The following is a 72,089-nucleotide window of genomic DNA, read 5'->3' as shown; positions in this document are numbered from 1 at the left end:
AGCCTCAACTTAATCCTTGAGAAAGAGAACCCCACAGTGAAGTGGCCAGCGGTGGTGTTGCTGCGGGAGGTGTATCGAAAGCTGCGAAGGCGAGGTGAATCAGGGCGGAAGAGAGTGAAGAAGCTTGGCAGTGTGCTGGGCATCTGTGACAGTCAGCTGTCTCCGTACAGTGTTAAGCCTTGAAACTGGATTGAAGAGTGTCCACAAGGTCAGTTTGGAAGAATTTTGTTTTTCATTTGGATGGAAATGACTGAGAGGAATGAGGTCCGCTGAATTGGACTGCAGTCCAATCAAAGGGGGCCGAAGGTTGTTTCTTCAGCGTTGCCTCGACTTTGGCAGACTTTGCAGTGTTTCGAACAGCACTAGAGGATAGAGAGGGGTTAGGAAGATGGTTGGGAGGAGATTGCAAGGTATAGGGATCAGGGAGCCAGACGGTGGCATGACGAGGACATCCTCCGCAGAAAGTGTGGACGAATCAAAAAGACAGGGAACAGGAGAAGTAGCTATGAAATACAAAAAATAGTTTGGAGATCAATGACAGAGCACCTAATGTCTGACAGACTGCAAGGAACCCTGAGCATCTTCCCAGCCCTATATGTATATATATATATATATATACTGCTCAAAAAAATACAGGGAACACTTGAACAACACAATGTAACTCCAAGTCAATCACACTTCTGTGAAATCATAGTGTCCACTCAGGAAGCAACACAGATTCATTTTGACTTGTTTTAAGGACATGACATCAAAGTTGGATTAGCCTGGAGTGTGTTTTTACACTTTAATTTTGAGTGTGATTCCTAATCCAGACCTCCATGGGTTAATACATTTAATTTCCATTGATCATTTTTGTGTGATTTTGTTGTCAGCACATTCAACTGTGTGAAGAGCAAAGTATTTCATTCAGAAAGAATATTTCATTCATTTAGATCTCGGATGTGTTTTTTTAAGTGTTCCCTTTATTTTTTTGAGCAGTTTATATGTATATGTATATATATATATATATATATATATATATATATGTATATATATATATATATATATACATTAAATTAAATTAAATTAAATTAAATATATTTTAATGATGGAGGAAGAGGAAGACTGAAGATATTTAATCCACACAATCCTTCATTCCTGTGGCAGTGAAGACACCGCATGGCCTTTCCTAATGACATTTCATCTACACTGTATGCGCCGTCTCCACACCCAGTGTTCTGAAATACTTATAATAATTGAATGTAATGAAACTGGCTGAGCCAGAAATCCATGCAGTGCAAACAATCTGTGCAGAGATACCGAGATGTACTTTTTGAGTGACAGTTGGTGGAACACGAGAATCCTTTTTGTTTTTTATTTTGGGTGAAACCGTTTATCTTTTAATGTTTTTCTATCTGTAAAAATATCACTGACAAAGCTTAAAGATATCTTTGAAAATAACATCTCCATTTATAACAACAAGTCAAAAAAATGTATATTAAACAAACTGACAAGAAAAACTGCAAACTTAACTCTGCAATCCAGTAGATGGTCACAGATTAAATGGCCCAAAAAAATGTGCCAGCTCTATTCTTATAAAGACTGAATAATGACTATAACAATAGATGCCTGCTTAGCATAGGGACAGATACTCATTCTGTATCAGGCTGAATCAAGGCTATAATATTTTCCACAAACACAGGGATTTATCTGCATGTACATCTGTGTAAAGATATGAGATCTCTCCACTGGGATGACATCTTAGTCAGTGTTGTCAATTGACCCCCAAATAATGGCCCAAATCAATTATTCAGTACAGTGATAAATTATACTGGAAGTCAGTATCAGATGTTACTTCTGTAATGAAGGTTAAAGGACTAGTTCACTTCCGTATGCTTCAAATAAATATAATGAATAAAATGAATGTATGAGAATCTTACAGCCCACGCTCCAGTAGGTTTTGATTTAGTTAGTACTATGATCACTTCTATTTAGAAGTTTAATATGGACACAAATAATCTGTCTGGGATCTACAGTATGTAATTGCATTGATTTGTTTACAAGAGGAAACTGGTTGCTATTTAAATAAACTTCCCTCATCTTATTCAAAATAATGAAAATGTTTACGTTGTTTAGAACTATGTATGGTCATGGAATTCTCCATGACCTGGATTACTGAGAATCTCCACAGACATGTAACATGAACATATTATCTAAATTATTCTCTTTGAATTACAGTATAAATGGGAAGAAGCAGATTAGTGCATATGTGTGTGTGTGTATGTGTGTGTGTGCGCACACGCATGCGTGCATGCACACATGTGGGAGGGTTGCTTAAAAAAATATATCTCGACCATATTCCTGTATTAGTTTCAACATTAAAATACAAATTAAGAAATGATGGCTATTATTCTCTCAGCAAACACAGACTTTTGATATGAAACAGAAGACATGAAAAGATTTATTAACACATTTTGTCACGGAGCCAAACAGGGGCAGAATAAAACAAACTCTGTAATAGAATATGTTGAATATAATATCAATCTAGGGGATATTATTCCAAACTGTATAAAATCAATCTCCGAATGAGGTCGGAACACCATGTTCACAGGACCAAGAACATGTGCCTTCCTTATGATTATATTTACCTCAAAATAAAAAAATTGTGAATGGGTAAAATCACAACATAAAGGTAAAGCCAAACAGTTATAACAAGTCCCAGCCAAAAATACTGTTGCAAACAAAAAGGAAATAGAACTACAGGCACTGATGTATCAACAATTATTTTGGGAGGTGCAAGAATCTATTTCACTAAAGACTTTTTTTAAATATGCAAAACAAGTTATGGAGCGGAAGACTGTAACAAAGAACAACGGCTCAGTGTCATGGATATATAATTAAACAACACAACGGCTGACATTTTGGGCTATTTTTGATCGTGTTTGGTGTCACAGATTTCACCAGTGGTATACTCAGAGCACAGACGAATGGGAAAAGAAAATGAAGAAGGAGACAGGACAAGAAATGAAGTATATATGAAGTATGAAACAATTCATTGTTTGACATTCAGTCATTACATATCACATTGCATATCACATAATCAGGCTACAATTGCCAACAAAATAAATGTATATAACTGAAGTTGTACTAGTACATATAAAATGAAATTTCCATTAAAAAAATACAAATTAAAAAAACAATGATACACAAAATGATAGATAGATAGATAGATAGATAGATAGATAGATAGATAGATAGATAGATAGATAGATAGATAGATAGATAGATAGATAGATAGATAGATAAATAGATGTCTCTCTCTCTCTCTCTCTCTCTCTATATATATATATATAAATACACATACGTGTGTGTGTGTGTGTGTGTGTGTGTATGTACATCTAAAAAAATTGAAAATCTCGAAAAAGCTCAAAATTTTTTACACTCATTTCAGAAGTTTATACCCATGTGCTATAAAGATTCATTATACATAGAGTGAATTATTTCAAACCTATAGTTTAAAATTTTGATGATTATAGCTTACAAGAAATTGAAACCAAAATTCTATGTCTTAAAAAATAGAATATTACACAAGATCAATTAAAAAAAAAAAGGATATTTGAATAGAAAGGCTTCTGAAATTTATGTTCATTTCTATTCACTCGGTACTTGGATGGGCCTCATTTTGCATGATTTACTTCATCAATGCAGCTTGGCAAGGAAGCAATCAGCTTGTGACATTGCTCACGTTTAACGGAAGCCCATGTAGTTTTGATAGTAGCCTTCAGATCTTTTGCATTTATGGGTTAAGTGTCTCATCTTCGTCTTGATAATAGAACCCAATAGTTTCACTGTTGGGTTCAAGTCAGGAGAGTTTGCTGGCTAATCAAGCGCACTGACACCATGGTAATTGGACCAGCTTTGGGTTTCTTTAGCAGTGTGGGCAGCAGCCAACTTCTACAGCCCACATTAGACGCTTCTGACGTCTCTGGTTCAGGATTGGCTTTACAAGAGGAATGCAACATTTGTATAGGATTTGTCTGTATGTAGTCCCTGCACCGACTCCAGCCTCAGTCCACTCCATGGGAAGCCCCAAAAAATTCTTGAATGGATTGTGCTTGACAATCCTCTCAAGGCTGCCGTTATCCTTTTTGCTGGTGCACCTTTTCAGACCACACTTTTTCCTTTCACTCAACTTTCTATGAATATTCTTGGATACAAAACTCTGATCATCCAGCTTCTTTAGCAATGACCTTTTGTGGCTTTTCCTCCTGTGGAGGGTGTCATTGACTGTCTTCTGGACATCTGGCAAATCAGCAGTCTTCCCCATGATTGTGTCGCCTACTGACCCATAATAAGAAGTAATCAAAGGATTTTTTTGCTTTGAGTTAACTTAAGGTTTAGAGTGACATCATGAATTTCCAATATTGAGGTTTTAAAAAATAGTCTAATTCTCTGAGACACTGAATTCTACGTTTCATTATCCGTATGCCATAATCATCAACATTTCAAGAAATAGAGGCTTGAAATATTTAAGTCTCTGTAATTAGGATATATCATGTATAGCTTTCTAAAATGGGTATTCTACTTTTTAGATGTATCCTTACATATGGTATAACTATGAGCGCAGACATTTATTTGCTTTTGAAGTATTGTGAAGTATTGTGAATTAATCACAACAACAATTCAGTTTTTATTTGGGCCGTCTTCACAACCATAGTTTGCTGTTATCTTTTTTCTAGATAGTTAACAGTGATACTACTTGGCTGTAGGGCAGCAGTGACAGGATACTTTAAGACATGCAGGTTGTGTTTGTTTGGATCAGAAAATTGTAAACACCAAAACACACACACACACAAAATCACCCTCTCCCTCTAAGCTCTGTAATACTCAGAGGGTGATGGAAAGAGTAATGTCAGTAAGGTTACTGCTGAATACTTGTAATAGGAATAGTAGAAATAAAAGAGAGATAAAATTCTCTTTTGCATGACCAATGAAATGCAAAAGGCAAAGATGCGGGCGGAACAGCGAGGTTAGCAATTGCACTCGCTGAAGATACAGGCGTGTCATTGCTCTCATGACAGCTTCGGCAATGTTATGACTCACTCATTTATGAACGTAAGTGTTTTTTTTTTAATTTATTTATCTATTTTAGTAGTTATTTGTTGTTCGGACTGTGCACTGTGCATTTCCAATGCTTCATATTAAATTTTGCTTCATTTTGATCTGTACATTAAGTATTGAGTATGAAACGCAAACAATTTCCATCAGAGGCATCTATAACAATGATTGCATGATTCTTAATTTCAATCATTTAAATATTTGTATGAAGAAAATAAGAAATAAGAAAAAAAAAATCAAATTAGACAAAAATGTGTTAAAATGACAAATAATATACCAATGACCAATAATAAACTCTGCACATGACATCACAAAATACATATTTCAAAACAAAGGAAGAAGTAAATATTTTACGACTCAAACTCTATTTATTCTATTCGACCCCATGTCTGACATGACCATTAAATATTCCACTTTTTCTGGTTAGATTATGATCTTGTGTTTTTGTCTATGTAGCCAGACCCCCAAAACATCACGCATTAAAGCAAAGCAGGAACAAATCCTCTATAAAAACAAACCAACAAAATAGGTCATAATGATCATATCCTCTGCCCCTTTGGTTTCACTCTTGTGATCACTTTCAATATTCCAATGTCTGTAATTCGTGTTTTAAATGTCTGTGGTGATTTCCTCGCCACTCTGGTTTTAGACGATTGAAAATAATACATATTTTTGACTGTCAGACATACTGTATTTGTTATATTTCTTTACTTTTCTCCTCTAACCCTAACCCTAACCCATCCCTTCCAGGATACACTTCCTCTGATTTGGTGCAATTCTACCTCCCAAAACATAATATGTGACGTCCATGCTTACTTTTAAACTCTATATGCTGCAATAAAGTTTCTGAGGATGTTTAGTTTCCATATGCTACTGTGATATTATGCCACCCTCCATCTTCAGTGTGTGTTAATGTGTATGTTTACCGAGGATATAAATAATATGACATTTAGGTTGGAAGACGAAACAAAATAGCTAGACCTTTCATGGAACGAGAAACCAGGAGGCCAAAGTATGGAGGCGACAGAAAAAAACTGTTATTAGTTACCAGTGGGCAAACTTTTTGGCTCAAGGGCCGCATTGACTTGTAAAATTTGACAGACGTGCTGGGTCACCACAAGATACAATACATATTGAAATAAACAAAACGCATTCGTTAATAGTACCTATCAGACTCGTTTGACATTTGTCTGAACATTGTCTGACATTTGCTTTGAAAATAAAACTAGCTTGGTTTTGAAAGCCCTGACTTTTGCTTGCATTTCATGCACAAACCGTTTTTTCCCTTGTAACTTCACGTCCAGCTCATTCACGTGTGTCAGCACGTCCACGGTAAAAGCTAGATCACATGGCCAATCTGTGTCATTCAGCTCAGGATAATTCTCGAGTAGATCTAAAAATGGAATAATCTCCAGTTTGAGCTCCCACCTTCATTGATCCAATTGTTCAATCATTCACATCAAGTATGAATTCTGTACCAATCTTTGGCGGGCCGGATTAAAAAGGCCAACGGGCCAGATGTGGCCCGCGGGCCGTAGTTTGCCCTCCCCTGGGCTAAACTCATACAATAGTATGACTCATTCACACATTTCTATAGCTGCAGTGCATTTTAATTATGAGATATATGTATTTTATGAAAGTCCCCAAGCCCCTGTTTCAAGCAGTTGTCTAATTAACATGCTCTTAGTTTGTATTATTTCATATAAATAATTTATTGAGTAATATACTCCCAGACCTGAACATAAAAGACAACGGACTGTGCTTTTAAAAAAATATCATGATTTAGGATGCTTGCATCATGAAAACAAAAGGACTAAAATTAGATGACTCCATATTTAGAGACCAAATGTCAGCAAAGGACGCCTGTGTGGTCTACAGCTCCTGGTTTAATTGCTATGGTCTGATTTGGGGATTTTTACATTGGAAAATAAAATAAAATAAAATAAAATAAAATAAAATACAATAAAATAAATTAAAATAAATTAAAATAAAATAAAGTAAAATAAAATAAAATAAAATACATTGCTTGTGATTATTGATAATTTTTATATAGTTGGTTTTATGTAGGAGTCATCTGGGTGAATGATAATTCTTGTCAACTCTTCTCATGGTTACTAGACTTGGTTCCTTCTCTTGAATACATTTCACCTCCGGTTTGAAAGGCTTTAGGACTGACGAACGACAAGATTTGACAAGGAGTGGGAGTTTTTCATCCATCTTTAGACTAAATTCCTACCCAGCACCCTCATTGTTTTTTTTTTTGTTTTTTTTTTATCAGATAAGTAATGAATAGATACATAAATACATACATACATGCATTCATTTCAGTGTTATACATTATTCAGTTCAAAATGATATTTTCCCATTAAGAATGTATTTTTTTTCTTGCTATGATCTTTCTCTTAAACAAAAAATAAAAATTAAAATTAAAAAAAAATAATAATAATAATAATTAATTTAAAAATACGTTGATTAAAACAAAGTGCATACTCCTTGTTCTCCGTTTTGAGTCGGTGATCGAGTGTGCACTTTTCTCTCGAGGTGAAGAATAGCAGGTGTCCGTGTGCTGGTGGCGCAGCGCTGCGCTGCAGCACGGCCATGTGTGTTTCCACGCGTCACCAGTGGGCGCTTCTGCCTGCGCACAAAGAGAGCTCGGAGCTCGGGGATGCGCACATTGTGAGTCTCCGCTCAGAGGCACCTCTGTTCTCTCTGCGTCTTGGTTACATCTTGTGGAGTGTAATATCGAGGAGATCGAGGAACAAACCGGGGTGTTTCATCCCCGGCCAGCAAAATTCACGGATTGTGGAATTTATCGGTAGTGGACTGAGAAACGGATCAGAATTAAGTACAGAGCGCACGGACGGCACCGGAGCGGAGAGCAACCTCTTCTTTGGCTTCACAGAGAGCGAGAGTTGTTTATATATTTGTTTAAAAAATTTTTGTTTTGATTTTTTTTTTTTTTTTTTTTTTTGTATTTTTCAACAATGTTATCAGTGCACTAGAGACCGACATTTCACACACAAGCGTTTTGGAATTACAACTAAATCAATTTAATGAAGAGGAAAAAAATCGCATCCTAGGAGAAGTAGGTACCAATTAGAGGTGAGAGATGATTCCCAGCCTTTTCCCTCAATTTTGTAGATCATGTAAATAACCGACATGCAAGCAAGTTTTATCTTCCTGCCTTGTGCTTTGCAGAATAATTATCAGCAACTTAATTTCACTGATGTGTGGGGCGGAGTGGGGGTGGGGGGACGGGAATGTACATGCTGATAGTGGTCACACATGCACGACGCTGATGACAGAGTTTCAAGACAAGCCTCAAATGGTTTGAAGGGACCTAAAGGGATTTAAACCGATGGGGTTAATTTCTTTCATCTAGGACAAAGTCCAAATGGTGGTGCTGTGCTCTGTCACACAGAGGAACAGCACCAGGACTGCCCACCTGGAGGGGATACAAACAAAAATTAAAAGAAAACTTATTTCGGATGACTATATCAGTCTCTGTAGATGATTCTGATTGTTTGAATAATTTTGTGTCAGATTATGATTTGTGGGTGTCGGGTAAAAAAATAAATGAATCACGATATCCGGAGTTTTTTAGCATATTTATCATCATTGTATTGCCATACAGTATTTGCAGGCCACAGGGAACTGTTATTAAAGGATTGATCTCGGTAACACAAATCTTATTTTTTTCAGAAAACTAAATATTTGGCTGCGAGTGATCCGTACACAAGTAGTCTTTCCTCATCCAGAATACAAAAAGAGACCCAACAGCAAGGGGAAAATACTCAGAGTGCTGCATCTTCAAAGTAGCCCACTATACCAGAGGGATTATTATCACTCTCCTGTATATTCATGGTTATTTATAGAACCTCTGCACATATTTTGAGAATAATAAGCAGTAGCTAAATGAGAGGTGAAATGTCTTTGAAGCCATAAAGCAAATGATTCTGTGCCACAACACTATTCAGCCTTTGCTTTGAATGAACCACGGTGGCACAAGTATCATCATCCTGTTTTCTGTTATTTGGATGCTATAACTAAACGCTAAGAGCCATACTGACCGTCTCTAGTGCTTTATTCTCAAGTTCTACATACGTGTTTCAGGCTACACCCGGGACCGGAGTCCGGGGATCTGACTTGGAGATGATGGATTAGAAAATGTGTTTGCTCCCCATTTTTTTTAAAGTGCACTTGCTCTTCTGCCCTGCATCAGGCAGCAGCTGAGAGTTGGAGCCGTGTTGAACAGCAGAGGGGAGTCACTTGGGGTGTCCGAGTGTCTTTCAGGGATTTAGAGATTTTTCACATGAAAATACACAGCTGCACAATGTGTGCCCAGATGTTCGTTATTTATACAACAGACAATGGATATTTCAAGTGAGGTAAAAATGACTAATCCTAAATTTAATAATGTTCCCCTTTTCAATTCAATGACATAATTTCAAAAGTGTCCATCTTCCAGTGCTCCGTGCTCCCCCAGGAAATCCCCTGCAATCTGTTACCCCAACTATCAATTTTATTTATATTTAACCGCAAGGCAACAGTGGTAATCATGCTGTCATGGATGTGATATGTCAGTCACATGTGGCCACTTTACATTGTTTTTTCATGCTACGAGGTTTGCTTGAAATGAAACAGAAGAAATAGAGAGAGAGAGACAGAGAATATTCATTCATCCAGTTCGTTCATGAATGTTAATGTTACAGCTGCTGAGAATGGTTTGGGTGTGGTGTTGGAGGGCAGTTACATGAAAAGGCTTTATATATGAAGCCTTAATACATAATCTGTCCCGGTAAGCATTTTTTATTAAACGTAGATAATATAGAGTTATGGAGCAATGAATACCTAACAATTATTCCTTTGCCCATTTCATCAAGTCCTCTGCTGCAGCCTAAGCCGCCAAGTACAGCCATTAAGCACTGGTTATATCTGTCACTCACTTCAGTAATTTATTTATTTATCAATTCATTCAGTCATGAATTCATTTTTTTTTTTCTTTTTTCGCGCTTCTCCCAGGCACATGTAAGATAGTAAGTATTCAGTCAGTCAGTCAGGGGTTGAGGGAAGTGCATTGTGAATCCTCATATAATGGCAAAAGCAGAGCAGCTGCGCTGTCATATTGAGACCATCTCTTGGTGTTTGACCTTTGTCTCAGATGTTTTCATGAAGCATGATTTAATAGAGATGGGAGCAGATGATAACTTAGTGAAAATGAATGGATCATACGCTGTAGTTGAACGGCCAGAATGTTCAGTTTTGGGAGCGCATAGTGTTGTTACATGATCTTATGTATCTTCAGCGGTTGGCTGTGTGCTGCATGCAATCTGAATTCAGACCTTGAGTGTGCACGCCCCGTGATAGAAACTCTCCTTTTCTATCCCCCTATTAGCTTCCTTTGCAATCATGATGCCCTCAGGGGTTGCAGGGTGGGGGTGGGGTGGGTACAGCGGACTGGGGCGGGGGGCTTGGGGGTTGATGCCTTTAACCACCTCTCCTCTCAATTATGGGACAAACAACACCCCCCACTAACCAAGAAGTCATCTCATTTACTCTGGAATGCATTTAGCCGATGACTTCCATTAGGTTTAGCTTCAGCAGTGGTGCATTCTGCAGAGCAATCTTTTGCTCATCATTTCAGTTGAGAAAGCTAAGAAATAAATGCCTCCCTGTTATCATGGCAAAGCCCAGCAGGAGCTGTGTGTCCAGCGCTTATTTGTCTGCTTATGGAATGCCAAACCTTTGGCGGACATACAATGCTCTATGATCCGATACGAGTGTATTTTCTTAAGGTCAGGAGGGATATTTCTCTCTTAAATAGAGCGTCTTTTTTTTTTCAAAAGTGACAAGTTCTCACTTCTATCTCAGTAGTATTATCTATGATTCTAGGGTTTAACCGCAGCAGTGACTCACAAATGTGTTTTGGATTGTTGTTTGACAGTCGGGTTCTCCTCAAAAAGGAATTGCTTTCTTCCCATTGGCTTTGTGACTGATAGTATTTGACTCTGTTGAATTTGTGAATTTGTACAGGAACAAAACAAAACAATGCGCCAAAAATGTCAAAAAATTAAAACGTCACTGCATGTAGAGAAACTCGCTCCAGACCGACACAGTCATTCATCAGATTATTAGGGGCACAGTGCTATTGACTCTGTGACAAAGTCCCAACAAAAGTCTGTCTGAGGAGATTTTCCTCTCAGGGTATATAAGCTTTTCGGGCTGATGGGCTGCAATGACGAAGGCTGGATCCTCCAGAAAGCGGATGGCAGTTAATACTGTGCTCGAACTGAAAAATGCAGGACACACTTTTTCCTCCTGTAGAATCTCAAACCGTGTAATCCAACGTGATGGGTTTTAGAGTGGCAAAGCATCCCCTAAATTTTGAAAGACACCGAGAAATCCACTCTATTCTCGCTGTGCCTGCAATTACAGAAGATGAGGAACAATTACTGCCATCAGGACAGCTGAGTTAAGCCAACAGTGCTCATTAAGTTATGATCAGACAAATCGGATGATTTCTATATGGCTACTCAGCATAACATTTACTAAATATTTCTCCATAAGGTTGCATAGCTTTTCTTCTCCAGTCAAAAGCGTAGCCCGGAATCCTGAAGTTTGAAGTTGGTGAGACAAAATGAGTGGTGATATTTCGTTCTCGTTCAAGAATTCCAAAGATAGCCTTGGGTTAATCCGCGCAACAGGGTTGTGTCGTAAGGATGAGGGGTTGGGTAGAATTCTTAATCCTGAGAGGCGTATCATTTTCCACTTACTGTGATGTAGGTCAGAGCTTCAGCAAAGCCCCTCCTGTGCCACTAATGCCACAATTACAGTGTTTAAACTATTCATTCCACCTTCATGTGAAAAGTTTTGAAGTCCATTTGAAGTCCATATATCATTGATCCCTGTGAAGGATACTCGGGAACGCAATGTTTGCATGTCTAAATGTAGCGCGTCATTGTACTAATTGCGAATCTTTATACATCTGAAAATTACTCGGAGCAGTCTTATTGAAAATAAATGAAATTACATCTTAGCACTGAGTTACAAGCTGGTGGTATAGCGTGAAGAAATTGTATTACAGCACCATTGATTGAATACCATTGAAAGTCAATCAGGATTCTCTTTCATGGTTTGCACAGAAATTTAGTAATTTCCTCGTGTCACACAATGGCTCGGGGTTACAGTCATAGAGACATGAGAAAATCTGCTCTTGAGAAATGTTTGAGGTGCAACAAATCTTGAAAGTTGGGATGGGTGACCGGAAAGTAAAAATTCATTCAGATAAGGTTGTATGGGCTATAGCAAAGGTACATTGTGGTAACTATCTAAACTTATAACCATACTGAACTTATTTTCCACCAGCAGGGACTGCATTGATCACAATAACCACTAGCCGACTGATTGAATTGATAATGCCAACCCCTGCACCCAGGTAGTGGAGGTTTGCTCAAAATTGTTATAAAAGCTAAGCAACAAGAGATTACGACAGAACGTTTTGAATTGAAAAAAAGAAAAGGTGGTAATTTGCGCAGACTATGTGCGTTTTGATGGCTGCTTCACTGTGAGTGGTCAGTGAGTTTCATAACTCTTTTCTGTGTTTTACCACTCTTACCTCCTACCAAAGAGTTTTACCACTCTTTATGTGGCCCTGTGATTGACTGCAATTGACATACATACACACACACACACACACACACACACACACACACACGAACACACATTTTTATACATGTTTTATTTCCAATCTCCCTCTACAAAAACTTTTGCTGCAAGACTTAAGCTACAAATCTATGTAATGTAGCTTTAACAATTGAAGAACTGTTAAATAACAATGTTTTCATTCATTCAAATGTAGCTTCAATTTTTGTATTGCAGCTGATGTTACGCACTGAATAATAACAATTTTGAACTGGTTGATGGATTTTCACAGCATTCATCACAAGACATCTGCTGATATCCATTAAATAATGTACTTTGTGCTAAACTCGCCTGTTGCACCACATTTATGTGGAGCAACATTATATGTGAAGCCTATTGCTCCACATAGATGTGCATTATTCAGCACATCACTATAAAATTGCCCTTTGTGTGATATATGATCAGAAAATGAAAATCCCTGTAATTGGTTCGACAAATTGATGATTACCATTTGCTTCATCCCTGCAAGAAGATAATGTCAATATGAGGTCTTCTCCTTTCTGCCTCCTCAACGGACGAATGATGAAGCCCATCTTGTCCACTCAATTTTGACTCTGTCACTCTATTTTTTTTGGAGACCAAAGGACCAACATTTGGGTTGATGTAAAGAGGCAGTCTTTGTCTTTAGTGCAGTTGTTTGTATATGTACGCATCTATTGATGAATTGGAGCATGGCATCACTCCTTTTTAATTATTGGTAATTATCTTCCTTTTGATAGACAGCTTTGACTTTAAATGGCTATATAAAACTGGATTTGGCTGAATCATTCTTTCCACTGTGTCATTTGTATATACAATATTTAATGGAACAGATAATACATCAGCACATAGGAAGTTGTTGATGCAATTAAAGAATCAAAGAAAAAATATATTTATGACTTTTGGCTTTTCATTTATGCTTTTTTATAGCACAGCTTGATTAATTGCGCCAAAAATCTGAATTTCGGATGAATCGAGACTACCTTGATTGTTAACAAACAAACTGTAACTTCATAGCTGAGGATTTACCTAAAAGCTCACTCATCTGGTTCTAATAAAAAGCAATTCCGCCTCAAGCTATTTTCAAACCTAATGTGTTCCAACTATCCATAAGAAATGAACCATTTGTTCCTGCTCCAGCTTAGACATCAAATACATGCCATCAAGTAAAGAAACAATATCGATGAGTTCACAGTTGCATGTGGATCGTCTTTATAAATTCATAGCATTTATTCATTTTTGTTGATCTCAGGGAATATATTACACATAATACACATAATACACAAAAATGCATTCAGTCAGTTTGCTTACTGTCAATTGGCCACCAAACCATTTGCTGTTAAAGTATTAAGTAACATGTGGAGTGCTGGTATAAACCAGATCCTACTCATTGTCACATAGGGAGAGAGATATATCTTTGAGGTCAATCATTCCCATCCCTTCTTTTCTTTAAAGCTGCAGAAACATGAACATGTTAAAAGCCATGAGTGGCATGCATAGTAAAGGAAAAAAAAAATGTAGCCGTTTCTTCACTGTGCAACCTGAACAGTTCACAGCTGCATTGTATCCTCAGGTTTCTCTCAGCTGTTTTTACACCCATCACTTTCATCCATTCAGTCATTCATTATCTATACTGCTTACTCTGCAGTCAAGGCTGTGTAGGCTGAAGCCTATTTAAGCTGTCGTCAGGCAAAAGGCGGGGTTCATGCTGGACTGGGTTGCCTGTTGATCACAGGAACATTCATTTACCCTCTCAAAAAGTGCGCAATTAAGGTTCTCTAATTAACCCACTGCATGTTTTTGGACTGTCGGTAGAAACTGGAGAATGGAGAACATGCACACACAGAACAACGCCACACAGAAAGTTTGTGTAAGATTGACATTGGAACCAGGAAATTTCTTGCTGTTAGGAAGGAGTGCCAACCACTGCGTTTTTTTTTTTTGTTTGTTTGTTTGTTTTTTATTTAGTGCTTGTCATATTTGGATCTAAATGTCATATTTTAATCATACATTGTATGCAATTGTTTTGCCTTCAGATTAAAAATCTTGCATTCAAGAGGGAACATTTCATTCACAAGCAATTGGATGCCGGTATCATTAGCCCTCGGCAACTAAAGATGATGTTACCATGGAAACAAATTGTTCTGCTATCAATCACTGGATGCCTTGCAGGTAAGATACACATTATTGTATTTTCTATCCCAGCTTAAGTTCTCACAACAGATTTGTTTCCCAATGCATGTTAATTACTTCATAAAAAAACAGATAGATAAATAAATAAATAAAAGCATTTTCCTTTTAAAAGGAAAAAAAAAACAACAACAAATGAAGCAGATCTGGATTGATTTTGAATATAATCTCATCATTAGAAAGCAGTGTTTACATGAAATATACTTTAAAGAAGAGGTGAAAGAAACATAACAGTTGTAAACGACAGCAAACAAAAGGTTACACTGATTAGGCTGCAGCTCATGTACAGCATGACATTCTGCACATGAGTGACTGAATCTGCCAGATTCTGACCTAGTATTCACCTGTAGGACGAACGGGATAAACACGAAACAGTTTCTAAAAAAACACCAATGTAAATGATTGTACAGTGGTGTGATTCTATGATTCTATACTTAAAAAGACCCAAAATGTGCCCTGTGTTCTAAAAAAAACATGCATGACCCTTCCAAATTGTACTTAAGTACTGATCTGCCGCACCTTAAAATAAAAAAAAAAGTCTTTACAAATGATCTCAATCCAACATTCAATGGGATACGTGTTGTTGAGTTATTACAACTAGTTAAAAACACATGTAGTGCTGCTAACCACATGCTGCAATCTGTAAGCAGTAGGACAGTAATTAGACCTACTCTGTCCGTCTGTCGACTCTGCCTCTATTTAGTACCAGATTGTGTTCCGCATCCTTTCCTTTGAAGCTGCTAGAAGACGAGTACATCCTCATGGACTCTGTTAACAAGTGTGTAGTGCGACTTAGATGATCTGAAAATAGATAACTCTGTTTTATTTGTCAAAACAGCTACTTTATGAGGAAATGTATAATTACGCGGGCGTGACAGATCCCTCTGTCGTCATGAGACGTTAAGTTGTAATTAGTTGCTGTTCATAGTGAAGTATTAAGTTATCTTGTTTCAAACAATACAATTTTCCTTAGACTACATTTAGATGTTTTCTGGCACAGAAACAGACAAATTTCGTACATATTTGAACACAAATGAAAGAGTTGGAAATTAATTGACTACCTTTTTTGAAAGCTGAAATACTAATTACTTGTTATTATTTCACAAAAATGTTGAAAGCTAAAAGCAAATATGTGAAACATTGAAAAGCAAAAGCAGGATGAGGATGTGTTGATTTTCCACTTTCTCCTTGTAATTTTGGAAGGCAATAAAGGGCTTACTGTAAACTACTTAACAGGCACTTAATATATAACAATTACTAATAAATGTTCTGACACTATGAAAACAGCATCTGAACTGCCCCTGCATCTTTTCCAATCAATCCAGTGACATTTTCTTAAACATGGCACTCATTTCTTAAATATAATCGAAATTTGGACTTCTGACCTAAGAAAATTATTGGTCAATATACGAAAAATGTATCCATTTATATTTCTAAAGTAGAACACCTGTCAATTTTTAATTGTGTATATTTATGTATCGACAAAAATGTGAATTAAACTATAAAGGGGTTTCCTTGAAAGAGATATGCAGATAAATTTTATCACAAAGTGTAAATCCTAACATGTAAACAGATTACTCAGTACATTATGTAAAAAGTGGTCTTAAAAAATTAACAGATCTACTATAATATAGATCACTACGGTTTTAACTGGGCTTTTATGTTATGATTTCTAGAAATAACCTCTATATATATTTTTGTTTGTTTTATCAGAGCCAAATACAAAATACCCATTGCAGATTTATGGCACCTCTACTTAACTACTTAACTACTTAACCTACAGCTAAAATACAAATACTGCAATTAACTAACATTCTAACTATTCCCATTCCTTATAAATCCAGCCATAAAGGTAATAGTTAACAACAGAGGAGAAAAAAAAAAAAAATTAAATAATAATGTCCTTCTGTATTTTACACCGCAAAACTCTGTGCACTGAGCTGTGCACAAATGTGTAATTGTGTACTCATGTCTCTTTACTATTTAATGTCAAGGTCATTATCTTTTGTGTGTATATCTGTATGTATGTGTGTGTGTGTGTGTGTGTGTGTGTGTGTGTGTGTGTGTGTGTGTGTGTGTGTGTGTGTGTGTTTTCTCCTGATTATCTTATCAGGCTCATCAAATGCACGACCAGTTAAGGCATCAGTGAGAAACATTTCTATCACATTAAACTGTTTTGAAAGAAAATCACAGCATATCAAATAACACACATTGAAAAAAAAACATACAGTTTTGTTTTTATTTTCAGAAGTTGCTACATTTGCTGCAAAGAGATTTTTTTGGCTTGCACTATCATAGATTTTTCTTCTGCTCTTCCCAGCCTGTGTAGAGGATGTCATATATCAAGGGCCAAGATTTAGGATGGAACCAAGTGACCTCATTTTACCAATCAGCTCTTCAGACCAGCAGGCTAACATCATGTGCGAGGCAGAAGGGACCCCTCCCCCGCAGTACAGGTAAATCACCTCATCATGCATCGATTCCCAAAGCAGCTTTCCCATGTCTTACTTAAACCTTTTCGAGCCACACTGAGAGGAACCAATAACTGTTTTTTTTTTTTTTTTTTAAATCAAAGTAGAATCAACAGGGTGAAAAAAAAAACATTGCTTGATATTGTTTCTAAGGATGAAAATGCTTGCCAGAGAAAAACGACAAACTGGTAGATTGACCATCAATTGAAAAAGTTTATATATTAACAGTTGGAATTATTGGACTGCCACTGTGAGTGATGAATATACCTTCTCATTAGATCTAAAAAGGTGGACATTGCTGAGGGAATATATTCAGCCTATTTAAATCCAAACATGATTTATATCATGGCACATGCTTGAGAAGTCATTAAGCGATAAAAGATTCAGGCAGCTCATAGATCCTTTGATATGGCTCTGACTGTTTCCTGTGCAGAGAGTCAGCCTGAAAATGGCAGCTGGCTTTTTTTTTTTTTTTTTTTTTTTTTTGTTTTGTTTTTGTGTTTGATTGTGTTTCGTAGCTTGGTCAGCATCATGTAGATGCACAGCAAGCAAGAGAGGGAGGCAATAACCTTGTAAGTAACATTACGTTAAATGCCTACATTTCATATAATGTGTCTGCTGAAAACATGGCTGGGGCAGGGAGAGGGGGAGGGGGATGGCTCCATTATTCTTCTTGTGAAAACTGACCCTGCCAAGAATGAAGTCAAAAACCATCACTTGGAGTTATTAACCTAGGCAATCAAATTATTTCTTGTTGTATTAAAGAGATTTTCCTAATCGGGTTCACTGTACTGATCTACTGTATTATAAATGCAGCAGCCATCTGATTCTTTTTTTTTTTTTTTTTTTTGGTACATCTGTTTATAAATGTTTGAAAAGGAAGCCTCCACAGAAGATGTTTTTTTATTCTAATATAAACATTAAGGAAGAGCAAAACTAGTTATAATGAAATAGATGAGGGGTGATTTTACATAAAACACAAAGAAGAAAAAGAAAAAAAAAAACAGAAAAAACAGAATTCCACCTATTTATTGGTTGTTCGTGAATTGTTACACACTAATGGGTATTGATATTCTATATCACTGATATTTTAGTTGCAGATTACTGTTACAAAGTAGAAGCCTGGCAGGTAAGACCATGAAAGTTATGATGAAGCTGGTACTATCTTGTGGATGGTGCTTGCATCAACTTTGGTTTTCAAATAAACATTATGTAGTTAATGACTTGGGGACAAAAACTATGAAAATACTAGTCCAGTTAATGTCCACACATTCAGAAGTTGGAGTGATCTGATTTCATTTGAATGTATATTGTTAATTTTGAGTCATTCTCTGCTCATTGTTGTGACAAGTCTACTGCCCTATAGAAAAATTAAGAAGATTCTAAGGAAAAAAAAAAAAGAAGATGCAAATGCAAATAATTTTCAGGTGTTATTGTCTTCAAGTGTTATTGTCTATTATCCAAATCATTCCATCACACTTGTGTGAAACACCCCTTACCCTTTTTATGGGCTTGATTACAAATTTTCTAACCAGATTTTACTTCTGCAGTACATGCAGTAACTCTTGCCTGATTTATTGTGGGTTGTACCTGAAGTCCATAGATGTTCCATTATTGGTAGAGATGGGGAGATTGTGTTTGTAGGTCATAACAACACATATTTCAGTCTGGTGATATCAATCTAGGCCAACGGTTGCACTGGTTTATGTCAGCGCTATCAATTATTTATATGTAATCTGAAATCTGGTCTTCTAGGGAGAATCGATATTTGAGTGAGCAAACTTCAAACTCTGGATTGACACTTTTGGTAATGCTTTTAAGGGCATATGATTTTGTTCCATAATTTTACTTTGAGGCGTGAGCTTTTTTCTGTTTGCTTTATTTGGGTTGCATCAGTTTTACTGACACTGATAGTCCTTGACTTGTATCCCTTTGGGCAAGGAGAGAACTGTTCCGTCCTGATGATAAAATAGAAAGCATAAATTCTTTGCTTTTTTCACTAATACTGTAGTTAGAATCTCAAAATGTACTGTACGGACTGGGGGAAATGCCTGAAGGAAGCGGCTATGCTGTGACTTTCACCACGCTCTGCAATTATGCATGGGATTAGACCTTGCAAATGAACAGCATTTGTATAATTAGATATGCCAAGCAAGAGGGTATTACAGTCAGAGCACCACACTTAATCTCCTCAGTTACCGCAGCTATTAAGATAAACAAACAAGAAATAAATAAATTAATTAATTCTCCATTTGGTTCGAAACCCATTCAGAAAGGAAGGGCATGCAATATTGAATTCGTCGGAGCAGATGATGTTCACACCTGTCAGAGAACCACAACACACCCTGCTCACATTTTTCAAGTCCATAGATTTTCTTGAGCAATTAATAGATTAAGTGTGATGCCATCAACTGGCTTGTCAGTTCCTGTGCTGAAGCCTAAAATAAGCCAAATCACCAAGTATGTTCTATGAAAGCACATTACAGTAAAGTATAGTGCCATAGGGCACAGATTCACATGCTGCTGACAAAACAGCACTTTTAACTCTGCTAAAAGGTAACTTCATAATCGTTTTTCCTTAATTAAAGTAGTGTATTACCGTTAACTTGGTCAATATGTTTCATTTCCTCAGCCTGCCTAATGATTTTCAAAGGTTCCCAATATTCTGATGGTGCTCCCAAAAATGGTGATTGTAACAACTACAGATTTGTGCCCTATTGCACAGTGTGATGAACACTTCTTGGAAAAAGATCCATTTAAAAATGAAATCACAAACAGATACTAAAAAGATATTCAAAATATGGATTTGAAGAGATGATTACTATATTGTGGAAATATTTATGTAAATATCAGTATAAGACAATCACAGAAGAGGGTCCAGCACTGTTCATCAGTTTATCAATCTTACAGCCTAAAGAAGAAGCAGGGTTTAAGTCTTATGCTACAGTTTCCTTAAAACAGGAAGGATCCAGACAATTCACTTGCAAATGGTGGAAGAACGGTGGAAGTGCGCATGGAAATGTCAACAATTGTAGACCAACTGCAGCTCGCAATATTTTTATGCCGGTTTCACTGCTTCCTGAACACCCTTTCAGTATGCTGCAGTATTATTAGCATAACATGTGATACTGGAGGTGAGCATGCTCTTCATAACACAGCTATAGAAGTTAGTCAGTAGATCCCAGTGCATTTCCTTTTGCTGATATAGACATTGTCTGCTGTGCCATTGGCCTGTATGTTCTGGTTTGGTGATCAAAAATATGCATGTGCATGTAATTGTAACTTGACACAATCTCCAGAACATCTCTATGTTAGTAGGGTGTAAAGCCGAGAGATTCGAACCCGTCCCTGAGAAAAGCTAGTGCTGAAGATGATCGGGGCGATGAGATGTTGGGGATTCTTACAGTCTGCAGATGAAAATCCATTCCCAGCTGCATTGAGATTTTCCCAGCCCATGCCATTCCAGTTTTCTTTTGTTTGTATTTTGTGTTGTTTTTTTTTCCATGAGAGTGCTGGGAATTGATTTGGTTGAAAGCAGGAAACAATTCTAGCAAAACCTGGTTTAACATATACCAATCTCTGCTCTCTGAGCGAGAGACATGTATTACAGATTGGACTGGATCACATGTGAATCGCTTCATCCCGTTTGCGCAGTGACGGGGGTCTACTGTGGTCTCAGTGCTGTTTTTTGACCAGCCATTCAACACGCATCATAATTATCAGGGTGACTGCCACAGGCAGTTAATTGATCTAGCATGACAGCAGAGGTCTTTTAGAAAGGGATTATGTTAACAGTCTAGATGCATTTTGCAACCAGGGGTTGGTGGAGTGAAGTGTTAAATATGTCCGTTACCAACTCCGAGCCGATGAGCACAGTCCCTTCAAACCCCTCCTGAGGTATTATTTGGTCGAGTTGTGTTGCAGGGGCTGACTCTTAACAGAGAGCTCCTCACATCCTTATCGGCCACACCGAGGGTCAGTCACCCTTCTGTGAGGATGTGCCTCGTGCATGCAAAGCTGTTGAAAACCTCAAAGCAGGACAAAGATACGTTTAGGGTAAGGGTCAAGAGATAGACCTCTAAGACTTATTGCATCTTTTATGTAATTTGTGATGGTCTTGATACATGCTCAGGTGGCCGATAGCGGAGAAGTGAGACCAAATTTGAATCTCGTACTTCTTATCAGGGGGTTTAAATTTAAACATTCTTTAAAATAAAAATTCCTTTTTGTCCCTAAACTCAACTTAATTATGGGATGAGTTTTACCAATGTACAAGCAGGCTCTTGTCTATATCTACCAACTGGAAAAAAAACAAAAACAAACAAACATGAAAATAAAAATAAAAATAGAATCACAAATGAGATAGAAAATAAAATAAAAGGCTATTGACCAATTAATAGTGCTTCTTAAATTGAGTTGCGCTCTTGGTTCCAACACAGTCTCTGAACCCTGGTTTTCTTTTCCCTTTCTTTACCATCTATGGGATTTTGGTCTTCAAGTAGGCTTCATTTGAATGTTTGACAAAATTAAACAATCAGTTTGAATGATTGAAAACCAATCATGTCAATAACTCTTACTAGCTACTGTTTATACCATGACTTTGTTTTCAACCCACTGCTGGTTTGCTCCACCTTTGCCTTGCCCACTCTTGACACTGTGAATATATGAATGGGAACACTGACAGTTCCCTAGTTGACAAATAGTCCAGTGTAGTGCCAGAGCACACTCCAGGGCTCAGAGCGGTGCTTTATGAATACACCTGTCACAGTGTTTACTGTGAATCTGCTATAACACAGAATCAAGGGCACAACAGTGATTGGAAAGAGGGGGATAAAAAATATGCTTGCTCGTGTCTGCTATCGTGTAATGTGACTTCAAGCAGATGTTTGAGTTTACTGACCATAAAGGAAAGTTTACTTTTGTTTATAGGTCAATACAAGGTAAGAGAGACATAAATACTACTGATCAATTTGTTTAGTCTTTTTTTTTTGCTTTTTTTACTTTTTTTTGCCATGAATTCCATTGCAATAGAGGCCGTATAGTAAAAAAAATGTGTGAATGCAAAAAAAAGAGGAAAAAAACATTTACATATTGCTAAAAAGATCTATGTGCATGAATCAGTGACTCATTGGGATTAACTGATCAAACCACAACAAAGCGTTGCTATTAATTGTGTTTACTTTTGGTCTCAAGTCAAATTGATTTATTGCAATGCAGTAGTAATGATGTGATTGATATAAATGTAGAGAGTATCCTGCTGAACTGTTTTCCATGATCAGCTCTAAGCTCTACGTGTAGTGTGTGCATGTTTTGTGTGCAGTGTGTGAGACTGCGGTGTTTGAGCCCTATGTGGGCACAGCTGTCTCTGTGGGTATCTGGCCTTAAGGAGAGCCAGGTGAGCCAGTGTTGCAGCTCGATCCCTAGTCTATTTGATGGGGAGACCTCATGCAAAATGTATGTGAACCTCAAGGTCACAAAGAGTTCAAACAGAGCATGCTCAGATCAGCCGGCATCTATAAGCCACAGAAAATGAGTCTTTCCTTTTGTTAGCTTCACCCCAACGCATAGTAGAGACAATAGTACGTAGTCGAGACGATGTATTTTATTAAATTTGTCCTGACTATAAGAAATTTGTTCTAGTGGCCACAGTTTCCTTTCCTTATTTTCTTTGATCAGAAGTAGATTACATGATTTGAAAAAAAAATCTTTACCACCTCATACTACAAAGTAAAAATGTGTCACATTAAATAACATTGATATCCAAATAAGAAGAATGCGTTTACATAAAAACACAATGAAAAAAAAATTAAAATAACCCCATAGGATTAGCTTTGAGGGCTAAATTGGAACATTTTAAGCCAAATTTACATCAAACAGTAGAATAATACATGTTTTTTTTTTTTAAACCACAATGAAAGTTTCATTAGATGCACTGCTAAGCCCTTAAAGGTTATCTTCTCACTGACTTAATCTCAAAAAAAACAAAAAACAAAAGTGAATGATGATTTTTTGTATCAAATACATACATCCTACTTTACACCATTTGGTCAACATGTTTTAGGCCACTTGCCGATTTTTTTTCTTATTTTCTTTTTACAATGATTACAAATAAATTAATCTTTATATGAAGAGTTTTGTTCATTATTTGTTGGCTGGCTGCAAGGACCAGTTTATTTAACCTCCTTCACCTGAAAAGCAATATCTAGTTGGTCTCATTGTGGGAAAGTGTGTTGTCAGCAGGTTAACTGGAGTGTAGTTCTCAGATTGCTTCATTTTGAAGGGTATTTAGAAGCCTGCAGAGATAAATTGACTGCAGGCATTGTTTGTATACCCCCTGTGCACTTGAATGTCTGCTATAAAATCATGTAATTGCTCTAAAAGTTGTTTTAACTTTTGAAATTAACATGCATTTTTTAGAACAGTACATGTACAATTGTATGCAAGACTGTGACATCTGTAGTTTATGGACTGCTCCAAAGTTTGAGTTTGAACTTTGGATTTAGCGAGTCTTGGTGGTCAACTAGACGAAGATATATAGATAGCTCTGAGACCCTGAAGACAAAATATATACAAATGAGATTTCCACCAAGTGTATTTATCTGCCAATTTATGACGACTGTTGTTTATCAAATGAAGAACTGAGCAAGGCATTTTTGGTTGATAATACAGTTATGATCACATGCTATAGAAATTATAGGGAACAAAGACAAGACCAAAAAGCAACTTAATGATAAAATAAAAATACATGAGTGTATGAATATTCAGATATGCCTGTCTTAATTAACAGTAGCTCATCAGTCATAAGTTGGCCGCACCCTAAAGCATAACCTGCCAATGGAAGAGTAAAGTGAGAGTATCAAAGAGTATCAAAGTATTAACGCTATTAACTCCATCAGGCATATGGGAATTTTCTCCACTATACAAAACCAATACAAGTATCCCCTTCTGACTAGTTAAAATAAAGCAAGTTTAAGACACTTTTGCATTGGCTTCACTTCACTGAAATGTAGGAAGCCTTTTATTTTTAACAGATATAATCTGTAAGCATATATGTATATATATATATATATAGATATATAGTTTATTTATTTCTAATGGATTACAAGTTTTCCCTTCACTAATCAACTAATCAACAGACTTAACTGATGGACATTTTGTAGCCTTAAATTTGTAGAGCTTCTTACTTTAAAATCCTGGTATAGATCGATAGATTGGACCGCGTAACCCAATACCATGCAAATTCACTATATAAAGAGGTAATACAGTATCAATTTGATGTTATATTTCCTTATTTTCATGAGGAAGTGTTTGTTTTTTTTGTTTTTTTGTAAAGGTTTCCCTCTTATTTTCCTTTTCATGGTTTCTATGAAAGGCTAATACTCAATATATATTCCCAAATCTGTCTCTGTTGTTTCTGTACAAAATGTAGGTAGGTGGTTTACCGACTGTCAGTGACACCCTCACCCAGGCCAAATGTATGGTGCAGAAGTGTATGATCTGTCCAGGCTATCTTGCCTCTTGCCCATTAATTTCAATCATGCTGGGTGGTTGCAAGAATAACTTGCTTGCCATCCCTTTGTATTTAACCTCCTCCCCCCTGTGCACAACTATAATCCTGCCTTTGACCCAAACAAAGCAAAGAGATGGAGAATTAATCCAAGATGGAGACAATACATCAAAAGAGAAAAGAAAAAGAGGACGCAGTCGTAAGACGCGTGTGCTCTAATATTTCGAGAAAAATAAACCTTGTCGCAACCATTGGTCATTTAAAAGTAATATTGTTGGAATGGCGACACTGTCACTCTCCTCAAGATGAAGAAAATACATCAAAAAAGAAATAAAAAGAGGATGCAGTCGTAAAACGTGAGTGTTCTAATATTTTTAGAAAAATAAACCTTGTCGCAGCAATAGGACCTTTAAAAGTAATATTGTTGGAATGGTGACAAAGTCAGTCCGATTAAGTGACTGGCACAGACTGTTAGATGAATAATGCAGGCTTCAAGATGAAAGACAGCTTTGTCTTTTGTAGTCTGGCAGGCAGGAAGCTGTGTAGAGAAGTAGTTTGCTTTAAGGCTGCGAGAAGCATCGTTCTAACTGCCTGTTATTTTGCCTGGGAGGGAAAAATAATATTGATTTTTTTTTTCCTCCTTATCATCTGAATTGTCATTTCACATTTCTCTCTTAGAGACAGACTTACACAGAGCATTGCAATAATGTTTATAAGGAACAGGAAAAAAGGATCTGTCATTGCTCGCTCCTATAGCTATCACTCGGTTTAATTCTCTGTCAAATATGTTGTTTCAAAAACTGCAGACGCCGTTCCAATCAGTGTAGTCACAAATAAAGTAGCGTCATAACTTACTTATCTTTACACTGTGTGTGCATTGACTTGAAAGAATTAATCTGCAGTAACAGCAATGTGAATGTGACAGAAAATAATATTTTAAATTCCCCAAAAGGACATAGTCATTATAAAATACTCTTAAGAACAAGTGAATCTATCAAGGCCTCTTATTTTTTTATGTAATAGTGTAGGATTTTATTAAGCTCTGTGACATTCTTTATTGGGGCCCTAATTATATTTAAAATAACACTTTAAGTATCAATATTTATTTAGTTCAAGCGTAAGCAACTTAGAATATCTCCAAAGAGCTACATCCATGCTAGCAACAGTAACCATTGTGGTCAAGGATTATAATTAGCACTAACAGAAAGGGCATCCTATTTACAGGGAAAGGGTGTTTTTACAAAATGGAATTCAGACCTGATAAGTTATTACCTTTTGTTTGTGTTTTTATTTATTTTTGTGTTTATTTGTTTATTAATGCATTTATTCTTTATATTATATACACCTGTCCCTGTCCTTGGTAATTATCAAAAGCCTTTCTGAAAAAAAATATGGGGAGACCAAAATCATTATCCTCACCATCATTATTTCCTAAATTAGTTTTTCCCCAACATTCAATTTAAAGCCCTACCATTATTATAGACATTGCAGCACTGACCAAAGTGGAATGGTATACTGATCAAGTTGTTCTTAAATGTATTTTTCCACACTGACCGAATTTAGAATCATTGCTCTGCAGTACCAGCAATTATTTTTAAACATACCTGTCATATTCTGTTCTGTTCATATATAGATGTATTAAATGTATTAAGTATTTTTGAAAGATACAACAAACAAAGATTAAGATACTTCAAATAATTTTACATTACCTCTGCTTGTACAGCTTAGCAATCTGTTCTAAACTCAACATATTCTGTAAAACAATGCAGATGACAGCTCCTGTGTTGACAAAAGCAGCTAACTTCACTCCAGCCTTCAAAGCTGACCAGCCCCTAAAACTTTGATGAAAAAGTTAGATTTTTCCTCTTTTATCCTTTTTTTTCTTATTTTTTTCCTATTTCTGTAGATTTTTTATAATAGTAACCTCAAACTGATTGATTGCAATGTTTCCAAGTGTGAAGAAAGAGAGAAGTCGGTATAAAGGAGGGGCCAGCTTTTTCGGCAGGATCTGGATTGGGAGATTGGGAAACTGCACTCATCCTGCTCTCATTATCACAAATAAGGTGCCCTTAAGAAGGATCTTTAGACAGAATGTTGAGTTGAGCGGCTTTGTGACAGCAGATCAGAAAGTACTGGTAATGGGTATAGTCCAGACTTGAATTCGTCGTGGCACTGTTGAAAATGATTTCCAGCAAACACCTCTGCATAAATAACGCTAACAAATTCCAACTTGCTCTCTTCACGCAAAATGCTACTTTATACCTCTGCTTCCATGCATTAGATGGCAGACTAACAATATCGATCTTTGCGACAAATACTGTGAGGTCATCTCCAGGGGCTTCAACTACTGATTGTGTTTGCGTTTTTTCAGATGGTCACTAAACGGGACACTCATTGATCTGGAGAATGACTATCGGCGTCACTTGTCTGGAGGCGGCCTGATCATTAGCAATCTGGACAAGGACCAAGACACCGGGATGTACCAATGTATGGCCTTCAACACATGGGGGTCCATCCTCAGCCGCAAAGCAAGCCTCCAATTTGCATGTAAGTGATGCTACAGTAGTCAACAGATTTCTAAAACAAGTAAGACGCCCTTGTATCTTTGAATTTAATGCATGTCTACCTGATAGTCAATGTGGGCTTACTTTTTTATATTATTTTATATTGTCATGATTTCATGATTAAAAGATATCCTCAAGAAGGGAAAAGGCAATTAAATGATATGTCAGATAAAACTAACATGGTGACGGTCAACTTGACAAGCCTTCTAAATATATATTAGTTGTACTTCAGAGATTCAGTGCTCCGTCTGAACTTACTTATTTGGCCAAATGATGAACCGGCAATTGTTGTCTGATTATTATGGTGTTTGTATCAACAGCCAATGTATACTTAACAATAGTTGTGTGTAAAGTGATACCATCTGCAAACAAATTTGGAGCTCAACTACTTATAGCGACGCGAAGGATAGTATGTGCCAAATAAGCAAAAAAAAAAAGCAAACCCCTTCCTTTGCAATGTTGCCTTGATATATCAGCCAAATAGGGTGGTTTTTTTTTTTCCTTTTTCTCTTGGACCTCTCTGCACTTTGTAACAAACTTGTGAGTCCTGCATTTCATTTGCGATTTACGAAGAGCAACCTCGTAGCAGTGATTCTGTGCTCCGCTGGTTATATTAAAGTGCATGCTAAAGATGTCATAGAGCTGTCAGCAGGCAACCATGATTTCACAAGGGATGTTTTTCTTTCTTTTTTTTTTTTTTTTTTGGTATTCATCAGTGTAATAGTAGTAATTATAAGAAGATCAGTTCTGGAACAAGCTTGTATAACTCTTATCCAAAGAATCTTGCCAAACAAAATGATGATTTGTCCCTTGAACGGACAATTCCCCTTGTCTCAGCTTTGTGGTCATGGTCATTTCATTTTACTTTGAGCTTTTAGAAATGTCATTGTGATATTGCACATATTGCCTTACTACTGGAAATTTAAGCTGTTTAGAGGGGTCCCAGCTTCCAACCAGACCTTGCAGAGGCCCCTCTCCTCTGTTGATCAAGCTTGCAGAGTATTGATTATGTCCCAAGGATAGAGAGCTTTTCACTTCCTTTCATGAGACAGACTGCCATTATCCTTAAAATCCCATAATGAATCGTACAAGTGGGGGCGGCTAAAGAACTGAGCGGCTTGACATTTATTGTCTTGTCTAATGCACAGTGAGGGAGGTCTCCAAGATCAACATGGTAGACATGCTCTTTCGATGGAATGAGGCCGTGGCTCTCAGATAGAAATATCTTATTTCCCAATTCCCTTTCCTTTACAATACAGCCCTTAAAAATAAAGGAAGAGACAAATTATAAACATTTATATAATATATTTGCATGCAACTGGCTAATAAATAAAAAAATCACAGTCAAAACAAAAGAGAAAAAAAAACAGCCTTCTTTCTTTACTTTCTTGTTGTATATTCATCAAAAATAAACCTTGTCACAATAGGAGTGTGAGTGTGTGTGTGTGTGCCTGTTTGTTTGGCAACATCTGTTTCAATGTATAACATTTCCTCTGTCTTCTTTTGAGCTCTTCCTTTGTTTTTACTTGCTGACAACATTAAAATGATCATGAAGCCAAATCTAGTACACTGCATCAATGCTATAAACGTCACGCTGTCACTTTTCATTAAATTAAATAATTTCAATAAATAGAATGAAAAAATAGAAAGACAGCAGAAGCTTTCTTTCTCAAGGCACCGTGTAGGCCAAATCACCACCCTTCCAATATAAGAATCATACTTTTAAATAACTATGTGAAGCTTCTCACCGGGTTTTAATATATCTTGAGTAACTGGAATCCCCCACATATGTCACACGGTGGTTTAGTCCACAGCCCTCAGTGCAGGGCGACATCTGATTCTGGAACAGAGCTTGCTTATTGTACTGTAAGCATCTTTAGGGTGGTTTGTTCTCCAAAGTGCTCTAAAATTGTTAGTTGAAGGTTTTTGTAATTTCTTTCTTCCTGATAATTTGGCATTGCTCCATCATTGAGTTTTTTTAATTTTTTTTTCATATTAACGATCTAACTATCTTAAAATATTCTAATTGTTCTTTTCTGTTCGCAACCTCCAACCTCCATGTATCCTACTGTCCCTTTTACAGAAGCAGAATTATGAAAAAAAGAGAGTGGATTCAAAGTGACTTGACAGACTATTTTTTTTTCCACAATCTACACATATTAGCACAGCAACCCCATTCAAACAGATTGCAGCACAACAACTCACTTATTTACATAACAAAACCTTTCAGCGCAGACTGATGCCCAACCCCAAGCCCAGCAGTCTCTCAGCCCCGGAGAAGCCTCTTAGATGAAACGTAAATGATCTTCCGTGAAGAAACTAAGAACTGACAATGACCATGATGACTGAGGAGCTGCACACACACCTACAAAGACCATGGCTTTTTAGAGACACAGTACAGAGGAGGTGTGAGATATGCCTTTGTCAAACATACAGCCATGGGCATAGTGAGAATGAAAGATGCATATTGTTATAAGAAATGTATAAATCTTTCAACTTAGGGTAAAATCATTTTGATTCTAATTTAGTATAATATTGTGTCTATAAAAATAGGTATATTTTTATAGACACTGCAAATCAAATAATTTGTTAAATTGTACATGTTTTGCCCTTGTTTCCTAGTTTGTGTGTGACCTCCTGTAAGCAGCTACTTATCTTAAATGAGCAAAAGGTAAACATTTTTATTGCACAGAAAAAAAAACTTGACCTACTGGTTTTAATGTTTGACTGCTGTATTAAAATAAAAACACGATATTCATACAAATACACATAGACAAACAAAGACATGTAAAATTCATTATCAGTGTTAAAATGTCTGGTTAACTATGATATAATAGCAAAAGACTAATTCACTCATTTACTCATGAGGGACTATTAGGGCTTGTCTCAAATAGGCTCTATGTCTAAGAGTCAGAGGAAGATGGATTGGTCATTGAATGGTCTTTAACCAAACAGCGCCCTAGTAGAAAATGTTATCAGCCATTGAGCCACTGCAGTGCTTTTTCAGGGGATTGACAGCGACAGTGTGGGAGATGTTTATCTTCCACTCTGGGCTATATGTTTGAAAAGGGCAATAGTGGTATATGTCCAGGCCATCTTTTCTGTGCATTGACCTTAGCTTGTCAGCGAAGGGGGGCTTATTCACCACACCATAGCCTTGCAGTCTGTAAAATACCAGAACCTTTTTCATTTAAATTACACATTTCTGAAAATGTTGATAATCGTAAGAACCAAAAAAAATACATATAGAGTGTTTAAATGTCGGGCTGTACGGGCTGTTAGAGTTAATGGCTTATATCCCCAAAAACAAATCATGCCTCTCATACAGTAGACATATAATACATAACACGCACAACCCGCCCCCCCATTTATGTTAGACAAGTAAAAATAAATGTTTGCCCTCAGCAGCACCCACTCTAAGCTAACCGGGCCTCCTACCATTACTATTTGTAAAGAAATAAGCAAAATTAAGAATGGAACTCAGATGATCATTGATGAAAAAACATACATACCAGGATAAAAAAATAATTCTGTCTGATAGTATATATCAAAAGTAAACAAAGTAAAATAGTTTAATTAGAAGAATTGATTTACTGATTGTATTTGACGGGCTGAAAACATACAGTATATCTTATGTGGCAATTTCCCATATATTACAGAAACATTATTTTTTTATAATGATGATCCTTCATTCAGTTATTTTCAATACTCTCTTTCCTGAGAATCCGAACTCAATTTAAAATGATAATAAAAAAAAGAGTAACCTTTTGCTTATGATATTCTGTTTGTAGATTCACTTTGATGATATTTTTCTCGAAAAATAGGCACCATTAAATACAGCTTTCTGACTGGGTAAACTGAATTCATAGAGGAGATAGAATATGAAATGGTATTTTAGGCAGTTTGCTCGACCCATTACATAAGCTGCGCCTTTGTGTTCTTTAGTTTGCTGTTGCAAGTAATTCATTATTCCTGTTATTGATTAGAAATTGCAAGAGATAGAACAAAAATGTTCAGTGACTGATCAGGAGCAGATGAAATACCAGAGGTTTTATCTGACTTTAGCACCAAATTAGAGCTAAAGACATTCGTATGAATAGCATGTATGACAGAGGAATGTGTGTTTCTGATTCACTTTATAAATGCGGTGGAAATAATTTGGTTATACTTTTAAAAGCAGCCCGAGAATGTGTTAAAATGTGTTTGTGCAAAACTTTGGAACAATTTTTTGAGTAGATGAAGTCCTGACCTCCGCCAGGCAAAAAAATGAGATATGTAATATCTTAATGTGCACTCTTGAATTAAATAAAACTAGTGTATAGATGTGGAACAGCACATAACATATAGCAGTAATGAGACAGCATCGTTAACCAAACGACTCCTCTTTAAGCTCCGATGATTGGTCTTTGCTCTCTCGTGACCAGTATTTTTTTTTTTTTTACATATGAGAGAGTGATACTGTTAAAAGTGGAATCACTGCAGCTACAGTGAGTTTGGCCTCTAGCTCTTGGATCACTGTGTGGCCAGTTCACTTCAGTGAAGTACATTATTCAACCCAGTAGAAATGTATCTCCTCTTGCGCTGAACCGTATCCCTACGCTGCTTTGGCTTCCTCTAAGTAACTATTGGTCTTTTGGATTCACCCTTCGCTGTCCCTATAGGTCTTGTATTGTATTTATCAGCTGCTTTTTTATTCAGTCAAGTAGGTGAATCTTAGTCTACTGCAATTGTTAATGTGTTCAGGAGACGGACTCAATAAGGCAGCCTGGTGTGATCAGAAGGACATTGCCTGTGTCTGTATTTCAAGTCAGCCATCTCCTCCTGTGGCCTCTGCTGTGTCCTGCCATGACTTGGCTCTGTTTGATTCAGGCATGGTCATCAGAGAGCTGCTCATTAATCTTACCAACACTCTGTCCCACTTCTCTCCATAATCTTCCTTTTCCTAATTTCCCTTATCGGTCACACTGACTTTCTTTTGTTTATGTTTGGAAGGCTTACTCTAGGCTGTTAGCCAGAGGGTGCAGACAGAGTACAGAGCGGACTGCAGCAGCTTCCCTCCATCAGTCATGAAGCCAGTGGTGATTCATCATCCCGGGCTCAGGTTTAGTCTGCCAGCAACCGCTCATTCACTTGCGAGGGCGAAAGACCGTACTAAGAGTATTGATGAGGAAGCTAATGCTTTTAAGTGCAAGATTACAACACATTTAATAATAATGTTACTTATTGCTGCTGGCACTGCAAACTGTCATTTGTCATGCGTTCTCCCCAGTGTTTGTTCGCTCCACGCTCCACGGTAAGCTTTCCCTCCTGCAAGTGTAGTCTTGCATGGCAAACGTCACCGAGTCAGATCTATATATCTATTTCATCAGAACCCCAGATGCCTTTGAAAACATAGCAGGCTGTCAAGTGACGTCTCAGGGCAATCAATGATGTCCCATTAAAGTCCCAATGCTCAAAGTGTAACATCAAATACATGCATCAGTGAGTCGGTGAATGCTGGAGAGGGAAAACGTATGTCCCTTGTCTTCAGAAAAGCCCTTTGAAAGAAAATGTGATTGTATCTTGATAAACATGTTTTGGGCTGTGAGATTTCAATCATTATGGTTGTTAGTTTTAGTTGCCTTTTTGTTTGATTTTGTTTTCTATATATATTTTGATAATTTTTTTTTAGTTGTTGTATTACACTCTAATTGTATTTTTTTTTTCTTTATTGAACTCATCAGATCTTGATAACTTCAAGACACAAACAGTAAGAAGTACAGTGAATGTCCGGGAGGGTCAAGGAGTGGTTTTGTTATGTGGTCCACCTGCACATTCTGGAGGTAAGTTTTCGCTTTCTGCATGCCATGTTTTCCCTAAAAATGATGCTGCCCCCATTCAGACTCTACTCTGAGCCTCCCCAGATGCGTGATCTCCTCATCCTATCTCTAGGGGGGACACCCTCTGGAGAAAGCTCATTTCAGCCGTAACCTTGTTCTTTCGGTCATGAGCCGTGGGTCGTGACCATAGGTGAGGGTGGGAACGTAGATCGACCGTTAAATTAAGAGCTTTGCCTTTTGGCTCAGCTCCTTCTTTATCGGGAACAATCAGTGTAGAGTCCACATCACCTTTGACGCCGCACCAATCTGCCGGTCGATCTCCTGTTTGAATGATGCTACTACAAATGCAAACAAGACGGTCCCTATGAGTTATACTTTTGTTTGCTGAACCTGACAACAAAGTGACAAAAACCTCATGCACAGCCAGCTTCTTTGCCATAAAATTGCCATCAGAGTGTCCCTCAAGCCATCAGCGATGTAGTTGCCTCCTTCTGAATTCAGGAAATTTCAACTGCTACTATCAGTCAATGACACTTTGCGTCATCTCGGCCCTGAAAAAAGTTTAGGTCAGTTCAACTATGTAATGCATTCTATCCATACTGATAGTTGTCATGTTTCAGTCTGTACCTTCATGTTACCAACAACTCCAACTGAAAATAACTGGTTACTGACTGCTTGAATGGGTTCCCGATTATAGACATGAAAATCTATAACTGACAAGAACAATTTTCTACTGTCCAAAGTTATGTTATAATGGTCCGAAACATTGCGCTGGCTTTTACAAACAAAAGATGAAATCTGTTATAATTGAGGTGAAAGAGATGGTGGGCTTCACATTCGATCTTGCTTACTGATTGCGTTTACAGATGTTTGGAACGTATTTTTGTTCACGTATTGATTTATCTATTTAACTTGTTAAACAAGAATTGTAGAAATGCCAATTGATCTTTTCTTTTTTTTTTTTTTGATTATTTACTTCATAACACATGGGCTTATTTCAATAGTCATCTGAACATCTCAATCATTTATAATTTCCCTGCTGACTGTAGCCCTCAAACTGCATACATTGTCTGAGAACTCTGTCTATTAAAATGGCCTAACTGCAGTGACATCAATGATCTATCTATTGACTGATAATTGGTTGTGTTTATTGATTGATTCTCTTCAAGTATACATACAATGAATAGTCTTAAAATTAAGTAAATGTGATATGAAACTTATTTAAAAGGTACTTAAAAATAAGTAACTTTTTGAAATTGAGGTAAGCTCTGTATTCAGTCATTTGTATCATTTCTTTTAATAGCCGGAGGTCCCTCCTCTCATCACTATTGAGATAGCTGAAGGCAAATTCTTGTCGTGGCCAGCAACTGCAGGAGTTGTAAAGCTCAAACTGATATGCACTGTAGACTTATACTAATAAAGAAATGTCCGTAGATAAGAGGATATTTTCAGTTGTGTCTAACTTTGGAATGAATATGAATTTAACTAACAAGTTTATCTATACAGACTAATAGTATAACTAAGTAACATTACTAAATAGCATTGACAGTAAGTACGCCAGAGATCTCTCTTGTTCAAAGGCAATGGATTCACAATGTAAGAGAACATGGAATTGGCTTGCAAATGGTCTTTTTGGGAAAGTTGAGATTTTTGATTTGCTTTTATTTATCTCTTTAGCCCTTTTTTATTTTATCTGGCAACAGATTCAATTTTCAAATATGTCCTAAGATGTGAAACAAAAAAAAGGGAAAAATAGTACTTTTAAAATATGTCCAATGTAGTACAAGTTGCCAAAAAAAATGCAACTACCATAATTTCCTTCCCATCTGGTAAAATAAAAGTATTGCTAGATGAAATTGATGCAAAAAAGGCAGATTAGAATTATTGAGTCACATGATATTTTAACTTTGTCGTTTCTATCCCACAGTAGTCACTTCATCCTTGTTCCTTTCTGACTTACAGACATCAATTTTTCAGACTATCAAGACTAATTTGAACCGTTTAAGATTTCCTCAATATTTCAGCAACTATTACTGGGTTGAAAACAGTTCAGCCTTTAAATGACTTGCAGAAACTTACTACAGTGGCTGTCAGACCTCTTATGGTCACTCGTGTGACAGTGGTGTAGTTGTAGTTTGACATCCTCAGGAGCACACTTGTCTAATTGCTCAGAAAAGCGTGGGCTCCTAATGTCATCTTCATTCTTTCGTCAGCAGAAAGCTACTTTGCCATTGTCAATTAGACCTTGGTATTACAATTAGTCATTTCGAATTGGAATTTGTAATGAGGGATTATTCCTCTATCCATTGCAATATATATTATTTGTGTTTACAGAGCATGCTTAAGTATATTACAAATCCAATCAAAACCCGATTTCAACCGTTATAAGTTCTCCTCTTACCCTTGCTGTTTTTCAGCACGCAATTTAATTGTAAGATTGAAGAATGGCATTGATCCCCTCAAAACCCCAGGAGAGAGGGGAAGGACAGAAAGGTGCTCGGCCTGACAGTACTGTATTTGTTCACCAAATAAGCTAAGAATGTATTCTTTAAGCCATAGGTTTGAAAGATAAAGATACAGTCTTGTTCATCCAGCTTGTCTGTTTTATCTATAGGAAGAAGAGGACATAAACATTTGCTGCTGCCTTGCTTGTCTCTCTTCCTTGATACAGTAGCTTGAACATTTGAACAACCAGTTTCCTTCACAAGTGAACAGTTTGTAGTTCAGTACATTGTAAAGCTGGTCTATGGGATAAGGGGTCGGATTGCTCCCTGTGAAATACAATTTGACAGCTTTCCTCTCCAGCATAGGCTTATATGCGGTTGGCTGTTGTACCACAGAACAATTGTTTGTGTGTCATATTTTTAGAAGTGAATGAAAGTATTACAGAGCAACCCTTTTGTTTTGATTTCCTGTTGTTGGACCCTTCTGTTAGTCGAACCTGCTCTCTCTCTTTCTCTTTCATTTTGAAAATAATAATGTATGCTAAATAACTGTGAACTCACTTAGCTTTATCTAACTTGTCAGGCCATTTTATCACTTTGCAGGGATTTTTCTTCGAGTGTTTTATCTTTAATTTCTTTTACAAGTACTGAGATCCTTCATGGAAGTGTTAAAAGACTCTGAAGGAAGAATACCAGCTTAAAAACTCAGTAAGATCAGTCATGTAGAATTTCACCTGCTTAGACACAACTGACAGTAACACATTGATTTTTTTAAAGGTTTTTAGTTGATGGTTCTGTTACTCTGGGATTTGATAGACAAACATGTTTAATGTGAGTCACTTCAACCATTGCAATGTGTATGATTATAATTCCATTTGTACTATAATTTTGCCATGTGTAAGATATTTGATAATTTCAATACTCCCAGAATGTCCACAACTTTTGTTCCCCTAAAAGACAATACATTCATGTGACAATCTATATACTATTTATCCTGTCCATTTGCAAATTTAAGTAGATGCTCTGTGACAGTTTAGAATTGGTAGTCCAACATGTCAACTACAACAGTACCACCAGTCTCCAACTACTGTGGATTTCATTATTACTGTTTGGCCTGTAAACTGGTAAACACATAAATATTTCAGTATTCGCTAAAAGCTACTAAGTTTCATAGTTGATTACCATCCTTATAATCAGATGGCAATATATTTCTTCATGCTAAATACAGCCTTATTCAGTAGATAAAGGCTATATGATCTATTAACCATTTGGCATTTCGTGTCCAATAAGAGGTGGCTGAGAGATTTCCTTTGGATGTGACTGACAGTCATTGCATACACCTTTTGACTTGGAGCACCTTCTCTGTATAATGGCAGACAGAGCATCTCCACAATTCTGTTCAAATCTGTGTTTTTATTTAAATTGCATTGTATTTCATCATGGCATGCAGCTTGTGAAGTGGTTTGCAATCTAATTCTGGCTCATCAATCCACCCATCTATCTATTGGCCCAAGCCTCCAGTAAACCAAGTCACTTGGTGGGCAAGCACCAGGGCAAGTCCTCTAAGGCACTATAATCCATTTTCTTTCACTTCCTTTCTCAAGATCTCCCATGTCTTACACTCTGATAGTTATTAGATTTGCAGGGTAATTGTTTTTATTACAAGCAAACTAGGGGAGAACAAAATAGGGAGTAAAATGATGTGATATGTTTATATTTTTAAGGTCACACCATCTACTGTGTAGAAGTTTATGGCATAACAAAACCTTGAGGTTAAGGTTTTATTTCTATTTCAGGTCTGACTTTTGCATGGATCTTCAATCAATATCCACACTTTGTCCAACAAGACAGTCGTCGGTTCATCTCTCAAGAAACTGGTAGTCTCTACATTGCTAAAGTGGAGCCCTCAGATGTGGGCAACTATACCTGTGTGGTTAACAACACCATCACAAAGGAGAAGATCCTGAGTTCCCCAACACCACTGGTCCTTAGAAGTGATGGTAGATAATTTAAATAATTCAATTCCATTAATAACTTAACTTTAAAGACCGACAACCCCACAAATACCTGTTTATGTGTGTGTGTACACATATAAACATTTACACCCCCCCACACAAACACACACACATATGTATATAGTGGGGAAAACAAGTATTTGATACACTGCTGATTTTATAGCTTTTCCCACTTGCAAAGCATGTAGCGGTCTGTAATTTTATCATGGGTACTATTCAACTGCAAGTAACGGAATCTACTACAAAACTCCAGAAAAACACATTGTATGATTTTTAAGTAATTAATTTGCATTTTATTGCATGACATATGTATTTGATCACCTACCAACTAATGAGAATTGCGGCTCTCATTGACCTATTAGTTCTTTAAGAAGCCCTCCTGTATTCCACTCATCACCTACTTTAATTGAACCAGTTTAAACTTGTGACCTGTATAAAAGACCTGTCCACACACTCTAACAAACAAACCCCAACCTCTTCACAATGCTCAAGACCAGAGAGCTGAGTGAGAGCATCAGGGATAAAATTGTAGACCTGCATAAGGCTGGGATGGGCTACAGGACAATAAGCAAGCAGCTTGGTGAGAAGGCAACAACTGTTGGTTCAATTATAAGAAAATGCAAGAAGTTCAAGACGGTCGATCTCCCTCGGTCTGGGGCTCCATGCAAGATCTCGCCTCGCGGGGCATCAATGATCATGAGGAAGGTGAGGGATCTACCCAGAACTACACGGCTGGATCAGGTCAATGTCCTGAATAGAGCATTGGTCAACAGTCTCAAAGAAAAACATTAGCAGCACACTACGCTATCATGGATTTAAATCCTGCAGCGTACGCAAGGTCCCCCTGCTCAAGCCAGCACATGTCCAGGCCCATCTTAAGTTTGCCAATGACCATCTGGATGATCCGCCTTCCCTCAGTAAGAGCCTTGAAGATGGGTGGTGGCTGGGTTTTCCAATATGACAATGACCCAAAACACACAGCCAGGGCAACTAAGGAGTGGCTCCATAAGAAGCATCTCAAGGTTCTGGAGTGGACTAGCTAGTCTACAGACATGAACCCGATTGAAAATCTTTGGAGGGAGCTGAAAGCCCATAATGCCCAGCGACTGAACTGAATCCTGAAGGATCTGGTGAGCATCTGTATGGAGGAGCGGGCTAAAATCCCTGCTGCACTGTGCAAACCGGGTCAAGAACAACAGGAAACGTATGATCTCTGTAATTGCTAACAAAGTTTTCTATGCCAAATATCAAGTTCTGTTTTTCTGATTTAAGCAAATGAAATACTTAAAAATAATACAATGTGTTTTTCTGGAGTTTTATTTTAGATTCCGTCACTCAGTTGAAGAGTACCAATAAAAAAAATCATAGACCTCTACATGCTTTGCAAGTGGAAAAAGCTGAAAAATCAGCAGTGTATGAAATATGCGTTCTCCCTACTGTATATATATATATATAATATATAATATATATATATATATATATATATATATATATATATATATATATATATATATATATATATATATATACAGTATATATATACAGTATATATATATATATATACCAAAGTATGATTTTGTTGTTATTTATCTATTTTTTTTGTGGGTCATGATTACCTCAAACAGCTTGGCTCTTCATCATTAAGCTGGCACTTGTGAGGAGTGTATTACGAAGGACTGTTTTATTTGGATTTCTAATACATTAATGTATTGCAACTGAATATATACAGAATAATACAGAACAAAGTCCAACAGTGGAAAATAATATTTCTCCTAGCTGGTGGGCATCTGTGAAAGGAAATATGAGACGGTAGCAAAAGAGAAGTATTAGGATGTTTTGGATTAACAAACTATTGTAAATATAATACGCTGATATACATTTAGTTTTTCCTCGACCAAAAAAGTCCTTTGGTGATGTGTTCCTTGAACCTTTTTAGACCCAACTGATTTTTCATGCACCTTTTCCAGCCTTGAAGTGGTGACTTCTGCTCTGTATGCATAAAGACTATTTTATTTGCTGACTCACTTAATTACTTTTTCTCTCCGTGACCCAGTGAGTGCTCAATCATTGATGTAAAAAGTCCTTGGTATCTACTGTCTCTTGTTTTATAGGGGTAATGGGTGAATATGAGCCCAAAATAGAAGTTCACTTCCCTGATTCAGTTCCAGCGGCGAAGGAATCGGTGGTCAAACTGGAATGCTTTGCTCTTGGAAAGTAAGTTAGCCTCTTTGTGTGTGTGACAAGTTGTAAGCTCATTTATGCATGAATTAGTGCTACTCGAAATGATTTAGTAATGCAAATCAAACCATAGGAAAGCAAGACCCTCAAATTAAAAAGACAGGCCATTTAAGGCCATTTTTAGAGCTTATTTAAATCTGAATAATATAAGTTTTCAACAATAACTCTCAAGGTATTCTGAACGTTTCTTTCATGCTTAATCACACTTTGACAGCTGCAACTGACCGGAACTCTTTATTTGCAGCCCTGTCCCAGAAATAAGCTGGAGGAGAACAAGTGGAGTCCCTTTTCCAAGCAAAGTCAAAATGAAGAATTCAAATGCAGTTCTTGAAATCACCAATTTCCAGCAGGAAGATTCAGGGATGTACGAATGTGTGGCAGAGAATCGGCGTGGCAAAAATGCTGTACGGGGACGTATTTCATTCCATGGTTAGTGAACCATTTCAAAATGAACGACAGCGGATCCGGAGAGACACAGCAATGGATGGCTGTCTGTGCCAGATAAAGATGTTTAAATAATAATCATCCATGTTACTAGCAGCCTGAATTTCTCTTGGCTAACAGCAAGCCTGTATTTCTTTAAAAAAAAGTGTGGGGAGCAAAATGCTATGAAGTTGCTGTCTACAAGGAATAGCTGTGGATTGTTGTTATAAAGTATAGTGAATATTTGAAAAACCATTTCCAGGTAATCTCCAAGATCACTGGCATCATGTATCTTGTTAATCCGTACACATTGAATACTAAAAAAAAAAAAACTACCTGCCAAAAGTTTGAAGAATTGCAACAATGCAAACATACTGACTGTGCTGAAACATTGAGTATTGATTCCACTCATAAAATTCCAATGTTTGAAATTAAAACAGAAATCTAAAAAAAAACCCTTCTCTTTTCTTTTCAAAGCTAAACCTCACTGGTTTCAGACAATGGCAGATACAGCACTCTCCATTGAAGAAAACCTCTTTTGGGAATGTAAAGCGAATGGGAAACCCAAACCATCTTACTGCTGGTTGAAGAATGGGGAGCAAGTGACACCAGAGGTAAATCGATGATTGGTTTTTCATATGGTCCCACAAGACGTACCTCCAACAACTTCATGAATAAATGGCAAATGTATGGCAAAGGTATACTATAAAAATGGAAATATGGCAATTCCGAAAGGGTGAATGGCCTCATAATACATAAAGCTGAATCGTGTTTAATCAATTTCAAATCCAGTCAGCTTGGTTTTTGGGAATTCGTGCCAACCCTTCAGCAGATCTTTTTTTTTTTTTTTAATATAATAGATAGAGGCACTGAAGCTTTTTTTAGAGGCCTTTGTTAAATGTTTTCCATTTCTTTCAATTATGAATCCCCTCTTCCAAAAATCAAAGCAAAACTGTTTATCCAGGTTTATATATTTATTTGCCCTTTGGTGATCATTTCAGTGGACTAAATGATCATAATTTTTCACTTTTTTTGTGCATCATTTAGTTGGTCCCCATCTGTACATGTGGTGCATCTGTTATAATTAAGGCTCCAATCTCCTGTCTTAACCCATTTTGGTTTTTTTTGGGAAAGGCCAAAACATCTACCATATTTGTCCAGACTGTTATTTGGTGAACTCATAAAACTAAGTCTTCTACAGAGGAAAATGTCCCTAAAAATGTAACCAAACCTGTTTTTCCATTGTTCCATTTTTCAGCATCAGGAAATATATCCATCCATTCATCAACTGCTGTTTATCTTGCACTCAGGCTCATGCGGAAAATATATATAAAACTATATACATACATATATACATATACACACAGACTTTTTTCACATGTCAAAAAAACTTTAAAGGCTATTAGTAAAATTATTTCTTGGTAGACTGTCCTTTTTTTTGGCCAACTGTAAGTTGAGCTTTTGACTTTTTATGGCTTGTCACCTATTTTTAACATAATTGCAATTATAATTATTGTAATAATTATTGTATTAATATAAATCCATTACACAGGCATACATATGTATATATATATGAACGCACCTATATCCCATATCAGTCAGCTGACCCCAGATTTCCACACAAAGTTATGGAAACTTCACCATCCATCTAATTTTTGGAGTCACTAATAGACAACATATTTAATTGTTACAGGGAAACCCCTAAAAATGCTCCAATGTCAGATCTACAACAAAGATTTTAACCACCTTTTAATTCAGCTCATCTCTATTTTAGTTTGAACATGCAAGGTGCGCCACAAGACTAGTCATGTTTTATTTGTGTGGCTTTTTTGAGTTGTATTTTATCATTTTTGTATCTAATTCTGTCATGCGGCAAATGTAATTGTAGTTGTGCCTTTGGGATTACAACGTATATGCACAGATGTGTGCCTTTTCTCCACAGGGCCGAATACAAATCGAAAATGGGGCCCTTTCTATCGCTGCGCTAAACCGGTCTGATTCTGGGATGTATCAGTGCGTAGCTGAAAACAAACATGGCATTATTTATTCCAGTGCCCAACTAATAGTGTTAGGTAAGAACATCACCATCCTTTGCTTATCCTGCTTATCTGTCATCACTTTTGATCAACTTATAAGATAAAAACCAGTGGCTGCTTTAGCTCTCCTCAGCGATCAGACTGCAGACCCATTTGATGTCAGCGTAGGCTACACCAGCAGAAATATGGATCTGATGGAGAGTCTCATTTTACTTTCAATCGTATTGTCTTATTGATCTCGATACGCGAAACGCATCACTTTTCTGTGTTGTATGTGCTTTTACGTAGATAGGAATATCGATTTATTTGCAATGCTTTGATGACCTCAGTCTGACTGATTTTAATAATCATTGCTGACAACATGTGATAACGAGTCCAGGCAAATACTGGAAACTTTGCAGACTAGATACCCATTCTGGGTGGATTTTGACATTTTAGGATGTGATCATGGTTAGGCGGATTACCTTGAGACCAGGAGCATTTTTGCCGAGTTCACAGAGTTTTGGAAGATTATGTACAGTATGACTGATCCTTGAACAGCATAGTTGATCTACAAAGGTCCAAGTTGCTTTTTCTAAATTCTTACCTTTTTCTTTGCCCCTAAACATAGCTTCACCTCCCAGTTTTTCCAAATATCCATTAAGGGCTTTACTAAAAGCTCGCTCAGGCAGCGAAGTCACTCTTGAATGCAAGCCCCAGGCCTCACCCCCAGCAATTAGCCTGTGGAAGAAAGGGAATGAGATCCTGCAGAGAACTGAAAGGTAGGATTAATGTCCAAGTGCATATTCCTAGCAGCTTTCATTCACATTCAGTGCATTCAGACCAATTTGAATAGAGTGTGGCATTTGTGCAGATAAATAGGAAGGCGGGCTAATGAGGAGAATGAGAGCAAGACACCCTCCAGGAAAATTGCGCATGGATAATATACTGTGTACCTCATGTGAATAAAGAAAGAAAAAAACGTGGTACATAGTCACACTATCACATGGATGCATGAATTTTTAAAGCTATAAAAGATTAGCCAATACAGTTAAAGCTATAGCCTTCCTTGAGATAGTGAAAGCAATTAAAAAGTTAGAATTGAATATTCATGCAGCCTCTGTCCGCAGTGACAAATAGCTTGTTCTAGACCAATGTAGAAATGTTTTAAATGACTAGAAACTGAACACAAATATAATGCAGACGGATGCAAATGCCACTTAAAGCATTATAAAGCGGTGTCTAATTTAGTTTGTCCTTCACTGTCTGATTTCTTATTGAGCACAGAAAACTGTAACGTTCTGAATAAACAAAAGGTAAAGAAGTCTATAAGCAAATCAGCAGCATAAATAAGAGGATATGAATCAGTCTGTAGACTCCTCATATTCCTTAAATGAATAGAAAGAAAAGGTTGAATGGTAAATGACTGTTGCAAGTTAACACACACACTGAAAATTCATTGCACAAAGACTCTTAAAGAGATGGCAAAAAAAGAGTAACAGAAATGCAAGTATCCAACAGAGGAAATACCTAATTCTATCCCATTTGAATGACACCTATGCTTTTTTATTGAAAGGAAAGAATTTCAGAGAACAATACATGCTAAAAATCTTGTCAAAAAAACACTGTGACTCTTGCGTTTACTTCAGAAAGACTCACAAAGGGCTGAAGTAAATTGTTTCAATTCTCAATTTCAATGACAATTATTACACTTTATATGATGCCAACCAAATCTTTCAAGGTGCAAAAGTATGAAGACAATGCTTACTAGAATTATGTAAATTTGAGACATGTTCAGAAAATGACTGATTGATACATCTCTTAATAAAATATTGGTTTATCTGAAAATGTTACCCAAGTTGTGAATAAAATATGTTCAAATTTATCCCCAAAAGGAATACAGCAAATATTGTCTCAGAAAATACTAACAAAAGCATTAGTATAAAAGAGCTGAGAAAAGTATGGAATTTATTCAGATCACAACAAGACACATTTCTTTTAATCTTTTTTTAGGTTACACAAAATATGATAAGCCAGTTGAATGAAAGGTGAAATTTCTCCTCAATATTTTACTAAATAACATAAAGGAACTAATGAGTCAAATATCTTGCGACTTAAAACTAGAAGAGTCCTTTCCCGTCAGTCTTTCTGTCTCTCTTTATGTATATTTCAACTCACAGCTTTTACAATAATCACTGCCCCGTTTTGACATGTCAACCTCACAGCTGCTTTACCATTTTAATAACATCACAACTACTTCAGGAAAAGATTTTTTTAAAATATGACATGGACTTGGGTCTCGATTATTCACCAGGCTCTTCCAAATGTTTGACTTCCTGGCGCAATTCAACCCTGAAGAGTAAAATAACCGAAAGCTGCAAGATAACTCAGTTTAAATTATTGATATATTTGTTATATTCTTTAAATTCTAAACCCATGTAAAATGGAACATTAAGCAGGAATTCACAAAAAGAAAGTTGGCAGTAAAAACAAAAAGAAAGTTGGCAGTAAATGCTATTGCAAATTAAAATGTACTGGACCAAAATTTCAAAAAAGCATAAAAACGTGAAACATACTGTAACTGTGAATAAATTTGTCCCCCCGTGTGTGTGCCTGTGTGTAATACGTATAATATCAGAGACATAATCAATCATTTTGTTTTGGATTCACTGACACTGTAAATACAAACCCACCCTTTTGTAGAATATTGTAACTCAAATGACCTATTTTAATCACAGTGCCTTATATATTACCTTTATCTTTTTATTTATTTATTGGGTGAATTTAGCTTTTGTAGCATTTTGTTTAATATCCTGGTTTGAAGAATATAGAGGGCTGTTATTAAAAATTCAACCACTGACCGTTATAAAACATTTATTTATTATGCAGTTTATTCCATGTATTCAGCCGGTGAGTGTGGGGTCACTCTGACTGCTAACCCAGCTCAAAGAGTAGCTCTTGTTTTTGTGGGCTTTTAAGTACCTCAAGGGTCAAAGTACTTTTCTTGATGTGTTTCCATTTTGACAAAAATACAATTGTGGTAGAGTTACCGCTTGGAAAAACAGCTTGCGCACGCACGCAAGCACACACACACACAAGGGAAAAAACAAGTGAATATATTAAATATCAGAGCAAATTCTGCAGGCAAAATTCAATACAAAGCTCAGCACTTCAGTCTAACCAGTACATCCCCCACTCCAGTCAATACTGTGAAAGGCTGCTGTGTTTTCTACAGAATTACTGTTCTTCCCAATGGAACATTAAAGATCACCAATGTAACTAGACGGGATGCTGCCAGCTATACATGTGTTGCTAAGAATAAGTTTGGGACAGCCAGCACTACAGGGAGGCTGATCATCACTGGTGAGTCTTCTCTTCTGAGTGAATGAATACATGAAACAATTACTTATGTCAATAATATATAACGTATATTCATGTATATGTGTGTTTAACTTTGAGATGGATTCATCCGTCGCTCAAGGGAATACCTTTAATTCTATAAATTTTGCGACTAACAATTATTAAACAGGGTAAAAAATATTCAACATTTAATGCATGCTATATAAGATTTAAAAATTCAATTACAGAACCCAATAGTGTGGTTTTATCAGTTGTCCGTATTTGTGTGTATACAGTATGCGCACTTGTGTTTTGATGGGTACGAGTATGTGTGCACACAGACGCATTTGTGCAAATATGTGTGGGCTGACTAACTTATCTTTTCCGTTGGGTTTTACAGCTCTCCCGCTGTGACTCCACCACTAAATGCCATAGAATGTAATTACCGTGACCTTTCCCGAGCATATTCTCAAGGATTCAAATCCACCCAAGTTTAGGTATAAAGAACAATGGGGCATGTTAGATACATGCAATATTTCAACTATTAGCATATTTAGCCAGCTGTTTTCATCACTTGGAAGTAGAGAAAAAAGTTTACATATTCAACCCCTCTGCCTGTAACAGTTTTGCTTATATTCAATGCTAAAGGGTCGAAGTCAAAAATACTCTCATCAATTTAGATAAACTAATTATACATTATAACATATTTCAGGACAAGTGTGTAGTTTAGGAACATTTTTTTTTTCCTCAATTATCTTCTCTCAGTCAACAGCAAGGACTGGATTGTTATATTTCAGGGCATTCCATTCCCTTACTGTTTACCTACTATGTGTATAGTAGTAACTATTTTTAGATAAATTGAATAATGATGTCTTGTACAATAGCTAAATCTGTTTATTTGTGTTTTACTTTTAATTTGCCCTCAGAAATTTAGAAATAATAAGAAATATCTTCTCCCTGTACATTAAATTTTGAGGTAGCCTTTGCTTCAACAACAAGGTCAGTTTGACCTGTAGTGATGTTGCAGGTTCTTGCATCGATTGAAAAGCTGTAAAGTAAAAAAAAAAATAATCATAAGGTTTAAAATGCTGGAAATGTGTGTGAAATTTCTAAAGGAGAACTACAGCACTTACCAATTATATTTTTCTCTATAGCTAAAATCCGGGCACTCATTCACCAGCGCTACTGACGAGAATGCCAAGCCATCTCATTTTCTTTTAAATTGATCTTTTGGGCATGAAGTGTAAACTGAGGAAGATGTAATTTTATTACTAATGGACAGGCTTGGAATTTAAACCTTGATTAAAAAAAAAAAAAAAAAAAGTCAGGGCCACATTCTTGAGTTAAGAATTAAAATTAAGAATAAAAATGACCCTTGAGCCGGAGAAAGAAATCAGCTGTGTGTGTCATGGGGGTGTAAAAGATTGCTGGAGCAGAAATATTACCATGCATACGTTGTTGGTTTTTTTTTGTTTTTTTTCCTGACCAGAGCCCACCAGAATCACCATGAGGCCTACAAACATGGAGATTATTGTTGGCGAGAGCATTGTGCTACCCTGCCAGATTGCCCACGATCCAGCTCTGGATGTCTCCTTCTCGTGGGCTTTTAACGGCCAGCTCATCGACTTCCATCGGGACGGTGATCATTTTGAGAGAGTAGGCGGGGTGAGTCAGCTCGAACATTAAACTGATTACTTACTAGCCATTTAGGTACATACTGTGCAGTGTGCAAGTCAATGCTCCTCCGCCCCAGGGAGAGTTCCTTAGATACCAACAGTACCCAAACATTGATATTTATGCCAAGATGTGTCAGTCCCCTAGTGGGGATGTGGATGGATGAAATTAGGTATCTGTTAAGAGTCAGTTACACTTTTTCATCCGTGTTGTGCAAATGAATGGTACTTCCAGGTCAATAACTGTAACGGTTACCTTTCGAGCTGGCTTTGTGAGCTGTTATATGATATCTTTCTTAATCTATATTGGTAGAATGCCATTTCTGTCATCCACGGGGTTCTCATTAATAAAGTCATTATACTTTCAATCGCTGCAATTTATGATTGCCTTAGCTCAAGGGAGAACATTTTCTTATCATCGCTGTCTGCCATAATTGAATTTGCATACCTATTTAAAAGTCTTGAGACCCAAAATACTCACATAACGAGCTGGCTCGGATTGCACAAGGGCAACCTGGTATGTATAAATGTTCATTTGTAATCCTTATGAAATAATAAGTGAAGAGTCTTAATGTAATTGTGCCTTCTGAAAATGAGTTAGATTAATGCTACTTAATACACTCCTATAGCCCTATATTGTGATTATTTTCATCATCATCATCATCAACATCATTATATCTCATCCACACACACTCACCACAAACACACACACAGCATGAATCCAAAGGATTTGAATGTGTCACATGAATGCAAGTCCCAATTACTCATAACAACAAAATGAGAATGGGGTATAATGAGAAATCATTTTCACAAAATTTTGCTTTCCAAACATGCCGACAACCTTTAGATTCATTCATTACCATCTTTAAATATGACCTACCCTATACTTTCATTCCTGTCAGGAGAGATGCTTTCCTCTCTGTTGCCAGTTCTCAGCTTGGCCAGGTGGTTGCTGACACAAGAGACAGAATCAGACACTGAATTGTGTGTGCTGAGACAGTCATGAAGGCGGGGAGATAAAGAATGGTGGAAAACGAGCAGGCAAGGTAGTTGCTTTGGCTTATTGCTGCAAATAAGAGTCACTTAGCTTGGCTTTTCAGGTGGTTCAGAAACAGTGAGATCCAGCAGTGTCCGTGAGCATCTGCTTCATAATGGATCTCTGGCTTGTGACTCTGGTTTTTGAAGCAATAGACACATTTTCAGAAGGTGATATGCTTATTGTTTTCATCGGTGATATTTAAAAGGTTGCTTTCAGGAGGGCCCCCTTGAACAAGTGAAGAGGCTTCATTGTGTTCACTTTTTGGGGCTGATTTACAGTAGCAGAGTCCATATTGTTGAATAAATGTCTGAGGATATATCCGTACACTGCCTTTAAGAGTGCAGTACAACAGTTACTGTTTTTAGTAGTTTGTTCAATAGAGTTGTTACATTTTATAAACGTAACTGAAAATCTATTTCACTACTTTTGAAGTTTTAAAGTCCTTCGAAAAGATTATTGCCCAATCTTGATTGAAGGTCTCACTTAGTTGAAGTAGAAATACTGCACTATGGTTGTTAGCCACCTCCGGCAAGCTGAAAATACTATCCTTGTCTACCTTTCTGCAAGAAGAAAAAAATGTGAATGATTTTTTTTTTTTTTTTTTTTTTTTAATTTAACTTGCTTTGTACATGTTGTTAATCAAAATTGACCATGTTATTCTTTTCATATAAAGTTTAATTCAAGCTAGTTGACTTTAGCCTGCATATATATCATAGCTTCTGTGGGAATTTTTAAAAATGAACAGATAGAGTATTGAATCAGACGTTTGACAAAAGCAAATTCAGAACGGCGTGTCCTTGTGTCCCAGTGCACTCTAATGCCAGATGTTATTCCCTCCATATGAAAGGTCACAGTAAGTTTCGTCTTTGACATTTTGTCACCAAATTGGAAGCAGTCGAAATCAAAGTGAATAATCCTTCCAAATATAAGGAAATTGAAGAATGGACAGGCAACTACAAAAATAATGTCTCTACCAACCCCATATTTTAAGATTTGCAGCTGTGTTGGTTAATAACTAAGGCAATGCCGATGGTTCGAAGTCACCCTGAAAAAAGTAGCCACTAGATATTGAGGATAGGTTTTCTTTTTAATTTTTTGGCGGTGATGCAAGAAAAGGTCTATTCAGAAATTTTTCATGTGACAATGGATTGTTGCTTAGACATGGGTTGATCCATTGGATCTCGGGCATTGCATCCTTTCTTTTCCTTTGTTCCCCAACGTGTTAACCTGCATGCAACATATTTCCTTTTTGTGTTCACCACACATATGCCATAATTGTCTTTTACGACAGATTTTTAATTCATAAATGTACGTTGAATTTATTTATCTCGTGCCCTTGGAATTAATATCAAGTTGTATTCTGAGTCGTTGGTATGCAGACATGGATGTCTTTTCAATTAGATGGTTGGAGCTGGATCCAGAATATCTCACAATGTAATGATTTAACAAACACATGCCTCTGGTTACACAACTTTGGTACAAAAACATAATAATCACGCACCATTGAGTCTTGCTGTTGCGCAGAGGGAAAAGTTATTCTATGACAAATATTATTTGCACTGCTGTTAAATTTGTGTCCTTGCTATGTGTGAAGCTGTAAACACTTGTTACATACCAAAAAATATGTATCTTTTCAACTGAAAGTAATGCCTCAACACATCAAATAGTTCCATCTTGAACCAGCCATGTCATTAAAACTGAAAGCGCTGCTTTAGTCTCATAGAGAGCAAGTGCATGTGTGTGTGTGTGTGTGTGCGTATGTTCCCCTGAGGCCATTATGCAACTTGTGTAAAAAAATATTTGTTCTTTACATAGCAACTCATATCTTGCTTCTGCGTGTGTTAGTACAAATAATTAGGACTATCTGGCCAGTTAACTAGACAATGTTTGCCTTTTCTGTCCTGTGTGTAGTTTGCAGCTTTTTGGGAGGGTATGGTCGGGTGGTGTTTAGCCTATAGGACAGCCAATAGCTTTATTTGTGCACTGTACATCTGCCATGGCTATTGTTGGTCTTCGAGAACATGCAAATATTGGCGGTCTGGGGAAAAGCTGAGATAGTGCAAAGCATTATGAAAGATGAAACTTCCCTTTGCTCAAAACTGAATGAAATTATATATCTTACTTCATATCGTCGTCAATGATCATATTCTTTTCTAGAGCATATCAGGGGATCTAATGATCCGTAACATCCAGCTGAACCATGGCGGGAAGTACGTCTGCATTATTGACACGGATGTGGAGAGCCTGTCCACCTCTGCCATACTGGTTGTCAAAGGTAACAAATTCTATTGATCACACTTGATCACATTCTGTATATTCACACCAGTGACTGATTGCGCATTAAACAGTTTCAGAACAGCAATATGGGATCTGTAATAAAAAAACAGTGTGATGTTGATATGACAAATGAGAGAGATGAGAAATTGTATAAGCTTGTAAGCCTACATTGAACATTGACATTAATGGTTGCCGCCTAGGTCAATGGTATGTCATTTTTGTTTTTTACACGATATACATGCCACCGAGATTTAGAACCCACTCACATTCTGACAGTGATTTCAGACCCAGCTGAGGTTGTTTCATTGATATGTGCTTTATGTATCTGGCTCAGTGTGGAAGCTTATCTCTGGTGATTTACATTGGTGTTCATGCATTTACCAAACGGTACTAGATGTCCCAGGTGCTTTGAGAAAGAAATGTTTATCATAGAAAATGACTATAATTGCTCGAGTTTCACATCAGCAGAAATATCATTGAAAACATTAGAGCAGTGGAGCAGTGCATCAAAGTGTGGGGCAGAGCACACACTCTTCTTTTATTTCTGTGTCTAATGTTCCCCCCACTCATTCCCTGTCTCATAAATGATCCTCTAAGATAGCTCTTTCCAGCCCTGGTAATCATTATGTGGAATAGCACCCATACAGTGACTGAACGGCCCCTGCATTCATACACCAAGGACGTTTCTTAATTAATGGCATTGTGATGGCCTTGATATATATGAGGGGGTGTTTCTTAGAGTGAAGTGGAGGCTAAGCCCGGCTGGTTGTCGTATTGATTTAGGTCCTCCAGGTCCCCCCAGCAAAGTGTCTGTAGAGGAAATCACAGACAACACCGCACAGCTCTCCTGGACTCCTGGAAGGGACAACGGCAGCCCCATCACTGGATACATCATCCAGGGCCGAACTCCTTTCACTGTGGGCTGGCAGGCAGTTGACACAGGTAGCCTTAAACCCGACACCCGCTCCCTCCTATTTATGCCTTTCCTTTAAATGTATTCAATTCAATTTCTGCCCTACTTTTTAGAAGCGGATTTCAATAATTTAATATGTGATTTCTAATTTGCAGTCCCTGATGTGGTGAACGGTAACATGCTGACTGCCACGGTGGTCGGTCTAAATGCCTGGGTGGAGTATGAATTCAGGGTGGTTGCTCGTAACAGCGTTGGTATGGGGGAACCCAGTCCTGCCTCACCCAAGACCAGAACGGAGGATACTAGTATGTAAAAGAAAAAGGAAAAAAAAAAAACAGCCACTGACATGCAGAAACACCACAGAGAATGCTCAAAAATGATGTGGTCAAATTCGGTGGAGTTTGACCGCTTGAGAAAGTTCAGAATTTGTAATGTGCATGGATAAGTGTTCTATAAAAAGAGGGATGATGAAGTATCAGCAACAGAGTTGTATCAGCGTACTGTATATGCATGGGTTTTTGCCTTGAGCCAGGCTGAGGAACTGTCTCTGCGGGTAGTTAATTTTTATTTACAAAAAATAGATGATTTATTGGGAAAATGGAAAAAAAAAAAAACAGGGCATGAAGTCGCCAGCCACACCTCATCACCTCACACTTGCTGTGCTGAACATCAAATATTAAAGGAAAGACAGTAAAATCCTCAAGTCCCTGATATGCTTGATACAGGCATTATAGTCTTGATCTCTTATGTTAGCTGGGATTTTAAAATTAATTAAAACTAACGGGACTCATTAACCAGACTTTTTAACTGTAAAAATTGATATGGAGTGAAAATAAATAAATTAGAAAATGAATACATTAATAAAACCAGCAACAAGAGCAGTATGATGACATACACTCATTTTCTGCAGCTTTCGGCTTACGCGGTATAGCCTCCAGGCAAATCTTCTAGATCAGCTTTCAGTTTTCTCTGTCTCGCATATCTGTCTGGTCTTCCACACATTTATTTTGATCCATCCACTGTTAGGATGGAAGGGGTGGGCCGGGGGGAGATATGTCACTAACTATTGAGAAACTACAAAGCCTGATGGGGCCAAGGCCTTTTGGGGAATTCAAGATGGCTGCCCCGACCAAAGTGAACAGAAAGCCCTATACTTACCCTATTTAAAAAAAAGGTAAAAAAAAAAAAAAAACAGTAATTACACCATTCATTGTAAAGAGAGATGTGTTTCCTATTATGCAGTAATTTTTTCTGGTCTACCTTTCAGCAGTTTGTTATGTGTGCAGTTGCTGAACCTTTGGCATAAAAGGAATAAGTACATTCTATCTTGTTGGTACTTTGTCCTGGACAAAAGAACCATGCAGAAAAGACTCAAGGCAGTTGAACTGTTTAGATTTAAACAAGTATTTAAGAAAAGAAAGCCTTTGGGTTAGCAGCAATAGAATTTCACTCTCAAATATATTCATTTTTTTCTTAGATCTTAAGTATTCAGTTTTTACCCTCAAACCCTGATATTCAGACAGAATGCATTTTGAATACTGTACAAATGAATAAGTATTTTGATAAATAAATAAGATTCTTTATTTGTCCCACAGTGGGGAGATTCATTGAAGCTAAAGAAGCAAGGACAGTACAGATAGAACAAGAACTCAAATGCAATAATCGCTGCACATTCAAGCAAAAAAGAATAAAACATTAACTAAAATTAAACTTATTGTGGGTTTAAAAAATGCAAATTACAACCCCATATTTGCTTAAAACCCAACTCTACTTTTTCAATTTTAGATAATGATCCTGTACCAGCAAACACTATATTATGTTTCAAGCAAGACTTGTTGAAAGAGAAATTGACCAACCTATAAGTTATGGCCAGGCATCCAACATTAAAATAATCAGAATAATTGTATATGTACAGATGGGCTCGATGTCAAAGTACTAATTATTGGTAACATGTTAAACGTACCTTTAGTTTACATATCACACTTCCTGGAACTTAATGAATTACTTATAATAGACACAGAATTAAACTTGCTCTGAATTTATTTGGTAGTTTGTGTTTTATTATTCTGCTTTGGGTTGTTGCTCATTTTGACTCAAAAGCAACATTTAATCTGGTGGTATGCACTGCGAGCACTCATTTGTGCAGTGTAACACACACACACACACACACACACACACACACACACACACACACACACACACACACACACACACACACAGGGGGATTTGGAAAAAAAGGTCTTGGCATACTTCCCTGGGAAAAAGAATGAGCTCAATACCCATTATTCATCGAGAGTTTAACATACACGAGAATACACCTTCAGACATAAATGCTGATTCAAGCATGTGATTACATGATAATTGCATGAGAAAAAATTTTGTCTCATGGCACTTTACATTAAAAAAAACAGTTCTGGACCTCACTTGCGCCATGTTACTTCCAAAGGATAACAAAAATGCAGGAATAGTCCTACAACGGTTTTACCACCATACTGCAGCTACCAATTGAAGGCAAACAGGATGGGAATAAACTTGATCAGCTGTCATCAGCAAAGTACAATATATTTTGGCAGGCTATAAATCACAATGGCTTTTTTTGCACAACATACATCGGAGATTTGCAAGGTTGAAAACAGAGGACAGAATCTGCAGCAGGCAGCTTATTACATAAGGCTACAGATACAGTTTTGGGTTGTTGTTGCATCATTGAATATGTATTCTAATTCTCCCCCTCTGGACTTTCCCTCTCAGTTCCTGATACAGCTCCCACTGATGTTGGGGGTGGAGGCGGCACCAAGTCTGAATTAGTGATAACATGGGAGGTAAGTCATCTGTCACGTTTTACTGTCCTCTCCCTCGCCAAGTAATGGTTTTGCTTAATTGTGCAGAATTGAATGGAGCAATTTTATGACCCACATTGGAGTCAGACACCTCTCCTCTGGCTCAGCCTCTGAGTGCCATTTCTCCCATCAAATGCAGGGACACATAGCATTTCCTTTGAAGGGTTTTGCACTTTTGCCTTAATTATCTTGCTATGCTCACAGGAAAGATGCAATAAAAGGTGAATCCTGAGTGGTAAAGAAAGCTAGCCGTGCCTTCTTCACAGAGAATCTTTGTTGAAATATAGCATAGAGACAGTTTCTTTGTATGTGTTTTAATATCACTATAGTTTTGTGTTTTGCTCCCAGCCTGTGCCAGAGGAGCTGCAGAACGGCGAGGGCTTTGGCTACATCATCGCCTTCAGGCCGCTGGGCACAGTAACATGGACCCGCGCAGTTATCTCCACACCTGGCGTTGCTCGATACGTGTTTCGCAATGACACCATACCACCCTTCATGCCATTTGATGTCAAAGTGGGAGCATATAATAACCGAGGGGAGGGTCCCTTCAGCTCTATTGCCACTGTATACTCGGCAGAGGAAGGTATGGTACGGACGACAGTTTACCAGCAGGGTGTAATGTCTAAATGAGAAATACCTCATCATAACTCTGGCCTTAAATTCTAATGTAGATTTTTTTCTTTTATATCTTTTTTTCTTTTCTCCCACAAGCCGGGCATGTCAACTTTGTGTTAGTTATCATGCTGGTAGATTACAGGAAATCCTAAAAGACTCTTACCACACTATGCTGTCAGGGAGGTATCTTGTTAATTGAATTTGCTAGGCAGATAGTATTCCCTTATGTCAGTCGCAGATCCCATTAAAAGGGAGTGGGGGGTAGCTTTTCAGAGAAACTACAGGTCTATTCTGTGCATTCTTCTTATTGCTATTAGTCTGTATGATAGTGATTCTCAGGGATTCTCACTCGCGCTCTATTTCTGCAGTCCCCAGTGTGGCACCTAAGAGGGTTAGCGCTCGAAGTGTGTCTGCAACACAAATTGAAATGATCTGGGAAGCTCTGCCTGCCATTCCTGAAAGAGTGCTTGGGTATGAGGTATGTCATTTCTCACTGAAAACATCCTTTTCTTCTGGTATTCTTTTTCCAACTAACAAGATAGTTAAGCTTTTTTTTTACCTATGGCTTTGTAGATCACCTAATGAAGACCCATATTTTATTTCTATTATGTTGCATTTTTAAAAGTTGTAATGATCCTTCAAGGACAACCTAATGCTTCGACCTTTCAAGACAGCAAACATCTCCCCTTAAATCTCAACCCCCTCTCCACAAAGACCTCCAGTTGCCATAGCGCTGCCCATGTCCTTTCAGAGCACAGTTCACTTTTTTTTTTTTTTTTGTAAATGCAGTCCTGAAGTGCCTTTAAGCCACTGAATCTTAAACAGGCCACCAACAGCCCGGATGGGGAGCTACACATGTACAGCCTTAATCAGATGTGGTCAATCTCGTTTTACTTTATATGTAATCAGGTATAACTGCAAAGGATTCCACTTACAATACGCTGCTTTAATTGATCTAAAATTTGAATTGCAGAAATAACATTTTGAATTTCAGTAATATATGAATGATTGAATAGCAGGACTGTCCCTTAAGACTGACAGCACATTCAATTACACAAAACTTGTCGATCGAACTCCTTGTGTGTCGTAGACTCAGTTGGATAAATATGAAAGGCAACAAATGTTTTCTCCCTCCTTTATCAAATAATGCCTTCATCACTTTTTAAGCGTTGATTTGCAAGTACAGAGAATGATTCAGAAATACCATCTCCTCTCTCAGCTGTTGAGCATTTTATATATAGTTTAGTCAGCCAACAGAGTCACTTTCTAGATGAAAATAACCGATACAACTTTTTTTCTTTACCTTTCTTGCTCTGCTATCATGTTTCCTGCAATCTAACAGAGGTGGCTGAGCGGATATGCATCAGTAATTGAGATTCCACACGAGAAAACTATTATTCATCATCATGCACCCTTGCCTCTTTATAAAACACACAGCATTTCACATGTAGCGATGGAATATGAATTTCTAAATTGCGATGAAATACAATTGTTGTTTAGCCACGATCAGGACTTCTTTCCCCCTCCAACAGGTCATGTACTGGGAAGATGACACGAAACCTGACACTGTAGGCAAAATGCGAATATCTGGAAACTACACGCTGGTTAACATCACAGGGCTGAGGGCAAACACAGTGTACTATCTCACTGTGGCTGCTTGCAACACAGCTGGCCCGGGGCCACAGTCAGTGCCCATCAACGTCACCACCAAAAAGCCACGTGAGTTCTACCACAAGATGTGATGTAATAAATGCTCAATGGTTCATTCATGAAGCAGATGATGGTGCGCGGATTGCATCGCTCAACATAAGTGCAATGATTCTTCGGCTTTTTAGGTCGGGATGAAAACAAAACTGGAACAGAGCAAAGTAAAAAGAAAAACAAGTCTAAATACAGGTGTCACAGAGGACAGTGACTATGCAGGTGGAGGACACTACTGCCTCGGAAGCTACATTCTTGTAACTTTGAGATTTCATTCATCAAACATCTTAATTTACAGGAAAATAGAAAGTCTATCCTCAAAGGGTTTCAAAAAGGTCATAGAGGCAACTTTCTGAGCCTGGCTCTATGCTCCTTTTTTCCCATCATAAGAGATTTGTTATGGTTGACACCAGAATTTTGTTTTGGGGAATCCATCCATCCATCCATTGTCTACTGCCTATCCTACTCAGGGATGCTGGAGCTTATCCCAGCTCCCATTGGGTGAGGACCAGCGTGCACTGTGGACTGGTCGCCAGTCAATTGCAGAGCCATATATACAGACAATTTTTTTAAAATTTTTATTCTTTAAGGAATATTTGTTTGCTGTGTTTTATGTTTCCACAATATTGCCAGTTTCTTGTTTATGTTCAAGGTTTGAGTAAATTTGCAAGCAATATACTCAGTGGATTTTCAAGTTATTTTGAAAGAAATCAACTGAATTTTCTCCGCAAGCGATAAACAGAACAAAAAAAATATATAAATAATCACAATCGTAACAAATTGCAGTTATAAAGTTTTGTGGCTAAATCTTCATGTTCATCAAAACATTTCTACTTCCAAGGATTAATTTTACTTCGAATTGTGGTTTATTGAGTGTTGTGTTCAACGGAATGAAAATGTTTGTGAACTTGCCCCAGAGAATGCGTAAAAATAATATGGTAGCAATCATAACCCATTTTAAACAAATAATAAAATTACGATTCTATAGTACCAATAACATTCTCTGTAGCCATATAAAATTATATTAAACTGGCTATTGTTCCCCCACAGACACTGAAACTGCTTTTAAAGGACAAGTATAGTATTACAACAATCACTATACAAGTATAATATTACAATCAAGCACCCATATATATACATACACATATATATATATATATATACATACATATATATGTATATGTAATACATATATATACATATATATATATATATACATATATATATATACACACATTCTCTCTCTCTCTCACACACACACACACACACAATCATTTTCTTTTTTTTTTATTTACTTTTTTGTTTCAGCACCCGACCAGGCACCGCTCAATATACAATGGACCATGACCGGTTCCATTCTCACGCTACATTGGGATCCTGTAGTAGCCTTGGAAACTGAGTCAAAGGTCACTGGATATTTGGTAGGGCCTGGTTCTCTGCATGAATATGATTATTCTCCAATATCAAGAATGTGAATATTGACATTATGTCATTTTGGCATTGCTCTGTACTGCATTAGGTGCTACTGAAGAGGCATCGTCATAACAACATCAGTATGATACAAACCAACAAGACCATGGTGCAACTCAACCTCTCCACAAATGAAAACTATCTCATTCAGATCAAGGTCATGACTGAGGGTGGTGAAGGGGTAGGCAGTGAACCCATCCACATCCACAAATTCAGTGAGTTTACTTTTGGTCTTTTGGTCTTTCATCCTTGTATCGTTCACTTTTTGACGTGAGATAAAGCAAGAGAGAAGATTCAATAATTCAGAGAGATCATTTATTTTAGCCTCAATTCTTCCCTTTCCAAAAATGTAATATACAGCTCTCACAATGTGAGAAAACACACCTTTTTACAAACATGTGCACCATGTCATCCATCTCTGCCATTAGGTTATTATTCCTTGTTGACTAGCTGCACAGCACTGCAGCATATGAAGCGGTTATATATCACGGCTTTAGAAAAGTGTGAGATGGCTTCTCTATTATGCATTATGAACTTTAAATGGAACATGATGAAAATAATACTAAAAAGAAATAAATTCATAGCTTGCTTATGATTTAATCAGACGTGTGTGAAATTTAGAGGACAGCAGGGTACAGGTTTTCTATGCTTGATCAAACACAATTGTCTCACAAACAGTTCTGCTTGATCTGGTTGCAGGTATGGGAGCACGGGGCTCAGGAGCGAGCTGCCCGAGCCCTTACCTCTTTGCACCCCTCATCAATGTGCTGCTCTGCCTTGCCGGGTGATGTCTAATCAGAACCTATAGCTTCCTTCCCTCCCATCCCATCAGCCTAACCCTCCAATAACTGGCAGGAGGCAGGGGATTCAGTGGCAGGACTGGGAAATACTGGAAAACACTGGGCTGCACCAAACTCTTAAAGGGACCACAGCACTAATTTTATGGGCCATCAGATAGAGATGCGGCAATTTGAATGCATGAAATCATCAAACCATGATTTTTTTTTTTTTAATGTATTTATTTTTTGTTTTGTTTGGAGTTCTGATGTCTCCATTACTAATCTTACAGGTATCTTTGAGATACTACTGCCTTAAAATCCATTTTAACACATTCAGTCCATATTAAATAAGATGACAGGAAAATCACCAAATCACAATTTGCAAAAATAATTACCATAATTCTACCAAATACCACACTTCTGCATATATATATATATGTATATATATATATATATATATATATATAATTCAAAGACCACTGTCTCAACATAAAGGTCAGCCTCTTATTAGATTTCTGGGTTAAACTCTGCTGAGTAACCATTAACTAAAATCAGCGGCAGCTTTTGAATATTGAACATACCGTCTACCATGCCTAAAGATTTAACAAGGTCTTCTCTAAAAGATGCATTTCAAATTGATCAGCAGTGCTTAGAAACCAACTTATTGCTGTATTCTGATGATATACAGTATGATCTGTCCTAGAGTTGCTCGCTTCTGAGCTTAAGGCCCTTTTTGTAATACTATGATAGATCATGGCATTTTGTTCTCTTTCTCATACGCCTAAATAATAAATGCCCAGTTTTCATTCTTACGCTGGTGAAAGAGCTGGGATTGTAGAGAACAGAGAGAGCAGTGCTACTTTGTCAAGCCATTCCCATGTGTATTGCTCCTTCTCTGCATTTGGATTACCTGCGTTATAAATACAAAAGTCAAATTATATAACACACACCATCTAAACAACAGATAACCAGCCGGCCCAGTGCACAATGGACAGAAAACAGTGCCTTTGCGAAATCTCACATTTTAGGTTAGCTTTTAATTAATTTATATATAGATTATTAGCATTATGTCTAAATTTGCTCCCCATCAAAATATCGGTTAAAAAAACACCCCTGAAAATGTCTCCTTATCAAAAGAGAAGTTTTCTGTTTAACTTTTCTGTTGTAAGACATCTGAGACAAAGGATAGGAAATGCCACTGTATTGAATATAGATGACATCCATTACCGTAAAGAGTATGTTGATTAAAATTTCATCGAGACACCGGAGCTCCCAAGACAAAAAGGCTTTGGAGGTTTATGAGAGCTGTGGTGGATTGAGATTCACATAGAAATGTGCACTGTATTTACAATCTGTGATGTGATAAATGGATCACGGCATTTGCAGTTTAATATATGGGGCTGTAAAGGTAACGGAATAATTGGTGCCGAAACAGTGTAAAATAGCCTTGGCTGTAGATGGAGCGAGAGGCTCAGCTGTCATTTTGCCTCCACCCCATAACCATATATTGGATAAAGACTGAGAAGAAACAAAAGACCATTGCCTCTCTCCTGAAGAAGCTGCTTTTCTTCTTTTGTTTTTTTTTTGGGGGGGGGCACAGTAAAATCCACCCAACTAAGAGCAGAAGTGTCATGATCATGATCCTGACAATGCTCATGCGGATGTGGAAGGACAAGTCAAACGGGCTGCTACACATCGCTGTGCCTTTGCTGAACTTTGGGCTGTGTACAGTCATTAGCATAGAAACTGTCATTGTCTATATTTTGTACCCTCTCCCACCCTCGAAGTCAAATGAAAGCACAAGGAACTGATGCAAGGTGACTCAATGTCCTTACTAAGCTGTCTGAACAGGTGTGTAGACCTCAGAGGCCTCGTATAAGTCCAAACGGCTGACATAATCAGGCTGTCTTATCCATTCCTTCCCTGTCTCATAAAGCCAGGTGCTTGTTGATTATACTGCTGCAGAGCAGTCAATGGTGTATTGATTTTTGTGCCCCATTATTACAGCTGTCATATTTTCAGTGGCTTGATTGACTGATGACCACATTCGTATTGCACTTATTCTGTTTATTTTTTTTTTAACATTCAGTGATGTTTTAGATCAATTGTTAATCATGTTTTTTTTTGTTTGTTTGTTTGTTTTTTAGGTTTTTACAAGAAATATAAACATATTTTACAAGTGACAGTATTCATTTAGAGCTGAAATGTGAAATTGACTCCATAATTGTCAGCTGTTTTGAAAAACAAACAAAAAAAAAACAACAACACTGAACACAAGGTGCCACGCTTAAAATGTTTCAAAGCCAGGTCACTTCAGAAATTTCAGGAAAAAAGTTTGTTGAGAACTCTTGAGATCCATGAAATAGTCACATGCAATTTGCTTCTCCCCAGGGCAATGTAGATTTACCCTCATGCCCTAATTACAAAAACAAAAAAAGAAAGAAAACGAACGTGTCAACTATATTTCAGAGACATTAACCTCATGGACACCAGAGAGCCGAGAACTCCAAAATATCCAAGCTACTTTTTTTAGCAAGCTACTTCCAGTGCAATTGCAACTGTACTGTGTTAGAGACAGCAGTGTTGCATTGCCAAAAAGGGATTACAGGAGTTGTACTCTTCAACCTTTCTTGAGTTCTTGGTACAAAATCCTTGTTTCACCTAACATGTGCATGGCAATCTAACTTACGAGAAAATACCACATCCAACACTACATCCTGCCTATGAAATAGACAAGACAATGTCACAACAATGCACTTCTTGCTAAATGCTGGTCCATTTCATAGCTAATATTGGCCCAAAAAGTAATTTGGTATCCAAAGACACACAACAGGTTGCCGTACTGCCACTCACTGCAAAACGATACTTTCTTGTCATCTTCTTGATCCTTCTTTTTGTGTCTTGACCATGTGCTTTTTTTCTGCTTCACTGTTTTTAACGACAAATGACTTTTTTAATATGAATACAATATACAGCAAAAAAGTGAATTAGCTATGATATCGAAATTATGTCAATTTTCCCAATGAAATAATCATTCATTGTTGAACACAGATATTTATCATTTATAAAGTCCGTAAGAATGGCATATTTGATGTACACGTTATCTGACTTAGATGGGGCTAAACTGGGAGCAGATGTGTCAACTGATATATGTCTCATAAGCCTTAAGGATCACATAATGTTGAGTACTTGAAAGCAATTACATGTTTCAACAACAACTTAGTTTATGAAAATATGGCTCAGTTAATTACCAAAACAAATTTTTATTTAAGCGTTCCATAATCAGTTGATAATAATTAGCATGACTGGTCTTATCTCTTCAGTCAGTCCCTTTTTCATCATCATTTCTTTATTCAATTAAAGGGAAAAAGAACAAAATGAAGCTACATGGCCAATTACTTTGAAGGCTCTGAAAACCAGAGCCTAAATGTAAATATGGTTACGACATCTTCACAGGGAGTACATTATTATTCATCTATAACTCCTTAAATAAAAGGTGAAAGTGTTAACTCAAAGAACATCTTGATGACCTAATTTAAAATCTGTCATAGCAGTACAGAGGCACAATTGCATAAGAAATTGCATTTCTTTCTCCAAATACTTGTCTGTCTGACTCATAGCCCAGTGAAAAGCCAATAGTTTGTTTTTTGAAAATGATTTAATCATTTGACGCGGAGATAGTTTGTCATAGTTATTTCATTTCTTGATTTATTTTTTGTCGTAATATTGAAAATAGTCATTATTGGGATTTCTTATGATAACAGACACAGTAACAACAACAAATATGTAGTTTCTTGCATTGTACTTTAAGGAAAATACATTTATGGTGCCCTATTTTTTTCTGTCTTTTTTACCAGGAACAAAATGCACTGCAACAGTTATTGCTTGTTTCTGGCTGAATCATAATTTTCCCACCCAGCTTCAATGTTGTGTATTAGTAGCACATCTATAACATATTTGCGTCTTTCAGTCTGTGCTCTTCCACTATTGCGTTGGATATAGAGTAGTATGATAAAGTGCATTATTGACAAAGTAATTAACAGTTAGGCAATTGTCAAAAACAGGTCTGAGGTCAATGTTGTTATTTTTTTTTCACATTTTTTTTCACTCATTCATATAGCGGGAGTTGTAGTGCTTGGTACACACAAGGATGTGGTTTTGCATATACGTACAAATGAAAAGAGAAAGAGGCAAAAGGTTTTTGTGTGTATATCACACGTCACTTTAAGCAGTAAGCCGTTTGCTCTTGCACTTTCAGGTCTGTGTGCCCTACATTCAGAGATGTATTATACATGTTTTATTTTATTTTCTGTAATGCTCCTGCAGTGGTCATGAAAAGAACTTTTAAAAGAAAAACGGAACCACCACCACTAACAGGGATTTAGAAATGAAGGAACAGTAATTAAAACTGTGATTGAAAAAATAGTTCTGTCAATCTGTAACTGTAATGGGTTAATGAATCCTAAACCGTCCCCGGACTATCAGTGCATTTTCCTTGCAAATCCAAATGGTTTTTTTTTTGTCTGTTTTTTTTTATGCTGTCGATATTAATCTTATACGTTGTAAAAGCTTTGGCTGACAGTTACATTTTATTTGTTTCTTGTTCTTGTTTTTTTTTTTTTTTTTAGAATAATAGCTGTATATTAGTTTTGCTTTCTATTCATGCTGTTGATGGGTAAATCTGCCAAGTTTGATTGCACAGTAAAAAGAAAAATAATGCTGCTTAGCAACTGACATGTACCGATTACAAGACCACTACATATCTGTGTTTACCCATTGAACTGGTTTGACTGGTTTCTGTGATGTTACTCAATAGGAGTGTACCCAGTGCAGTGTAAATAGCTTGCAAATTTTTCAACATGGCCATGACCGCTCCCTTGCTTTAATATAGTATGTTCTCCAGCCTTAATACTGGTGTATTAATCAATGATCTCTGTGAGATACTGACATGTAGAAAATGCATTTTCATATTGAAAAGTAACTATTTTGTCTTGTATACTAAAATTGTGCATGTTAATCATTGTTTGTGAATTTGTGTTGGATTTTTTTTAAAACTATAACTTAATAAAATTGTTTATTCCAGGCAGAAGTCTGATAAATGTCTTCAGTTGAACTCACTGACTCACACAGCTCTGTTAGTAATGTCACAGCCCGGACTGTGTTAGGACTTGTAGCGGGAATGAAAAGTTTAAATTGGGAATTGACCTGCCATACAAAGTTGCAAGAAAGGACTCGGTTAATGCACACATGATGAAGTTGGAATAATAACAACACCAAGGGGATCCTCCATCTAACCAGCAAATGTTCATTATTAGTAAACAGGATAAGCTGTTTAACAACACCATATTTTTATAAACAAAATAAATCAAAATTCATATTTTTCAGACACATTATCAGGACCTCAGATCGTTGCTACTTTAACTGAAAGTCTTAAATCTATTTCACATCTATTCAGACAACAGCTAATTTAGGCTATTAAGTAGTACAGTCATCATGCACATAAAGATTACAATTAAGAGGGGTCTTCATGACAAACTGAAACCTAGATATTTGTATCTCAGCAGACATTTGTTTATTGGAATAGGCAGATCAATACAAGCAAACAGGATTCCCGCTGTGACTCTAAATTACACTTAAAAAAATACTGACTTTGAATGGAAATGTAGTTACTTTGTATTTACAACCACATAGGAAGAAAGTCAGGAGAGAGGTTTTAACCCACAAAGCATTTGTTAGAAGCCACAGTAAACGGCTTTCCACATATATACACACATACACACACACACACACACACACACTCACACACACACATATTCATGTACACGTATAAGATATATAATTCCATATATATATATATATATATATATATATATATATATATATATATATATATATATATATATATATATATATATATCCATTCCTTCACTGACATCACAATGCAGTTTCTGGGAATGGCCATTTTGCTAAGAGATAAAAAGAGGTTGTGAATGATTTTTTTCTTTTGTTTTAAACATCAGGCCATGTAAAACATGCGATTACGCCAATCATACACTGGAATCACCTTTATTGAAATCATTATGAACTTATTTCAATAAATTGCAATACTTACTACCTTTTCTATCAATGACAAATATCCAGAAGGCAGTGTTGTATGTTTTTGTAGCAAATTCCATCCGACACTGAGCAACTGACAGACTTCAACCCGCACTGGTTGCCAGTTAATCACAACAACAGGATTGCCATATAAAAAAGACAGACAGCTGTTGACATTCACACTTGCACTTCAGTCCCCATTCATAAGTAGGTAACAAGTCCCCAATTAACCTAGATTGCTTATTTTTGCTCTGGGAAGCCTTTCTGTTTGTTGTTTTAAGGTCATGTCATTAAAATCCTTTTCCATTATAATTTCATTTTTTCATTGTTGTTGTTTCCAAGGCTATGGTATATTATCTGATAATGGCATTTTTTGCCATTAGGTTATGAATTTATAGAAATGTGGTAATGAAAAAAAAAGTGTTTTAAGCCATTTTTTTCATGTTCTTTTGTGTGTGAGCACATATGTGTTTGTGTGCAGATGCATTGGCCTGCATTTGTTCAAGATGGTAATCGATGGTGACGTTGCATTCACTTAAATCACACATTTTAGGCCATTCCTTTCCACCCACTAATTTTATTTTAGAGACACTCACAAAGCTCTGATAATGTGCATCCTAATATTGTCAATTACCATCACAGGCAATGATCTTAAGACCTGCCCACTGCATAATGAAATACAGATCTGAGGTGAAATTTGAGGTGTAAATGAGATTCGCAACCTTACAAGTGATGACACACAGTAGGATCCAATCGAACTAAAAGCGTCTCCATCCGTAATTTAAAGCAAGACCAGCAGAAAGCTCCTCTTCTTCTTGAATTCATGCATCAATGGCAGACAGATATTCTTGGTCAGTGAGATCTTACCAGGTTTGTAGAGCAAAGGAGTGTTTCAGAATATAATCACCCAATTCATCAAAGCACAGCTTCGCCCTGCAGTCTCTGCAGTGCATTTTAGCCCTCGTTAGCCCCACACGAATTTGTTGAGAATTGTGAATGCTTCTCCGACCCGAGGTCATTTCTTAGAGATGTAATTTGAACTTACTTCTTCAAAATAAGTTGCTTTATATCTATTCCTTAAGAGCCCCCCTGCATATTTTTTTATTATTTGAAAATAAATAGGGTTTAGAGAGGTTTAATGGCCTGCAGATAGATAAATAGATTACATAGATTGGATAGATTAGATAAGATAGGTATGATAGATAGATAGAAAGAACATGCAATGGATATTTATATGCCAGTGTATTCAAACTGTTTTATTTGGGGGAAAAAAGAAGGAAAAATACATTATTGTGAACTCAAGGTAAAATGTGTGAGTAGTGTAATCTGCTAATGGTCATGGTGGTAGATCAGTAGTTCAACACAGTCTGTGGAAGCAGCAGTAGTAAATGAATATAAAATGAGTTGCTATATTGAGTAGTCAAACATTTACATGTGGGTCCCATTAATAGTGAACAATGAGGAAAGCCACTGTGCTTGTGGCTGTTCATTTCACTATACTCTGCATACAACCTTATTTGAGTCGACACTATTATTATCCCTCAGCAAGGTCACTGCTGATTTACACTGAACATTTCACTAATTAAGCGAGAACATTTCAGTCTTACCATGCAGTGCACTGAGAGAACCATTGAGTCAATTCTAATATAAAATATAGCGATAATTATTGTCTAATGATGAATGTGAAGTTTTGCTCTTTAACATGCGACACCATGATACTACGGACTAAAGCTTTGTTTATCCAAAGTAAAAGAAAGTCGGTAAAGGTGAACAACAAAGATAGACTCATATTGGGTTTCTGTGAGGAAAAGACAGATTAGGGTCCTGATCACCGTCACAGCCGATTAATTTATTTTCAGCATTAGCATTGCTCTTTACATCGTCTCAGCACCTGCTAATAATATTATAGATGCTCCAACAGTGTTCACTAATGAGGAGGATGCCTTTTTATGTGGACATGGAAAGGGATGCGGGAGTGAGGTTTGAAGATTAATCACTGAGGTGTATTAATGAGCTGGTTGTTGCCCCTATGAGGCCAGCGAACAACATGAGAAAGAGTGATCAGAGGTGAGCTTCATTCATCACATTGAAAACTGGATTGAAGCACCAGCAGAGCAAGGCTATCAGAGGCAGCTCCCAACAGGGAACAAGAAAAAAGAAAATCTTGGAAAAAAAAAAAAAGGATATAATGATTCAGTCTTATAAGTATTCTTTTCCTTGTAGAAATATACATATTTGCATTTTACATTGAGCTACCATATTTATCACTGGTGAACTTCCAAATGGTAATTTCGCCTCCATGAACAGCAGAACTTGAATTTAGTCTTTGGAATAGTGGAGCTGGTTAGAATACCCGACACCCCCAGTGAACATTAAGGAAGCATAAAATGTTTTAATTATTTAACAGATTAGCTAATCACATTTTAACCCCCACACTCAAATAATGGACTGCGTTTCATTATATCAAAAGCTAATTGTGCATATAAAGAGAAGAGTTAAAAGAAGAGTCTTCTCTTAAAAGAAGACTTGCCATTTATCATAGGTGATCACTACCTGCTGACTCAAGCTCATGTATACAAAAAATATTTTTTTAAAGAAATAAACACAATTAAATATTTTCTTTAAAATTATATAATTTCTTTTCAATCATATTAAACCTGTATATACTGTCAAATCTTTCCAATTTTCCAAACAATTCAAACAAGTCAAAGGTTCAGTTCTTTGGCATCCGTATGGTCACAGATGTAAATCAACTCTGTGTGTAAAAGACTCACAATTGGATCTTCCCCTTTAAAAGTCAACATATCGATCTTTTGGTCCAGGCTGATTCTCAAAACAGGCAGCCAAAACAAATGCTTTGCACAGCATTATATGAAGATAAGCTTCTCCTTTACTCCTTTATATCTGGAAAAAAATTGGTTTGGTTTGATTTATTACTTACATATTATTATACGAGTCTCAGGAATTGTATGAATCAGGAAAAGTGATACTTTGAATTTCTATAATCATTAAATTTGAGCTGTGATGTTTCATTTTTATGCCTCAAAATGGCAAAAAGAAAATTAGAAAAAAAAAATCCACATCAAAAATTGTAAAATCTCTTCACTTGTGTCCTGAAAGGAAGTTGATGTGAACTGACAGATAATTCAATTCTCTGAACTTGTTTTGGAATCCTATTAGATGAGATTCAACTTTATTGTTGTTACACTGTGCGAGTACAAGGCAACAAAATGCAGTTTAGCATCTAACAAGAAGTGCAAAAAAGGAGCAGGTGTGGATAGAATAAATAAATTAACAGTCTGACATAGTGTGTTATGTCAGTGATATACCAGTGATTTAAAGATTGATTTTCATGTACCTATCATACTGATGGATATATGCATTAAATGTGATGAAAAATATTGGCAGATACTATACCCATAATTTACAAAAGAAATTTACAGATGATAAATTATGATACACAAAATATACAGTTGAAATGGAAATTAAATTGTGCATAATTGAATAAATACAAACAGTGGCTACCTAGAGTTACTAGTGTGGTATTGCGTAGTGGTATGTGCGTGTTATGTGCGTGTTATGTGCATGTGACAGTCTAGTGGTGGCAGTGGTAGTGAATGAGAGGAGAGTGGAGTTGTTCCTTTGTTACAGGTCTTTGTCCAGAGACTGCCCAAGAGCAGGAGGGAAAGCAGTAGTTCAAAGCAGGCAGCGTTCATTCTGGACGTCGTCATTGGTTCAAGGAGGAGTTTGGATTGTAAATTGGACAGGGTGAGCTTTTTTTGGGGGGTGTCGTATAGCAGAGTGAGGTGGTGTGGGGGGTTCAAGAGTACAGTAAGGTTCTGGGGAAGAAGCTGTTCCTCAGCCTGCTGGTCGTCATCCAGAAACTCCTGTATCGCCTGCCCAAGGGCAGGAGGGAAAATATTCAATGGGTAGGGTGGAAGGAGTCCTTCAGGATGCTGCAAGCTTGATGAAGAATGCATTTCTGTTGGACGTCCTTAGTGGTTGGAAGTTGATACGTTGAGCGGTCTTCACCACCCGCTGAAGTGCTTTCCGCTCAGCAAGAGAGCAACTACCATAGTAACAGAAAGAAAATTTGTCAGACTGCTCTCAATGGTTCTGCGGTAAAAAACAATGCAGCTGAAGACAGGTGGTTCGTCTTCGGTGTCCTCGGAAAGAACAGACACCGGTGAGGTGTTGTTTTTTCAGGAGAGGTCCTCCGAGATGTGGATCCCCAAGAACTTGAAGCTGGAGAGGGGTCATGCGTGCCTCTTTTCTCCCTTCTGAAGTCTATGATGATGCTCTAAGTTTTGATAGTGTTGAGGAGCAGGTTATTTTTAATGCACCACGTGGCCAGGTGCTGTACCTCTTCTCTGAAGGCTATCTCATTGCTGATGAGACCTCTCGCCATGGTATTGTACTCAAATGTAATGATGGAGTTGGATTCATGAACAGATCTACAGTCTTGAGTGAAAAGCAAGTACAAGAATAGGCTCAGCACACAGTCTTGTGGCATGCCAGTATTGAGTGTGATGGTGGTGGAGCAGATGTGGCCTGAACTAACATACTGTGGTCCATAACCCAGTCGCAGAGGGAGGTGGTGATGCCCAGGTCACCAAGAATAACTTGGGGGGGATGTGTGTTGAAAGCTGAGCTGAAGTCAGCAAACAGCAATCGAGCATAAGTGTTGTGGGTCTCCAGGTCTGTGAGCCCAGAGTATATCACTGTGGAGACTGCATCATCTATACTCCTGTTGTCTGTGGAGGTTCTCAGTCATCCAGGTCATGGTGAATTATTGTTGAAATATTCTTGTCGTCCACCCCTCATCCGAGAGTCTTCTTCAGTTCTTATGACCTGTTGGGAATTTCCAAATTCCAAATAGCAGTTATATTTCGAAATTTCAACAAATATACACCTGTTGCTGCAATAGGCAAACTGCTGTGAATCAAGTGTCAGTGGGAGGGAGACCTTCAGGTGTCCCAGGACCAGCCAGTCGAAGAACTTCATGATGATGGGTGTGAGTGCTACCAGGCGGTAGTGGTCAGTTGTCAGGTTGGACTGCCTCAGCACTGGCACAATGGCTGTGGCTTTTAAGCGTGTTGGGACAACTGCCTGGGCAAGGGAGAGGTTGAAGATGTCTGTAAAAACCATGCTCTAAGCATAAATCAGGTGATGCCGTCAAGGCTAACCACCAGCACTATAAAAATGGCAGTGGAGGAGAGTGTGGGGTTGGTGGTCTGCTGGTGGTGTGGTCTTGGTTGCAGTGTTTTTGTTTCCATTGTTCCTCTCAAAGCGAGCATAGAAGTCATGTGTGGGTGTCTATGCTGAGGGGATGGAATTGCTGGGCTGGTATTTTGTTATGGCCTGGATGCCTTGCAACATATGTATGGGGTCCAAGTTGGAGAACTGACCCCCCATTCTGTCTCTGTAGCTGTGTTTGGCCTTTTTGATGCTCCTCCTCAGGTTTGCCCTGGATGTACTGTGGGCTTGTGCGTCCCCTGATCTGAAATCATTATTATAGGCCTTCAGCAAGAGCCGCACCTCCCTGTTCACCCATGGCTTCCGATTGGTTTTTGTGGTTATCTGCTTGCTTGTTGAGACACTGTCAATGGTAGTGGTGATATAATCCAGAACAGAGGAGTAATGTTGCTGATGTCCAACTGTGGACCACAGGTGGTTTGGGGCACAAACATACTCCAGGCTGAGTTTTGAAACCTGTCCTGGATCAGAGTCAGTCCCTGCTGGCCACATCCCGACGGTCCTCATTGATGGCTCGACACAGTTAATGAGGGGTGAATATTTGGGGTTGAGGAACAAGAAAATAGTCTAATTGTCCTAGGTGAGGGAGGGTGGTCGCAGTGTTAGCCCCAGCAATGTTTGTGTGAACATGATCCAGTTTTGTTTGCTCTTGTGCTGCATAAAACATGCTGTTGGAATTTGGGGAGCACTGTCTGTAATCACTGTTTGAGTGATTAAAATCACCCGCAACAATAAATGCAGCCTCCGGGTGGGCCGTCTGTTTGCTAATGACCCCATGAAGTTTGTTCATTGCAAGCTTAGCATCTGGGGGAATATAAACAGCGGTTATGATAGTGGATGTGAACTCCCGTGGCAGATAAAATGGTCTACTCCTAACCATGAGAAACTCTAGGTTAGCTGAGCAGCCACTCCTTAGACTAACAGAATCTGTGCACAATGCATAGTTAGCAAAAAAACATAAATCTCCACCTCTGGTCTAACCGTAATTGGCAAATCATATTTATTTATGAAATGATAATGAAATGTACATTAGCTAAAATCACTCAAAAATGCTCCTCTTTTGCTGTTATTCTTGCTTTTGTATAATCAGGAATCTGGAAATGGGTGATCTGCCACAAACCATTGAATTGACGAAAAGGGACACGCTCTACCTATTGTTTCATGAACCTTTATTCCTTTTTGAAACATTGACCAAAGCTCAGGGAAAGGCAGCTTTGAAATACCTTGTGCTCCATGTTAATAGGCTGGAGAACTCACATGTCTTCCTCAGATTATAAGTCTAATCTAATTTTTTCAAGGTGAGTTTCTTGGCTCTATAATGCAGCCTCGGGGAGGCTTGGGACAGTGTCTCCCTGAGCCAGCCTCGGGGGGTAATGGGCCAGTATCTCCCAGAGCCGTTCCCAAGCCCAGATAAATGCAGAGGGTTGCGTCAGGGAGGGCATCCGGCATAAAACCTTTGCCAAAACCAAACATGTGAATCAAACCTAATAATCTCATACTAGATTGGTATTGCCACTGGTTCCTTGACCAGCAGCGAATCAGTGGAAATCAGGACTATGATAGGAAAAGGTAGAGAGTTGGTCGATATTATGCAGAGAAGGAAGGTGGATATACAGTGCATCCAGGAG

The 72,089-nt window shown here is 37.4% G+C and overlaps 1 protein-coding gene across 1 annotated transcript; it reads left to right on the top strand.

Moving 5' to 3' along the window:
- Positions 1 to 14,672: 14,672 nt before the first annotated feature.
- cntn3b (contactin 3b) lies at positions 14,673 to 59,227 on the top strand. Its single transcript, XM_086167858.1, has 22 exons — positions 14,673 to 14,949; positions 17,288 to 17,423; positions 27,317 to 27,492; positions 33,233 to 33,331; positions 37,569 to 37,772; positions 39,899 to 40,001; positions 40,270 to 40,454; positions 40,926 to 41,062; positions 42,391 to 42,520; positions 43,095 to 43,245; positions 45,699 to 45,826; positions 47,292 to 47,467; positions 50,672 to 50,789; positions 51,575 to 51,733; positions 51,860 to 52,009; positions 54,456 to 54,526; positions 54,893 to 55,127; positions 55,528 to 55,637; positions 56,692 to 56,878; positions 58,169 to 58,281; positions 58,380 to 58,545; positions 59,030 to 59,227. The coding sequence occupies exons 1-22, from the start codon at positions 14,793 to 14,795 to the stop codon at positions 59,116 to 59,118; spliced, it is 3,180 nt and encodes a 1,059-aa protein (XP_086023984.1). The 5' UTR covers positions 14,673 to 14,792; the 3' UTR covers positions 59,119 to 59,227.
- Positions 59,228 to 72,089: the final 12,862 nt, after the last annotated feature.

Source organism: Fistularia commersonii, chromosome 21 (genome assembly GCF_037954325.1).
Source record: "Fistularia commersonii isolate RoL2024-O1a breed Wild chromosome 21, RoL_Fcom_v1.0, whole genome shotgun sequence".
NCBI lineage: Eukaryota > Metazoa > Chordata > Actinopteri > Syngnathiformes > Fistulariidae > Fistularia > Fistularia commersonii.
Note: the sequence above shows the minus strand (reverse complement) of the source record. Positions and strands in the feature narration are given on the sequence as shown.

Bases quoted from the DNA above. Each gene is read 5' to 3' on its own strand.
- cntn3b (XM_086167858.1), top strand. From the start codon at position 14,793: ATGCAATTGTTTTGCCTTCAGATTAAAAATCTTGCATTCAAGAGGGAA. The intron at 40,002-40,269 runs GTAAGTTAGCCT...CTTTATTTGCAG, and splicing joins GAATGCTTTGCTCTTGGAAA to CCCTGTCCCAGAAATAAGCT. The intron at 55,128-55,527 runs GTATGGTACGGA...CTATTTCTGCAG, and splicing joins TGTATACTCGGCAGAGGAAG to TCCCCAGTGTGGCACCTAAG.